Source organism: Cryptomeria japonica, chromosome 2 (assembly GCF_030272615.1).
Source record: "Cryptomeria japonica chromosome 2, Sugi_1.0, whole genome shotgun sequence".
Taxonomy (NCBI): Eukaryota; Viridiplantae; Streptophyta; class Pinopsida; order Cupressales; family Cupressaceae; genus Cryptomeria; species Cryptomeria japonica.
This window is the reverse complement of record NC_081406.1, coordinates 310,070,897-310,142,985: the sequence shown is the minus strand read 5'-3', so window position 1 is coordinate 310,142,985 and position 72,089 is coordinate 310,070,897.

Below are 72,089 nucleotides of genomic sequence, written 5' to 3'. Positions count from 1 at the left end.
CATAGCACATACCAACCCACGATGAAGTGTGGAAATTTCACCCTTGATTTATTTTGGCCTAAACAAGTTGAGACTCTCAAGCCTCAAAATGATGTCCTTTTTCTATCTTATTAAAAGTAAAAAAATGAGACGATCTTATCTTTTAGTAAGCCTAGAGCCCATAGACATATTTATCCTTCTCATGATGGACCCAGTATCCTTCTTACACCTTCTATTCCTCCCATACATGTCACAATCCCACCTCCTATGTCTTACAAAGGAAAGTGCTTGGCATATTCTATGTCCCAATCTAATGTGGCTTCTCTCATTCCTCCTTCAAAGGAAAAAAAAAAAATCCTATGTTCATCGATCTGTAACCTTCACAACCCTCAACTAAAAATAAAAGAAACTATTGTGTGAGAGAATGCCAATAAAGATGGCATGCTAAGGCTAATGAACATGCTTCTTAAAACATTTCCTCCCTAATGACACCAAATGTTGATGGTACCATTTGTCTAGCCTTTTCCTAACCTTAGGGAAAAAGTTCAACCTAAATCACCAAGATTAAAAATTCTAAAAAAAAATGATGGTTCATGTTATTTTCATGTGGGACATCCTATTTTTATTAATCTAGATGATGAAATGGATGATGATGTCATTCATGCTAACAATGTTGATTCTAATGATTCCAAAGATAGGTATGAGTTGGCTAATGTTATTAATGATCCATCTTCACACTTTTCAAAAGAATTAACCCTAGCTCCTAGTGAAAAACAAAGTGACTCATCATTAGAGCATGATCGTTGTTTGGAATTTGTATTAGTTCAATCTACCATTCTTGAATTTGTTCCTTTTATATTATGTCCACCTTCCCAAAATAATGTTCAACAAGATTTGGCAGTAGATGATTTTTTTGATTAGCTCCATCTGTGTTGTAGATCCCCTCTTTCTTATTCATAATGTGATTCTCCCATGATGTGTTTTTATATTATGTTAGGTTCTCTTTAGATGATCCTTATTACTCCATTGGTGCAAGGTAATAAAGAGGGTGAATCAGTTGTGACATTCTTCTATTTGTATCTAATTTCTTCTATATGTTGTTCCTTGTGTTGTCTACTTGGGGATGATGCAAAGCATTGAGATTTATTTTGGTCTCTTCCATGTTGACTCAAAGGACACATGTTCCCTTCTTCCATTGTTCTTTTGGTTCAACTACCTTTGGGGGATGAGGTCAATTCAATGTAGATATTCATGATACAAATTATTTATTATATGAACATACTAACCCTAGAGTTGGTGGATCTCTTATGTTTTTTTTTTTGACCATTATCCTTTGAATTTTCCTTTCTTGGGGGCATCTCATTGTGGGAGCATGCTACTTTAAACCAACTGCTCTTGATAGGGTGTATGCAATCACTTTATCATGGGGGCATACACTCCACTCAATATTACACTTTATGCACACACAATGATATTTTTTGATACTCAAGTTACATTGCAAACTGAGCATTTTTCTTTTTAATTTGGTATTTTTCTTTTTCATGACCCATATTTGTAGCATTTTAAATTGTATATACATCTTTATTAGTGTGTCCAATTTCACACTCTCCTAGCACCTATTTTAGTATTTCCATTTCTTCTATGCATTATAGGACCTTTAGTATAATTAATTAATATTTAATTCATTAGTATGGGTCTTATTCTACTTTGTTACATCATCACACTCATTTGGGCCCATAATTATAGGTGTTCCCTTTATCATTTTATCTTAATTTATCCTTAATCGCACCCTAAATTCATCTCTTAAAGAATATTTTATATATCCACACATTGTTGTTTGAGCCATCAAGCTAGAATTTTCATTATAACCTCATTATCTTGCATCCATAGAAATTTAGAAAATAATTTCATAGGACTAGGTCACTTTGGTTCACCATGGTCTTACATTTTTTCCTAAACTTTTGGAAAGATAATAAGATAGTCCTACCCTATCCAAATCTAGCTCTGAGCGAAAATAGATCAAATATAAGTTGGCCTAAAGGTAATTTAAATTATGAAATCCATATATAAGCCATCCTTTTCAACTCATTTTCATCTAATCAATCTAAGAGATCAAGAGGAATTTGACAAGCCTTCATTATCAAGCATTTTGAGAGATCTTCAAGGTTGCATATTCATCCTTCAACCATTATAGAGAAAAATTACATCAATGTTATTCAAGAATTTGTGTGTGATTAGGGTTTTGTGTTTTTCATTCCATTTCATACAATATTTGTGATTACATTCAAAGAGAAAAGTATCAGCATCAACAATTTTAGATCTAAGGTATATCTATTTAGTATTTATTTTAGTATTTGCATTATTTCATTTAAGGTTAAGGTTAGTTTATAAACTAGGGTTTGACTTAGGCAAACCCCTATTCCCAACAATTTTTCCTTTATTTTTGTGTGTATGATATAGGTATAGATCTACATTCGAGAGTATCAATAGAGTTTATAGAGATGAATAGGTTCAACATTCAAAGGTGGAAAATTTTGAGGACCATGGCAAATTGATGCACCCTGCTCCTGACAAACTAAGCTAAACTTTTGGGAACAAATCTATGACATCTTATTTTTCCTATATCCAATTCATTGGCTCCGTACAACATCTATAGCTTAGTGTTTCTACCAATTTAAATAATAAATTCTTTGTTCTATCCCAATTTTAGCATTTTCACAATTCAAATTGGAAAGAGGGAACTAAACTCTAACTAGTGAATCTAGTTAGAAATCTTGGCCCTTTCCTTAGTTAGATTGTGGCTAGATCTATTGGTTTAACCCCTCTTTAAATGTATTGGAAATTTTGGCTAATTAATGGTCTTATCTTACTTGGTGAAACCTTAGTTCCAAATTACACCTTTACATTTTGGTGATCCTGATTTCCTACACCATAATTTCTTATTTTTGTTGTTAGATCTGATTTGTATGCATATTGGATTTCAATTTTGTACTTATAGATCATATTTTTAATTAAAAACATAAATTTAGAGGTTAAATTCATAAAATCCCTAATTTATTTTCCTAAAAATGACTTGTGGGTTGCATAATTGTTCAATTATGAATTTAGATATAGTTCATTCTTCCATTGCATCTTCTAATTTCCATTTAAAAAAAAAGTAAAAAATACAAAAAAATATATAGTTCTTTCATGCATTTTTATGTATGTTTAGATTAAGTCCCTTTATGATTTATTTCATAACATTCACTTATTTCATTGCAAGTGTGCTTTTTTTTAATTAGAAAAATACAAAAAAATATATAGTTATTTCATGCATTTTTATGTATGTTTAGATTAAGTCCCTTTATGATTTATTTCATTGCATTCACTTATTTCATTGCAATTGTGCTTTTTTTAAATTAGAAAAATGTCAAATTTCTTTTTACAAGAGGATGCTCTTAAGTTGCAAGGATTTAAGGTATATGGAAATTCCCTTTACAAGCCTTTCAATGATTCCTCTCCCAAACTTCCTCTCCCAAACTTTCTCTCCCTGTAAAATATATATTGATTCTAAAAAGTATTTTTAACACTTCTCTCAAAGATCTCCCTCTTTAGGCTGAACTATTGGAGAATGGTATGGATTATTCTCTTAATATGTTCCTCCACCATGAGGGTATCTTAGTGAAAGAGGATGATGATATGATAAAAGAAGAAAAGAAGGTGATATGAGTGAGAATTCCTTTAATGTCATCTCATCTTCTATTTATTTCAATATTCCTTCAACTATAGATGACACATCAATGAGACATGATTGTCCCTTTCCTAAGGTTTGTCATGAAGATACTTTATAACAAGAGGATAATACCATTTCCCATCATGTGTTAAATTATCTCTCTCCTAAAGATGAAAAACCTAACCAAGATTGAATAAATTTTATTCATGTTTTTGAAGAGCCTAAGGTTGTTTTAAACCTCCATCAAGATGTCTCTCAACCTCACCAGAAATCTAATTTTTTTTTAAGGATGCAGTGAATTGTCAACTTGATTATCATGCAATTCCCTACATATATAATAATGAAATGTTTGGTTTGGAAGTTGAAAAGAATATAAAAATTGAAGCACAATATAATTTGTTAGTTCCTACAATCCTCTTTCTAATTCAGACAAATATACCATCTCCTACTAAAGAAGTTCTTACAGAAGAACTCTTGGAGGATCATTAGGGGCCATTAGATTTCACACCTTCGTTTTGTAGATAATCTAAGATGACTAAATTTGATACTCAAAATTTTTATCCTAACAAATATCTATTTGGCCTCTTTAAAATTAAATCTAATTTCACCTAAGAGAAAACCCTCTCCTAATCCTACACATGGATACGATGGACAAGTTTTAGGATGTCAACAACAAAGTCTTGAAAGTTATGAGAAATCACACTTTTCTAATGAAAGCAATATTTCAAAACTCTTCCTTTGTCAACAGCCCCTCCTATATTGTTCAGTGAATTTACATCTTCTCATTTCCATATGGAATTACAACAAGATAGTGTTTTTTCCAACCCTCTTTATGTCAACTTGATTTCTCTTCTTTGACCTAAACAAAGACATAAACTTCAAATTGATACCCATAGATAGGGGGCCTAGCACCCATATCCAAGGACCAAGGCACCCAATATTCCTTTCCCAAGACCAAGGTGCCTAGTACTCTAGTCTTGCTTAGATCAAATCCAAATTTTAAGGTTCCCTTTCAAACTTTTTCAAAGTCCAAATTTATAGGTTGCAACTTCGAAGACCATAAAAGTAAAATAAAAGTAACAAATGATGATGAATGATATATTTTTTTTATAATCATTTAAAATAGAATTCAAGTTCCCATTATGTTTCTCCTCACCCTATGGTGTTAGCATTATGCTATATGTTGTAATTGATGTCAAATCTCGTGGTCTGAATTAGGTCCGGATGTGGTATATTGAGTAGCAGTGGAAGATAGGTATGTATGTGATGTTAGAAATTTAGAGATTTCCCAAAAGTATTTGTTCTTCATAAGATGTGTTGCTGATGTTACTCAATACTTATTCTTGGGTCTGAATTGATTCAAAAGTTGAGGTTTTGATCTAGAAGTCAAGGTTGTGCAATGACAGCTGTATAGCATGTGGATAATGTTTTGGGTTTGGCATTGACGATGTTTGTAATGTATCGATGTGTTTGATGAGGAACATTGTGATATGGTCCACTTCTCATTCCTTCCCACTACTAAAATGTTTAGTGGTGACCTATTTTAGATCTCTATCTTGGCTGAATTAGATGATTATATTTTCTGGAGATAGTATATGTATGTGTATGATCTAGATGAGTTAGTGTGGCATTTTTGTGAATGGCTAATTGTGTAGAAAATATGTGAGATTGAAAGAATCTAGTTTATGTGTGAAGTTGTGTTGCAGATAGTTATCAAAAGTAGTTCGGATAATACAAACTATGTTTTTGTGGTGGATTTTCTTTTTTTAGTTTTCTCTCTTTAGTAGTGAGCCTTTCTGGAAAGTAAGCCCTCTTGCAATGAGCATTTTAGTAGTGAGCCATCCTTTGTAAAAGTCACCTTAATTGATGTTTCTATTGGGAGATTGTTGGAATAATGTTGCAATATGTGCTTGAGAAATGTTTATCTAATTGAGAGATGTGTTGTCATTCAAGTCAACATATTTCTTTGTCTGAGGCAGTGATGCAATAAAGTCCAATAAGTTAGTTTGATTAGTATGATGATGATTAGAGTTTGTGGATTAAAGGGTTTGTATAGAATTGTCTTTAGTTGATTTAGTGTGAGTGTTAAAGGTCCGCATGAAGATTTGATTGAGTTATGAGTATCTATGTTGAGGCTGGTTTTCCAATTATTTAGTGGTGACAAAGTGTTAGTATTTTGATTTGCATTGTAATATTTTGATCTATGGATTTGGAGGAATGTTTGGGATGTTGGTGTGTGTCTTTAACTCAAGTGGTTCATGATTTGGAGGTCCACAAGTGATTTTTCAAGGTTGACAATCATTGTAGTCAATGTTCCTGAGGTCCGGTATTATGATGATGGTGATTCTAGTAATTTATCTCAGTGCAGATGTTGTTGTGGTAATTCAGGATTCTTGTGAATGTTTCTAGATCATGTGCCTTTTGTTTTGGTGGTCTGCATTGATCGTTGAGATCGTAATTGATAATTTTCTTTAGTTCTGTGGTGTTATTCATGTTCTTGGCTAACCAGATGCTTGAATCATGTTGCAGATGTTCGAGGCATAATTCTTGGAGGTGTTTCATGTTAGAGGTTATTAATTTGGGTCTATTCTATGTATTGATTGACATTTCTTGGTCCGCATATACTATTGTATTGTGTATGGTTATATTTTTATAATTAGGTGGTGAGTGTTGAGTTGACCTTGTTGATTTATCCAAGGTTGATGTCATGTATAAATAAATATAATAATTTTGTATTTGAGTATGTGAATAAGTGAGTGAGTATGTATGTGCGCTGAATGTATACAACTTTTGAAGGAAGAAAAGAAGTCTGAAGAAGAAAGTTATTTGTTCTTTAATGGAACTGAACTAGACATTAAGGAGATGCTATTTTCTAGTTCATAATTTCTAGATGTGATCCAAATTTGTATGTAAGGTAGTGAGCCTTCCTTGTTCTTTGTTTTGAATAGTGAGCTCTAGGTAGTGTGCATGAATACATGTGCATTCCCCATTGTAATAATTCTAATAAAGTATACCTATTTTGTGGGTTTTTCCACCTTAGTTTTTCCCCTAACAGGGTTTTCCACGTATGAAAATATTGATGTTATGTGTTCATTTTTGTTGTTGATTCATGCTTTCATGTTTAATCATCAGATCTAAAAATGAGGTTAGGCTGCATAAGTTCTTGTGACAGCTAATCACCCCTCCTATCTCAGTTGTCTACCCTATTTTCATCAATTGGTATCAGAGTAGGTTTCTCCAAAGAAGTTTAATAGTTTGAGGTGATTTGAGATGGAGACTTACAAGAAGGAGAGTCTGAGATTTGATGGTACAAACTACTCTTTTTGGAAGAATCGGATGGAGTGTCATATGAGATGCATTGGCGAACCCTACTGGGATATTACTAAGAGCAAGTATATTGTTTCTACAAATGGTCCTTCCACTTTGAATGAGATCAAAAGTGTTGAACACAATATTAGGGCTAAGGAAGAATTGTTGAGAGCTCTGACTAACTCTAAAATGATAAATGATATGGAATTGTAGACTACTCATGTGATCTGGAAGAAGTTGGAAACCTTGTATGAGGGTGATAGTTATTTGAAGATTTTCATGTTGTAGAGCCTAAAAAGAAAATATGAAATGTTGAGGATGAGAAAAGATGAGAACATCACTTCTTACATGTAGAATGTAAATGGAGTTGTATGCAATATCAGATGTGCCGGTGGAAAGTTCGAAGAATCAGAAATTGTTGCTAAAGTGCTTAGATCTTTACCTTCATCCTACAATCATAAATTTTCTACTATTGAGGAGATCAAAATTATGACAGAGGTAATTGTTGGCATTTTTTGTGCCAACCCTTACAGGTTTTGACCGCACGAGATAAGGTCTCGCGGGATAAGAAAGTCAAAGGTGGGTGGGATTTTTGTCTTATCTCATAGGGTTTAAAAGACATCAGCAGTGACTCGTTGGATAAGAAACAACGATAATAATTTTTCTTATCCCATGGGGTGAAGGAGGAATCAGTGTGATATTCCTAAGTATTGCAAAAATTACCTAGAGAGGCCCCCTCACATGGTCGTGTTACCCATAGAAAGCTTCCACATGCTTAAAAGATTCACTTAAGTGCTTGCTTTAGTGTCACTTCCATGCACGATAAGCACATCAAAGAAAGTGCACAGGTATTCCTTATCTTGCAAGTAAATCTACAGTGAGTCTTGACCTTGTGGGATAAGGAAGTAACAAAGCTCAAAGAACAAACTTATCCTGCGGCACATCTAAAGCAATGATTGAGAACTTAAGGATGAGAAGGAGACATGAGTAACAAAGGGATCCTTATCTCCCAGTTACCATACAACAACTAATGCATCGCTCGAGATAAGGAGAATTTAGAGGAGTGGCAAGCATTGGAGACTCATCCCACAGTATATGAGAAACACTTAGAAAAGCCCATGGGATAAGAGAGGATTGAAGTTGCAAAGGAAATGTTATCCCACAATGTGACCAAGTCACCAAGGTGAGGACGCAGGATAAGCAATAATGAAGGATTCTCAGGAGGGCTTTATCTCGCAAGGAGTGTCGCCTATACAAATGAGGTCACATGATAAGAATTGCAAGCCAAAACAAGAGGATTTGTTATACCATGCTTTCCCACGGGGATGGGAGATGGGTCATGGGATAAGAAACAATGATAAGATTTTGCTTATCCTGATGGGGTAGAAAAAGGACACTAATGAGCCCACGGGATGAGGAAGATAAAGAGCAAAAGCTTATCCCACGTAGTGACAAAATCAAACTGCTAGTGTTTCAAACAACAACAATGGGAGCCACGTAGGATAAGATCTAAGTATAAAGAGGGTCAAGCTCTCTTATACCACACATTAAAACAAAGACCCAACAAGGCCCACATGATAAGAAACAAAGAAGAGACTCAAGGATTCTTATCTCGTGAGGTAAGAAAAAAGAATCAAAAGTCATGCGGGATAAAGAGATAAGGGTAAATCAAAGAGACCCTTATCCCACAAGGTTTAAAAGACAACACTATGTGGCCTTGGGATAAAGAAACAAAGGGAAAAACAAGCAAAGATTATCCCATAGGGTAAAAATAGACCCACAATGAGGCTGCAGGATAAGAACTTAGTGTAGCTCGACGGTCAAACATAGTAAAGGAAAACATGGAATCGAGGTGCCACGTCGACCAATTATGACCGTTAGATCTTCATAAAGACCTAATTCGATGGCCCTATTTTAATATTCAATTGGGCCCATTGGATGTTCATGTGGAGAGATCTCATGCATCCATCTTCACATGAATCTCTTAGATTGATAGTGGGTTTTCAAACTTGTAGTGGTCATTGAGTTTTGAATGCTCTTTTAGGGGTGGTTGTTGACTTGATGGTCGAAGTCCCCATTTTTCTCAATTGGCGCCCGATTTTAGACCTGATTTTAGTGCAACCACCGACTTTCTCTACCATAACTCCAAAGGTGACCCTGCAGGCTCATTTCAAATGCCATCATGCACTCTTCAATGCAGTTCAAAGACTTTTGTCCCTGCAAGTGTGTTCGACCATGCTTGTTGATAGGGATTTCTTCACTGAGGGTTTCTTTTCTTTTCTAGAGGTAGAGGACGCTTTTAGAGGCCAAATACAACATGCTATCAGATCATCCTCGGTTTGACCTTCTTCTCCCCTCTCATACTTTTGTAACCTAACCCAGGCGAGGTTAGGGTTTCCATCAGTGGTTCAATCCTGAGTTATGCTTGAACTATAAAGGCAATTTTTATATGTTTTTGAAGGATCTTCTTCCTTTTCTTTTTAGTCGAATAATTTTTTTCATAAATTGTAAAAGTTTCCTTGCCTTTACATTAATAGATTATGCTTAACTTTCTTGGTTTTAGTTTGAGCAATCCGTGTAATGCTCACGTCTTTATTTGAATGCATCTTCATCTTGTTCCTTTGCATAAGTGATAGTGTTGATCCCCTCTTTGGGTGGCATATAAGAACTATTTTTGTTCCTCTTGCCATCTTTTAGAATTCCAACCTTCACTCATCTATAGGGAAATAGTTTAGGTAGAAACCTATGCATATTTTGAGTAATTTTATTGATATTCTGTGCAGATATAGGAAAGAAGATCAAACATTCAATCTAGGTGCAATCCTTTTCTCTTTACAAGCAATCATTCTTCTCCTTTTCCCTCAGAAATCAATAGTGTTAAATTTTATGTGTTGGGTTGGTCCAACACCTGCATCAGATTGGAAAGGAAGTCCACTTTCTCTGGAGACTCAAACTCACTTGTGCAAGTCCCACACTTGAGAGGTTATTTCCATGTTTTATAAGGTTGGTGGTCAAGCCTAATCACCAAGCATGCAAAATTTTGTGACAATAGTAACAAGAGACATTTTGATTGGTAATCTTTCAAGCTTTGAGTTGAGTGAATTTGGAGATTCTCTTCCTAAGGTAGAATTTGCATTCAAAGCTACTACTTTCAGAAAGGATAAGCAGAGATATGATCCAGGACAAACTTCTACAAGGGTGTCTAGATATGAGAAGGAGAAAATGGAAATTAAAGAAGAAGAGCGATATTTTGAGGAGCCTGAAGTCCTTATTGCTAAGAGATTACCCAAAGGAGCCAATAAGTATGAAGGAAAATTGTCTCTTAAATGTTTTTCTTATAATAAGATAGGTCATTTTTCCTCAAGGTGTTTGGAAAGAGATCCGAAGACAAGACCTAACAAACCTAGATTTTAGAAGATATGTTATTATGCTGCTAATGAAGGTGTGATAGATGATGAATTTGATAAAGGAAATTCAAGGGATAATCAATGGGTGTTTATTGCTATCAAGGAAGACGATCCAATCCCTACTGATCCTACTAGCTGCATGAATGTGGAAAGAGATTTAGTTGCACAAGTTAAAGAAAAAGATGAATGGGTGATTGACAACATATTTTCTCATCATATGACAGGTGATAAGAGTAATTTTGTGAGGTTAGAAAAGTATGAAGGTGGAGTAGTGAAGTTTGGAGATGATAAAGCTGGTATAATCTGTGGTAGAGGATCCATTTCTCTTGACAGTAAGCACAATACTGATGATGTCTTGTATGTAGAAGGTCTAAAGCATAATGTTTTGAGTGCTGGATAGATGGTTGACAAGGGATATGATCTTCAATTCAAGAATGCCAAGTGTAGAATCTTGGGTAGCTTCGGAATTGAGATTGCACTAGGTACAAAGACTAAAGGTAATATATTTCACTTTCAAGATGAAGAAATATTTTTTAAATGGAATATTGGATCTTGTGCATACTAATTTCTGTGGCCCTTCTAGAGTTAGAAGCTTGCAATGAGATAGATATTTCATGTTTCTTATTGATGATTATTCTAGGATGACATGGGTTACTTTGTTAAGGGAGAAGTTTGAAGCACTAGAGAAGTTCATTATTTTCAAGGCTATGGTTGAGATAGAGACATGTTTGAAATTAAAGTGTCTGAGATCCGACAGAGGTGGTGAATTCAATTCCAGTGAGTTTAATACATTTTGTGAAGAACTTGGGGTAAGAAGACAATAATCTGCTCCAAGAAGCCCTCAACAAAATGGAGTTGTGGATAGGAAGAACAAAACCATTCAAGAAGCTACTAGGACAATGAAGATTGAGGGAAATGTTCCACATGTCTATTGGAGAGAAGCTATGAGTACTTTTATTGTGTACACTCTTAACTAGGTGCATATCAAAGGTGATATCAATAAGACTCATTATGAATTATGGTTTGGTCATGCTCCTACTATTAAATATTTTAGAGTTTTTGTAAGTAAATGCTATATCAAAAAGGATGAAGATATTGGAAATTTTGATGCTAGATGTGATGAAGGAATATTTCTTGGTTATTCTACTAAAAAAAAGCCCTACTGGTGTTATAACAAGAGACTTAGAAAAATAGTTGAGAGTGAAAATGTTAGGGTTGATGAAAGCAATGAAAGACAACCTAGATCTTCCAAATATGATTCAGATGATTAGAATGACAGTTCAAGTAATGGAAAGAAACCTTAGACCCAAAATCAATTTCAGATAACTTCGACGAATCCAGTGCCTCAAGGAGAAGGAACTAGTGCAAATGCTAAAGAAAGAACACAAGAGTCTCAAATTCAAGAAAACCCTAAGACTCCTAGGTATGTAAGATTGAATCATTTTGAAAATTAGATCGCAGGATATAGAAATAAAGGTGTTCAAACAAGGAGAAGAATTGTTGAAGATCAAGTTTAGTATTGTTTGATTTCAAAGATTGAACCTAAGGATGTAAATGAAGCCTATAAAGATGAACATTGGATAGAAGAAATGGAAGAAGAATTGATGTAGATTGAAAAGAATAATACATAGGATCTTGTTCCCAGGCCTAAGGATAAAAATGTAATTGGAACCAAATGGGTCTTTTGAAACAAACTAAATGAGAAAGGTGAAGTTTGTTAGGAACAAAGAAATACTTGTTTTTAAAGGATATTCACAAATGGAAGAAATTGATTTTGAAGAAACATTTTCTCCAGTAGTAAGAATTGAAGTTGATAGATTATTTATTTCTTATGCTTCTTACAAATATTTCAAAGTCTATTAGATGGATGTCAAGTCAATATTCCTAAATGGTGAATTGAAAGAAGAGGTGTGCATTGAGAAATTGGATGGATTTTAATTGTCTGACCAAGGAGATATGGTTTGCTAGTTGAGGAAAGATTTGTATAGATTGAAGCAAGCCCCAATAGCATGGTATGCCAGATTGGATAAGTATCTGCTAAAGATAGGATTTAACAAAGTTATTGCTGATAGTAGTCTATATTTCAAGATTGATCATTGTAACATTTTGATTGTTGAAGTTTTTGTTGATGATATTATCTTTGGAGGGAATGATAGTTTTGCAAAAAGTTTTTCTAATGAAATGAAAGATGAATTTGAAATTTCTATGATTGGAGAGATGAAATTGTTTTAGGGATTGTAAATTACTTAGTCAGAAAAAGGGATTTTTATATCTCAATCCAAGTATGTTAAAGGGTTATTGAAGAAGTTTGGATTATAACATTCAAAACCGGTTGGTACTCCTATGGTGACTGGATGCAAGTTGACAAAAGATGATGATTCCCCTAAAGAAAATCAGACTAGATACAAATATATGATCGGTGGATTGCTCTATTTGACTCAGACTAGACTTGATATCATGAACGCAGTTTGTCTTGTTGCTAGATTTTAAGCTGATCCTAAAGAATCTCATGTTATTGTTGTCAAAAGAATTTTTAGATATTTGAAAGGGATAGTTGATTTTGGTCTATGGTATCCTAAAGATGATGATTTCACTTTGAGTGTTTTTACTAATGCCAATTGGGAAAGAGATGTAGATGACCAAAAGAGTACTAGTGGTGGTGCACTTTTCTTGGGAAAAAGATTGGTTTTATGGTTGAGCAAAAAGTATAATTCTATTTATTTATCTACTACAAAGGCAAAATATATTGTTGTTGCCAATAATTGTACTTAGGTGGTATGGATGAAGCAAATTTTGAAGGATATTAGAGTTTTGTATGATGAACCTATTGTTATCTACTATGACAATTCAAGTGCAATTAACATTTCTAAGAATTTGGTGTTGCATTAAAATACTAAACATACCACCTGCTGACCAGATGCTAGAATCATTTTGCAGATGTTCGAGGCATGATTCTTAGAGGTGTTTCATGTTTGAGGTGATTAATCTGGGTATGTTCTATGTCTTGATTGGCATTGCTTGGTCTATATATAATATTGTATTGTGTATGGTTATATTTTTGTAATTAGGTGGTGAGTGTTGAGTTGACCTTGTTGATTTATCCAAGGTTGATGCCATGTATAAATAAATGTAATGATTTTATATATGAGTGTGCATATAAGTGAGTGAGTATGTATGTTTGCTGAATGTATACATCTTTTGAAGGTAGAGAAGAAGTGTGAAGAAGAAAGTTATTCAATCTTCAATTGAACCGAACCAAGCATTAAGGAAATGCTATTTTCTAGTTCATGATTTTCGGATGTGATCCTAATCTATATGTAAGAGAGTGAGCCTTTCTTGTTCTTTAATTTGAGTAGTGAGCTCTAGGTAGTGTGCCTGAATACATGTTTATTCCCAATTGTAATACTTCTAATATAGTATACCTATTTTGTGGGTTTTCCCACCGTGGTTTTTCCCCTAACAAGGTTTTCCACGTACAAAAATCTTGGTGTTATGTGTGTTCATGTTGTGTTTTTGATTCATGCTTTCTTATTTAATCAACATATCTAAGAATATGGTTAAGTTACACAAGTTCTTGTTACAACTGATTAACCCCCCCCCTTCTCAGTTGTCATTCCTATTTTCATCAGTTTCCATATCAAGAATTATAATTCTTTGTGGTTTTTTCCTTCTTGTTTTTTCCACATAAATTCTGGTATTCATTGTGTCTAATTTGTTATGTGCATATGTTTCATGTTTTATCTATCTTGATTAGTTCTGCTAGTAATTATGGATATATGGATAAAGATAGAAGATGATTTTAATTGTCAAATGATTCACCCCTCCCTTCTCACTTGCTGAAATATTCAACATATGGAACTAGTAATTAACTTGATTGGGAGATTTTTATCATATGAAGTGATTCTTTTTAAATTACAATCATCTTGGGGTAGTAACACAATTCATTCTTGCCTCTATGCTTGGGGAGAAAGAATATTATCCTATTTTGCTCTCACTATCTAAGCTTTCACTATTTCCTTTAGGGGTTGCATTTTTCATACCTTGATGTCCATTCTATCTTGAAATGGTATGTCTCATATAGATAATCTCTCCTTAAGTGAGTGTGTGGTCTTTCATCTTAATGTTTCCTTCTTTTAAGATTACCTCTTCTTTAGAGTTGCATTTTGCATATGTTGAGGTCTTTTGAATATTCCTTCATGTGAGTACATTGTGCATTTTCTTATGTCTAATCTCTCCTTAGAGGTTGTGTAATTATTCTCATTGTTCCTAGACTTGGGGGGGGAATTGATCTTTCTTTTCCTTTATAAGGATCCACTTTTCCTTTGTTGAGTGGTGTTTGCTAATGATTTGATATCATTCCTTATGTGAAGTTCTTATTTTCTCAAGGATTCTCTCTTATGAAAGAGGCATGTATCCTTGACTACAACCATTTATACAACTAGAAATGTATATTTATTTTAAACAAACCCCTCACTTTGGGTCAAAAGTGTGTCATCCTTCATCAAGAATCTCTTTTACCTAGCAATAGGTGGAAGGTAGGCATTCTTGTTCCCCTTTATTTCTTTTGGTAGAAGATGTTATGTTTGTTCAAGAAACTCCTCTTAGAGGCAGATATCTTTGAGAAAAGATCTCTTCTCCTCCAAGGATTCCCTTTAAATTTGTTGCAAGATATCTCTTTTTGAAGTATCTTATTCTTTCTTGTAAGAGAATTACCTCTTTATCTTGGATTCATGAACATAATTGCCTAAAGGATATCTCCTTGGTGTTTAAGGTGGGTAACCTTGTTTATAGCTTCCTTAAGACATAAATATAGGGCCATGTTGAAATCTTAAGGAGGGGGGGGGGGGGAAAGCATATCACCCTCTTTGTACAATATCATACTATATTTTTGCAATGTCTTAAATAGGGTGTTCATTCTTGAAACTAGAAAAAAAAAACTCTTACACAAGATGCTTCATGCCAGAAAATAGACACATAATTTATATATGTCTTATAGAAGGTGTACATTCTCAAAACAAGAGCAAACAAAACTTGAGATGTCCTCAAAACTAGGCATATATTTGTCTTACATGGGGTTACATATTCTCAAAACTAGAGAAAACAAACTTTTACATGAGATGTACCTGATACCAAAAACATTTGTATTTTCATTTCTTGTCTTACATAGGTTGTTGCATGCTCAAAACTAGAGAAAAAAAACTCTTACATAGGATGCTTAACACCTAAAACTAGATAGTTGCATACACAACAAGATGAGTGGAACTAGCAAAAGACAACTAGACTAGTCCTAATCTCCACCCCAACATGGATCACCTATAAAAACACAACTAGAATCTGTATCCATGTCTTCTCTCACTCTTATTCTCATGGATCACCTAGAAAAATACAACAAGAATGTGTTTCCATGCCTTTCTCTTTTCTTCTCATCATGAGCTCACATATTTTTTATTTGTAGTTCATGATTTGATGTGTGTTATTGATGTTTTTATGAGATCAGTTGTGTCCTTTTGATGTCATTTCAAGAATGATATTAATTGGTTAGACATTTTGATTATCCAGGTCTCTACGACCAGTTGACTTGAGGTCCTTTTTTTTGGTTTTTAGCTTTTGTGTCCTTGCATGTGATTGTGTGAGTTAAGATCCTAAGATTGGTGGATTGGTTTCCCAAAATTATCGATGTCTTATACTCCTTGTGATCTCACTCCTAATTTCTCCTCTCTCTCATTTTTCTACTTTTTCAGGAGTATGACCATAAGCTCATACTTTGCTAAAGTGGGGGCTAAATGTAGCATCATAAATTGTACATCTTTATTAGTGTGTCCAATTTCACACTCATGTAGCACCTATTTTAGTATTTCCCTTTCCTCTATGCATTAGAGGACCTTTATTGTAACTAATCAATATTTAATTTAACATTATGGGTCTTATTATACTTTGTTAGATCATTACACTCATATTTTGGCCCTTAATTCTAGGTATGCCCTTTATCCTTTTATCTTGATTTATACTTATTCCTATCCTAATTTCAAATCTCAAAGAATATTTCATACATCTACACTTTATTTCTTAATCCACCAAGTTGGAATTTTTATCATAACCTCATTATCATGCATTCCTAGTAATTCAAAAAAAAAGTTGATAAGACCAAGAAGCTATATTTAGAAAATTTCCCTACATAAGATATTCCTTCTTCATCTACTTTTTTCTTTGCTCCTTATAAATAAACACACTATTTTTTTTAAAGAGATTCATTATAATGTTCCCCATCCTCTTCTCAATTAAGAACTTCTTATAGGAGTGGCTTTAACATCGTATCAAAATAAGGTTTTAGAGGACAAGGACTTGGGAAATTTGTACAAGGATTTATCGTCCCTATAAACCCTCCTACATAAGCTAATAACAAAGGTCTAGTACATTACCATGAATCTCCTATGAATGATCTTCTTAGAATTCAAAATATTAAAGATTATCTTGCAAGACATAAGACTTATCGTTCATCTAAGAGTGCTTCTTTTTAAACCACCCCTTTTTGTTCATATCATCAAACTCATGACCATGATGATAATCATTGTCTAGATTTTCAAAAAGGGATACAAGAAATAATTGATAATGGAACTATTAAAATCATAGAAGACAGTCCTTCCTCTTCCAACAACCATTGTCCTACAACTCAAAAGACTAAATCTACACCTATTGATGATCAAGAACATTTAGCAACTAGAATCTTTTGGACATTGAAGTATGATAAGAATGTCGCTTTTCCTTTTGTAAAATTTAGAAATGAGCATAAAGAAGGTAGTAAACATTTCCTTTTTCATCATGGTAGTTCTTTTTCTCTTGGAAAGCATATATTATTTAAATGATTTATTCAAGAAAAATATGATCTTGCTTGCATACCTCATACAACTGATCGTTGTTTTTCTTGGTGAAAAAGTAGTGCCTTAGCACTCTATTCACCCTTCATGTTTCTCCTCACCATATGAAAAAATTAGTTAACTTAACTAGAGGCTCTTTGACATAAGAGGTGATTATTTTTAAATATCAAACATCTTGGCGCAACAACTGTTAGATAGTTCAATTAACTGAAAGACAACCGAGAGGGGGGAAGAGGTGAATCGGTTGTCACAAATTACTAGAACCATTAGCAATTTAAACTTTAATACCGAAACCCAAAATATTAATACTAGAATGCTTAAACCAAATACCGGAATCACAGTTAAACCAATTAAGCATAAATAATAATCACAAAATAAATTCCATCCACATGACACCAAGATTTGTTTATGGAAAACCCAGTAAAGGGAAAAACCATGGTGGGAAGCCTACCCACAGTCAGAGAATACTTCTGCAGTAAGTATGTGAATTACAATTGAGGGGCCTATACTTGTGGGAAGGCCAAAAACTTTGAGCACACTTCTCATCACAAAAGGAGCTTCACTGACTACATAGAAATCCAGACTACAATCCAGAGAAGCGTTGAACTGCAAAAGATAATATCTCCTATGCCTAAGTATAGATCCGGTTAAGCTCAATACCAAAGGACTAAATCCTCTTACATAAACCCAATTCGATCTCCAATGATCTATCAACTCCTTTCCTTGAATGATATTGTATTATTCACACATTACACTCATTGACCATGACCTCTAACAATATTCATGATAATCTACAATGAGATATTACATCTATATATACAAACCCTTGACCATAAAAAATCAGGTCGACTACCAGACAATAAACCAATTACATAATTACAACCCATGTTGGCCTTAGACCAAATAAATAACATCCAACACATAAGACATCTTGGAAATACATCGATAGGTCCAATCCACACATTACAATAAAGCCGATCCATAACCTATTGGCATTCTACACTCTAATGAGAAATGATGGTGTTGTCATTGATGGCAACCTTCTGGCAACCTTCTAGAAACCACCCGACATTCATCTGGTAAAGCCTCCGGTAGGCACCGACACCAGTATAGACATCTACATACATCGGCAGAAACTTCACCAGCAGCTGCTACAATGCATACCGACACTCCAACTGACAGGGAATAAAATTTTGTTTATTGTATTTAATGTAATTATCTTTTGTAAAGCCGACATGGCATATTGTAAAAGACTCATATGTATGTATGAGATCTTATAGGTCATTTTGAGAAGTAGTAAGAAGTAAGAAATATGGTAGAAGGATAGCATGAATGCATGATAATTTTGTATAAGGAGATAGAAGTTGACAACGAAGGTTTTGGTTATAGAATAAGCTTAAACCGGTACTAAACCTGACATAGTTGATGCTGATTTGAAGCAGTACATTGTATTGGATTTTCATAATCCATTTTGTAAGTTAGTGAGACTTCTATCTTGTAAATTGAGCAGTGAGCTCTAGGCAGTTGGCCTTCCCGCATGTGTAGGCCCCTCATTGTAAGTAATATTTATTCATTGGCCAGTGAGTGAATATTGTGGGTCACAAATCCCACCGAGGTTTTTCCCACACCAGGTTTCCTCGTTAAACATCTTGTGTTATGGTGTGTTTTCTATGCTGTCTTTATTGTTCCTGTTTACTGCATTAATTCTTATTTACCGGTACACTGTTTTGGAATGCAAAATACTTAATAAGGTTAAATATTCTGTCAACCGGTTAGATACTGATTCACCCCCCCTCTCAATGTCTTTGGGATTATCATTAATCCTAATAATTGGTATCAAAGCTTGGTCCTCTATTTTCAAAATCCTAACAGCTTAAGGAAGATTTTGACACTGGTACAGATGGAGAACTTAAGAAAGCAACTAGAAGGAGCTCTTGTAGACTATGATTCAGAGAATTTGAAGAATATCAAACTTGAAGATGATCTAAGGATTGCATAGGACTTCATTCAAGGACTTCAGGAGAATCTTACTATTGCTAGAAATAAAAGAAAAGAACCTCATGAGAAGATGCAGAATGATAATGATGAAAAGGAAACTCTTAATGAACTTGTGAACAAGATGAGACAAGAAAATAGTACTATGAGGAATGAAATGCAAGATATGACTATACGATTTTGTAAAGACATTGAAGACAAGAAGAAGAATGAAGATGACTTGATTAGGAGACTCAATGATGCTAGAAATGAAAATCTAAGACTCAGTCATGAAAATGATATGTTAAAGACAGATTTGATTCACATGCAACATGATAAAACTGAACCTATGAGACAAATGGGAATTCTGGAAAATGAGTTGGCTACTACAAATCAAAACAAAGAGAAATTCAAGAAAAGTTCCTCTGAACTTGATGATATGCTGAAAAGTCAAAAACCTAATGGAGATACTAATGGACTTGGATTTGAAATTGGAGAAAGTTCCAGTACTGCAAACAATCATGATCATAGTAAACAGGTAAGAAAACCTAATGCTTACAAATTTAATGGGAAATGCTTTAATTGTAACAAGTATGGTCATAGAGAAAATCAATGTAGATCTAGAAATAATCAAAATAGTAATGCACCCACCGGTGAATGTTCCAAGTGCAACAAAGTTGGTCATAATTTAGAAAACTGCAGAATGAATGTGAGATGTTATGCTTGTGGAAGATTTGGGCACTTATCTAATCAATGCAGAGCACAAACCAACATAGGATATGGAAAGGCTATTCAAAAGAATAATGTGACTTGTTATGCTTGTAACAAAATTGGACATATTGCAAAATTTTGTAGAAGCAAGACTTCACCGACAAATAATAAAGGACCCAGTTTGAAAGACAAAGAAAAGGTTGATGAGGTAAAGCAAGAATTTTCAAAACAATGGATTAGAAAGATAGATCAGAATGTTGATGAGACTATTCCTTCATCGGTAGAACAAAGTATTACTCCACTGGCAGGAAATTCTTCATCCAACTGAGAAGTAACCCTTTGGGGGTATTACAACAAATTGAATATCATGCAGATTAACCTCAGTCAATGGTGAGAAGATAGATTTCTTCTTTACCGATAGATGTGTTAAGTTTTCACTTAATCGACGAGCATTTAATGCGGTTGTTGAAAGAAATTTCATTATAAATCATCGGGTTTCCTTCATTTTTGATTCACCAAGCATTCAAATTAAGAAGAGAGTGTGAAATCCGAGCAAAGGCATTCAAGGTGAAGGTGTGAAGTGATTCCTTTCAAAGTGATTCCTTTCAAGCATTCAAACATTATCAGACAACTTAAGGTATTTTTCAAATGGCTTCCTCTTCTGCTCCCGAATTTATTGCAAACCCTAATGTTGTGGAAAATATAAAACGTCTGAGGCCTATATTTAAAATTATTCTAGAGATAGCTAAGAAAGATGATTCCATAGGCGTATTTTCAAAGATTCCTAAAGGTGTAGCTTATGCTGAATACCCTAGGATATATATTCATTGCAATATTGAAGAATTGGGTTCTAAGGAAGTGTTAAAGATGTTTAAAACTATAATTTGTGATGAAAATGGCAATGTCGAACTCGAGCACAAGGTTATTGAGACTTTAGGTTTTGTGGAAATCTTGAACATCCATGAATTTTCGGAGGAAGTTGTGAGAATTGTCCTAAGTAGGGCACATGGAGAATTTATTTGGTTAGATTTAGTTTGCAAATTCACCCAGCAAGAAATTAGGGCAGTGACAGGTCTACCCTCAACCGAGAGTAGACCAAACAAAACTAAGAAGGTTCCTAATAACAAAATCATGACCTTAACAGAAGAAACATTTAATAGTAGATCTCTGAGAGTGAATGACATCAAGGACATTAATGTGAGATTCATAAGTATGATTTTAGGCTATAAGACTACACATGCAAACAAACTTAATTTAGTTTCTAGTCTTTGCATTAATAGTGCTTATGAAATGGTAAACAATAATGCAAAAATAGATGTGTGTGAATGACTGAAGGATGAACTAGTTGATAAATTAAAGAATATAAAAGGTGATAAGAAAGGGACATTTCATTTTGGCAATCTCTTAGTATGCCTTATGTTGTATTTCACAAAGGAAATTCCTGGTATTGGACAAAAAGACTTTGGATATGACATACCGGTAGGCAAACAATTGCAAGAACCTTTCATCGGCATGGGTACTGCTAAGGAAAACAACATAACTAAATATTTCAAAGCTTTCCAAACCAAAATGAAAACCAGAGAGAGACTACCACAGAGCATAGTAGATAAATATGATAAGGAAATCTGTTTTGTAATTAATAAAGATGAAACATGGATGGAAGCTATATTACCTAGAACTATATGGGTAACAGAAATGGGTTATGAGGTACATATCAACATTGTTGAAACTTATGCTAAAGCTTTATTAGATACACCTAGAGAACCATCAGAAGAAGTTTTTGGTAGTGCTGAAACAATTGAGAGTGGTGTACAAACAATGAAACAAAGGAATAGAAGAGAAAAGTATATAAGAGATGCTTTTGAACAGGTAAAGGAAATAAAAGAAAATATTATGAACCTTACTGGTATAAAGGAAAGTGAACTGGAAGGACTACAACCAGAGGTACACATTTCACCAGTTGGCACATCATCTGATAGTGAGATACCTACAGAATTCAAGAGAGTTGATAGGAAGAGAAAACCCTCACCGGTACCCTCTCCTCCACCCAGGAAAAAAAGAACCTTGAGAAAGAAACAACAAGCAGTAAGGCAACCGGTAAAGAAACTTACACCCAAGAAGAAACAGAAACAAGTTATACCACCATTGGATAATTTACTGAATGAAATCACTGATGATGACAACTTGGCAAATGTGAGCGAATTGTATAACACATTCATTGATTCAAAAAAGGTAAGTATTGAAAACAATATAATTCTATATCTGGACATATACAAGAAAGTGTTAATTGAAGTTGTAGATGCTTTACCAAATGATCTGTATAGAAGGTTAGATGCAAAGAGGATTGCAGTAATGGAGTTGGACAAGAAACTTAAAGTTGAAAAAGTTCTAGCTGTACATCCAGTAACTCTAAAGAAGAAATTGATGACTTAATTTGTGAGGCCAGTAGATCAGTTTTTGCTAGTGGTCACCGACAAGTGAGTTTGATGGCTGGTAGAGTTAATGAAATTGCAGAGGAAATGACTAATAAATGGGATATCTTTTTTGTAGAAAAAGAAAAACAAGAGGAATTGAACAGGTCAAAAAAAAATTTAAGGTATATCAGACAGATAAGGACAAAGGGAAAGGTAAAGTTGGTGGAATACCAAACATCAAAATAACTAACAACTTACCACCACCCTTGGACACTACACCAGTACATACTGATGATACATCGGCTACTGACAGTGTAGGTATAACATATGATGACACTAACCCTGAATCATAAATTCTATTCACCATGAATGTTGATACTTAGGAAGTGAACATGGTTGTGGATAAGGATAACACAAAGGTACATAACGATATTGTTGACAGTGGAAACATTACTGAGCAACTGGTAGAGAATGTTGAGGTTGAAATGCAAATAGAGAAAACGGAGCATACACTACAAACAAAGCAACCATTGGACACTAGATTGGATATTGGAATGGATACTGGTAGTATAGGTGAGAACATTGAGAACACTGAGAAACCAACAGAGAAATCGACAGAGGCATAGGTACACATTGAGGCAGAGAAACTGGTAATCACTGAGAAACCCAAACCATTACAGGTTGAAACACAAACTTAGACTGATCCATCAGAGGATAATGCAAGCAAATTGGTAACTAATGTTGGAAGCACTGAAGTGATTAAGGCAGTCGGTCAGACATCCGATACTTCTTTAAGTGAATTCAAGCCTACCAATGTGACAGAGGTACTCCTGGACTCTATTAAGAAGATAACTGATTGTAATGCATTGGTTTATAAAGAAATTGATGATACAATACCTATTCTTAAGATGATTGCACCAAAATGTAATATAGATCATGTAAAGGATTCTTTAAGTCAGTTGGACACATTGTCTAAATTTATTGCTGAAAATGTAATAACAGTTGATGAGGTGAATGAGGATACATTCAAAGAGAAAATAGAAAAATAAAAATAAAAATTCTTTGAGGATACAATAAAGAAGTGCACTGAACATATTAACACACTTTTACCGGCACTGAATACAACAATTTTGGAGTATAAGGAATTGTACAAAGAAACATGCAAGCCACATCTATTGACAAAGGATATTGAAAAGGAAATTAACAAAGTACAGAAGGAGATAGATGATATAGCTGATAACATTATTGGTTCATCCGAACCTATATCAGTTATTGAGCAAGAAATAGAAGGATTTGAAGAAAAGTTGGAGAAGTTTGAGAAGGAAAAAACAAGGATCAAAGCAAATGCCAGAGAGCTTAAGCATAAACTTAGTCCTAAATTGGATAACCTTATCTCTTTGAGAAATGAGATCTCTAAGGCATTAATTCAAGGGGAAAAATCATCGGAGGAGCATATGCATCATCTCACTGACACGATCCAATGAACTGAGGAAACCATGAATGACACCAACAAATTCATGCAGAATTTAAACTTGGTTTTGGCGGACATATTTCAGATTGTAACCAATCGGTTACAAACCTTAAGGTGAAATTTTGCACTCTTTTGACAAATTTTGACAACCTTTGTCAATGATGTCAAAGGGGGAGCAGTAGACAGAGAAAAATGATCATTCAGAGGAGATCATTTGCTCAGGGGGAGCACATCTTTTTGGTAAATTTTTGGAATTCACTTTTTGGAACAATTTTTGGATTTTTCTCATGAGTGTTGCCATCAATGCCAAAGGGGGAGATTGTTGGCATTCTACACTCTAATGAGAAATGATGGTGTTGTCATTGATGGCAACCTTATGGAAACCTTCTGGCAACCACCCGACATTCATCTGGTAAAGCCATCGATAGGGACCAGCACCGGCATAGACATCTACATACATTGGCAGACACTTCACCGACAACGGCTACAATGCATACCAGCACTCCAGTCGACATGGATTAAACTTTTGTTTATTGTATTTAATGTAATTATCTTTGGTAAAGATGACATGGCATATTGTAAAAGACTCATATATATGTATGAGATCTTATAGGTCATTTTGAGAAATAGTAAGAAGTAAAAAATATGGTAGAAGGATAGCATTAATGAATGATAATTTTGTATAAGGAGATATAAGTTGACAACGAAGGTTTTGGTTATAGAATGAGCTTAAGCCGATATTGAACTTGGCATAGTTGATGCTGATTTGAAGCAATATATTGTATTGGATTTTCATAATCCATTTTGTAAGTCAGTGAGACTTCTATCTTGTAAATTGAGCAGTGATCTCTAGGTGGTTGACCTTCCTGCATATGTAGGCCCCTCATTGTAAGTAATATTTATTCATTGGCCAGTGAGATAATATTGTGGGTCACAAATCCCACTGAGGTTTTTCCCACACCGGGTTTCCTTGTTAAACATCTTGTGTTATGGTGTGTTTTCTATATTGTCTTTATTGTTCCTGTTTACTACATTAATTCTTATTTACCGATACACTATTTTGGAATGCAAAATACTTAATAAGGTTAAATATTTTGTCAACTGGTTAGATACTGATTCACCCCCCCTCTTAGTATCTTTGGGACTATCATTAATCCTAACATAACCTAGATCAACCGGGACCCAGTATAGGTCCAAATGATACAACAATGATCTCCAACCGCCAAGTCTCAAACATGATCACCAAAAACATCCTGCAACTCCAAAAGAAGCTGCACCAACACCACTTATGCAATTCATCAAAGATCTCCAACAAAAGTTCTGCTGGTCAAACCCTCGCTGGAACCAGAAACCAAGCTTCTAAGCAAGTAGGATAGCATCCGATCACCAGACCAAAACCAACTGACCAAATATGAGCATGAGTATAATGAACAAGCCAATTCCATCACCAAACTATATCGAAGCCTACTGCATCATGCCGAATCCAAGTCAACCAGAAACCACTCAACCTACTAGGACCAGAAGGGTGCCGATAAAGCATCCAAACAACTAGTGTTGGCATCAATGATAAAACATCAATACAACACATAATCAATTCCACCAAATGGCGAACAACCTCCCCCTTTGGTATTGATAAGAACACTAGATGTGAAAAAAATCTAAGTACCAAGAAATGCCAAACAAGTCTCCCCCAATGGAAGAAAACCAACAATCTCTCACATACAACTTTGGATATCAATATCTCTCCTCTTGTAAATAATATTTCTGGAAATATTCCCTTATCAATATCTCTTCCCCTTTCTTTTTCTTTTTCACATCAATATCTGACAAATATATTAAAGCAAAAACAAAAACCACTGAATCATAGAACTGACTACTCCCCCTGAGCAGTAGCATCCCACATCAGTGCCAAAATGAATAGTATCTCTAATAATGCATGCAAATTGATGCCAAACTGCATCAATCAAGTCTCTATTGGAGGGGCAGAAACTCCCAATCTATCTCTTAGGTACTCAAATGATTCCTTGGGCAAAGGTTTAGTGAAAATATCTGCAATATGCTCTTTAGTGTTCACATAAACCAGTCTAACTTTATTTGCTTCCACCTTTTCCTTCAAAAAGTTATACTCGATAGATATGTGGTTAGTTTTCGAATGAAATACCAGATTCTTTGATATATCAATAGCAATAGAGTTATCACAGTGAATAACTACCAGTGCATCACAATCCACCTTTATATCCCTCAACATTTGCTTCATCCATAAGACTTGTGTACAGTTAGTAGCAGCAACAACATACTCAGCTTCAATAGTAGATAAAGAAGTACATGACTATTTCTTGTTGATCTATGAAACCAACTTCTTTCCAAGAAAGAAAGCTCCATCGAAAGTGCTTTTCTGGTCATCAACATCTCCATCCCAATCAGCATCTGTATATGCACATAAAGTGAATTTATCATCCTTAGGGTACCACAAACCATATTCTGATGTACCTTGCAAGTATCTAAAAATTCTTTTCACTGCCATATCATGATTTTCTCTAAGATCACTCTAAAATATTGAAACAATACAAACAACATTCGTAATGTCAGGCCTAGTCTGAGTCAAATAAAGCAGACATCCAATCATATATTTGTATCTTGTAGGATTTACCGATGTAGAAATATCTTTTCTCATCAATTTATCACTTGTAACCATAGGAGTACTTACCAGTTTATAATCTCCCATACCAAATTTATTCAACAATTCCTTAGCATATTAGTTTGTCAGATGAAAATACCTTTGTCAGTCTGAGTAATCTGCAAACCTAAGAAAAAAATCATCTCACCAATCATAGACATCTCAAATTCTTAGAAAATTCTATGCATAACTTATCTTCACCTCCAAAAATAATGTCATCAACAAATACTTAATTAGTATATCATCATCAATGATTTTATAATATAAATTACAATTGACACTGCCCTTAGTAAAACCAATCTTCAAAAGATATTTATCCAACCTTGCATACCAAGCTCTAGGTGCTTGTTTCAATCCATATAAAGCTTTCCTTAACCTGCAAACCATATTTGTATCATCTAATAGTGAAAAACCATCAGGTTGCTCAATATAAATTTCCTCATCAAGATCCCCATTCAAAAATTCACATTTAACATTGATCTGATAAACCTTGTACTTTTTATAAGCAGCATAGGCAAGAAATAATCTTACAACTTCAATCCTAGCTACAGGTGCAAAAGTATCTCCATAATCAATTCCTTCCTTATGAGAATATCCTTTACAAACCAATCTAGCCTTATTCCTTATAACTTGACCATCCTCATTCAATTTATTCCTAAAAACCCATTTAGTTCCAATAACATTTTTATTTTTAGGCCGGGGAACCAAGATCCATGTGTTATTTTTCTCAATTTGATCTAATTCTTCTTCCATAGCTTTCAACCAATATTCATCTTTACATGCCTCAATTACTAATACCGATTCAACTTGTGAAATTAAACATACCTCATTAGTTACCAATCTTCTTTTTGTCATCACTCCATTGCTCTTATACCCAATGATCTGATCTTCTGAATGATTCAATCTCACATACCTAGGAGTCTTCTGACTTTTTGTTCCTCTTCCCTATTCTTAAGTTACTATAGAATTCTCTGATATTTCTGGAGTAATTGGTTCAACTCTCTATTTTGGTAATGGTGCTACCAGTTCAAATATAATCATTTCCACTGTCGGTTCCTTCTCATAAAATCTGATTTGACTTCTGTTAAGCTCATCTACTTTGACATTAGCACTCTCCATAATTATCAGCAATCTCTTGTTATAACATCTATATGATTTTCTTTCATTAGAATAACCAAGAAATATGCCTTCATCACATCTAGGATCAAATTTCCCAATGACATCATCTCTCCTGATATAACATTTACTACTAAAATTTTTGAAATACTTAACTGCAGGTGTATTGCCAAACCATAATTCATAAGGTGTCTTACCGGTTTCTCCTTTGATATGTACTCTACTGAATGTATAAACTGTTGTACTCACTGCTTCTCTCCAGTAGATATGAGGTAGACTAGCTTCCATCATAATTGTTCTAGCAACATCCAAGATAGTTATGTTCTTCCTTTCCATAACTCCATTCTGCTAAGGTGTCTAGGGAACAAAAATTGCCTTCTTATACCATGCTTCTCACAAAAGTTATTAAACTCACTGCATGTGAATTCTCCACCATGATCTGATCTCAAACATTCAATCTTTAATCATGTCTCAGTTTCCAATTTAGTCTTAAAGATTTTAAACTTTTCAAATGCTTCATATTTTTCTTTTAGAAAAGTAATCCACATCATCCTAGAATAATCATCAATGATTAGCATGAAATATCTATTACCTTAAATTTTTTAACTCTAGCAGGGCCACACAAATCAGTATGAGTAAGATCAAGAACATCATTTGATTTATCTTGTATACTCTTAAAAGAGGTTTTGACTTGTTTACCCATTTGACATTCTTTACATACCAGATTATAGGGCTTCATAATCTTAGGTATATCCCTAACTACCTTACTTGAACTAATCTTCACATTGCAATCAAAATTCACATGACACAACCTTTTATGCCATAGCCAACTTTCATCATTCTGTGTAATCAAACATGTCTTCTCACTGGAGTTCAAATGAAATATATTACCTTTTGTCTGTGTACCAGTTACAATCTCCAAGCCAAATCTATTAATGATTTTGCATTTTCCATCCTTGAATTGTAATTGAAATCCCTTATCTACCAATTGTCCTACAATCAAAAGATAATGCCTCAAACCTTCAACATAATAAACATTGTCAGTATTGCTCTTACCATCCAATGATATAGTTCATTTTCCTTTTATCATACATGCTTTTTCATCTCCAAATCTAACTAGACCACCATCAAATTCTTGCAAAGATAGAAACTTCCCTTTATCTCTAGTCATATGATGTGAACAACCACTATTAATTACCCATTCATCCTTATCTTCAATTTTAGTAGCGAGTTCCTTCTCTTTAGGTACATTCTCTTCCAGTGTTGGATCATCTTCCTTGATAGCCAGGAACACCCATTCCTTCCCATTGCTGGATCCACTAGTAGAGTCTTCTGTCGGTTCATCATCAAAATTCGTAATGCCTTCCTCATCTGCTATGCAACATGATTTGTCTCTATTTTTCTTGTATTTATACTTGTTTTGATATCCAGGGTTAGGCTTAAATGATCTTGTAAATCTTTCTTCAAAACTTGAATTCCTTTCAAGATATCTAGATGCAAAATGACCAATCTTATTACATGCAAAACATTAAAAAGGTGCTTTTCCTTCATACTTACTTCCTACCGGTCCTTTAGGTACTCTTCTAGCAAATAGTGCTTCAAGTTGCTCAAACTCATCATCTTCTCTCTTCATATCTTCTAATTCCTTTGCATACAAAGATTTCCAGTCTTTCTTACTAGTTGTAAATGTAGATGGATGAAAAGAAGGTTCAAACTTCACAGCTCCAGAGGGTCCAAATTCTTCAAGCTCAAAAGCAGATAGTTTCGCAACCAAAGTATCTCTGTTGACAGATGTATTAGCCATTGTTCTTAACTCATTAATAGTAGTAGCCTTCATTTTGTAAGCCGGTGGTAGGGCTCTCAGGAAATTAGAAACAATTTCATCTTCGCTCAGAGTTCCACCACAACATTGAATTCCCATAACAATCTCATTTACCCTTTCCATGAATGCAGTAATCCTTTCATCTTCTTCTATCTTCAGGTTTTCATATCTCACCTGGTAACCATCAAGTTTAAAAATCTTCATTGTAGGGTCACCTTGATTAAGATTCTCCAATTTATCCCATATAGCCTTTCTAGATGATTTTTCGGTTAATCCCATTATCTGGTGATCAGAAAGTGCATACAAGAGGGCTTCTCTTGCTCTACAATCATTCTCAACCTCCTTGTCTAGGTTTGCTAGAGGAGGATTACCAGATCTCAGATTATAGGGTGTGACACCATTCTGTGTGATCTCCCAAATCTCCTTGCCAAGACATCTTAGATGAGTCTCCATCTGAATTTTCCATACTGTGTAATTTGTTCTATCAAGCCTCAGAATATCCCTTCGAAAGATAGCTCCAAAATAACTTGATGAACTTGAACTGTTAGTCGCCATAGGATCTTCCTCAAGAGGTTAAGATTTTTGTAGAGAGGACTAATGCTCTGATACCAATTGTTAGATATTTCAAATAACCAGAAGACAACTGAGAGTGGGTGGGGGGGTTTGAATCATTTGTCACATATTACCGAAACCATTAGCAATTTAAACTTTAATATCGGAACCCAAAATATTAATACCAAAATGCTTAAACCGAATACCAAAATAGCAGTTAAACCAATTAAGCATAAACAATACTCACAAAATAAATACCATCCACATGACACCAAGATTTGTACATGGAAAACCCGGTAAAGGGAAAAACCATGGTGGGAAGCCTACCCATAGTCAGATAATACTTCTGCAGTAAGTATGTGAATTACAATCAAGGGGCCTACACTTGTAGGAAGGAAAACAACCTAGAGCACACTGCTCATCACAAAATGAGCCTCAGTGACTACATAGAAATCTAGACTACAATCTGGAGAAGGGTTGAACTGCAAAAGATAGCATCTCCTATGCTTGAGTACAGTTCCAGTTAAGCTCAGTACCGGAGGACTAAATCCTCTTACATAAACCCAATTCGATCTCCAATGATCGACCAACTCCTCTGCCTAAATGATATTACATTATTCCCACATTACACTCCTTCATCATGACTTCTAACAATAACCATGATAATCTACAATGAGATCTTACATCTATATATACAAACCCTCGACCATAAACAATCAGGTCGACTACCAGATAATAAACCAATTACATAATTAAAAACCATGTTGGCCTTAGACCAAATAAATAATATCCAACACATAAGACATCCTAGAAATACATCGATAGGTCCAATCCACACGTTACATTAAAGTCGGTCTATAACCTAGATCAATCGGGACCCCGTATAGGTCCACACGCTACAACAATGATCTCCAACTGCCAAGTCTTGAACATGATCACCAACAACATCCTAAAACTCCACCAAAATCCATACCAACACCACTTATGTAATTCATCAAAGATCTCCAACAAAAGTTCTACTGGTGAAACGCTCATCGGAACCAGAAACCAAGCTTCTAAGCAAGCAGGATAGCATCCGATCATTAGACCAAAACCAACTGACCAAATATGAGCATGAGTATCATGAACAAGCCAATTCCATCACCAAACTATACCGGATCTTACCAGATCATTCTGGATCCAAGTCAACCAAAAACTACTCAACCTACCGAGACTAGAAGGGTGCCGGTAAAGCATCCAAATAGCTAGTGTTGACATCAATGACAAAACATCAATTCCACCAAATGGAAAACAACAACATGGTTTATTCTTGCCTCTATAATTGGGGGGCAAGAACCTTATCCTTTTCTTTCCCTCTATTGAAAGTGTCACTATTCCCTTTGGTGGTTGCATTTTTTATTTCTTAATATCCTTTATTACATGAAATGGTATGTATTTTTATTATTAATCTTTCTCTTTAGTGGAAAATGTGATCTTTCATTCTAATTCTCTCTCTTTCCATTTGAAGATTATCTCATCTTTAGAGTTGTATTTGAAATATATTAATGTCTTTTCTTGTTGTATGTGAGTATATTGTGCATTTTATTTTATCTAATCTCTAAATAGAGGGTGTGTAATTATTCTCATTGTCCTTATGCTTAAGGGATAATGGTTTTTCTTTCTCTTTATCCTTTCTAACGATACACTTTTCCTTTTTTGACTGGTGTTTTCTTATAATTCATTGTCATTCATTTTGTGAAGTTGCAGTTTGCTCAGGGATTCTCTCTTATGCAAGAGGTGTTTGTCCTTGACTACAACCTCTTTTTCACTTGACAATGTATATCTATTATAATATTACCCCACACATTGGGTCAAAAGTGTGTAATTCTTCATCAAGAATCCCATTCACCTAGCAATAAGGGGAAGATATGAATTCTTGTTCTCCTTCCCTTTTTTTGGTAGAAGATTTTATATTTGTTCAAGAACAACTATTGGAGGTAGATTTAATTTGAGCAAATATCTCTTCTCCTCCAAGGATCCTCTTTACACTTCTTTCAATATATCTCTTTTTCAACTATCTTATCCTTACTTGTAAGATTATTCCCTCTTTAGCTTGGATTTATGAACATTGTTGCCTAAAGGACATCTCCTTGGTGTTGAAGGCTGATATACTTGTTCTTAGATTCCTTAAGAAATAAATATAGGGCTATGATGATATCTTAAGGGGGGGAATATATATCGCCCTCTTTGTACCATATCTTTACATGTCTTAAACAAGATGTTGAGACTCAAAAATAGATAAAACAAACTCTTATATGAGGTGCTTCATTCCTAAAACCAAAAGAAACATTTAATATGTGTCTAAGAAAGGGTACACATCACCAAACCCAAAGGAAATAGACTCTTACATGGAATGTCCTCGATAAGGCATGTATTTTTCTTAAATGGGGTTATACTTTCTCGAAACCAAAGAAAAAAACTCTTATATGAGATCTTCCTAGAATCAAACATTCACCCCTTGGCATTTGCATTTGAATTATATGTCTTAAATAGGTTTAATGATGCTTGAAAATAGAGGAAACAAACTCTTAAATGGGGTGCTATATACTTGAAACTAGATATCACTTGCACACACACATAAGGATGATTGAAACTAGAAAAACACACCTAGATTATTCCTTTTCTCCTCCCTAACATGGATCACCTAGAAAAACACATGTAAAATGTGTATCCATGTCCTCTCATTCTTCTCATAGATCACCTTGAGAAAAAAACATCTAGAATGTGTATCCATGCTTCTGTCTTTTCTTCTCATGAGCTCAAAGTTTTTCCATCTATAGTTTATGGATGATGCATTCTCTTTCATTTTTATGTGATCTCTCATGTTCATGAGATGGCATGTAGTACCCCTGCCCTAATCAGATTTTTGAAACTGGTTTGACCTTGGTTGAATTTTTAAGTGGCCTTCTGGAATGGTTGATTTAACAGGTTGTAATGTTAAAGTGAGGTATTATGATTATTGTGTGTAGCTCTAAATGTTGATTTTGCATCAATTATTATGTTTGATTAGTCATTATTTTGATTCGGGTTATTAACCCCAGGCTAACACATTCATTCAATATATATGTATGCATATGTGATTCATTGTGCAGGAGATTGCAGGTGCAGTACCACATAGGTACAAGGTTTGTCTCCACCTGGATTCATAGGTTTGAGTGGACCTTATTATTCCTAAGGAATTGGATTAGGTAGTCGTAAGATCCTCGTTCTTCCCTAGTCATGCTCTAGTAAGTATCGTTAGCCGTCCGTCAGTTTCCCCTTGGTTGGGTTTGCGGGTCATGTATTTGTTTGGCTTTCTTGGGTTACGTGTTGTGCGTGTGGTAAAATTGATTATTTTATCCCAAGTATTTAATTCTTTTTCGCATTAGTAAATTAAGGGACTAAATTTAATAGGACCCTTTTTGTGTGATTAATCATTAATTAGAATTGCTCAATTCATGTTTGTAGAAAGTTTGATTAAATGGTTCGTTTTTAATGATGACTTAATTAAGTTTATGCATTTTGAAAGGAAAGGTTAAATAGTATTTGAAAATACAAATATTTACCTCTTGGGAATTTTGAAATAGAAATGTTAGTTTTAATTAAATTAAGAAAATCTATTTTGGAAGAAAAGCTATTTGTGCATATTAAATTTGTTGGGAAAATGATTTTCATTTGTATTTTTGGTTGAAAAATATTTTAAAACCTAAAATGGACTTTTGGTAAAAAATATTCCTTTTTAACCTAGGTTTGAAAAATATTTGGGCAGAGTTATTTTTGGAATGAAAATTTTGGACATTTGGGGAAAGAAGGAATTTCTTGAGTTTGCAGGTTGAGCTCTCATTGAATCATTCTCCAGGATTGCTGATAGAGGTTGGATTCTTATTTATCTCCTTGGTTTTTTGCTTAAAGAGATTGCTTTTATTTGGAAGAAATCTGAGTGTGTGTGTTGAAAAATCTTTCAGATTTGTGGATTAAGGAAGAATAGTAGTTAAATCTCAAATTTGAGACCTCCTTGCTTTCTTTCTCTACCTCCAGATCAATTCTTGTTTGTGCAAATTGATTTTTATACTGAAATGGGTGTGTGGGTTTTGGTTAAGATATTTCCTTTTTGAATCTCTTATTCTAGTTCTGGAATTGTGAAATTAGTTTGTGTTTGTCAAATTAGTTGGATGATTGTGAGTAAATTGTTTTCCATTTGCCCAATATGAAACTTGTTGGAGAATTCTTCCCAGTTTTAATTTTCTGAGACAAGTTATTTCAAAATTATATGATATTGAAAATATTTGTTATTCTGGGAATTATCTTATTCTTTTGTCTCGGACTGAGACTGCGTATACATAATGAAGGGGTTTTATTTTAAAAAGAAAAGTTAAAAAAAATAAAAAGATAAAAAAATATTATGTAACCCACATGGCTGGGAATACCCACCACGTGGGCAGGTAGCTACTGATAAGGTAGCAACACTACCGGTGGGTAGTGCTTACTACTGTAAGGTAGCAACACTACCAAGTAGTGACTACTACCGGTCGGTAGCAGCACTACCGATTGGTAGTGTTTGTTACCAGTTGGTAGCAACACTACCGACATGTAGCTGCCCCTTGCTATCCCTCTTGCGGTGTTTAAAAAAAATGTTTATATAAATATTTTAATTGAATTAAAATATATTTAAATGGAGATTTAAATTGAATGCTTTTATATATAGCTCGTTAAAAATAAATAACATATGGTTTTGGTAACTTTAGAAAGTAAAATTAATTTTTGTTATTTAGTAAATTTCAGAGCAATGAAATGGTATATTTATACTATTCGGAAAACCTTAGAAAGAGAATAATGTAGTTTTGAATATTGGAAAAAGAAACATTATATTATTGGTTAATTCTTGGAGATTACAACAATATATTAGTTGGAGATTTCTGAGTTTTAAACGATATGTTAATTGGGGAATTTTGAAGAGAGATAGATAGAGTTAGAGAATTGATGACATTTTCTCCTAATAAGAAATGGAAATTAGATGAGAAAATACATTTAATAATGTTTTGTTTTTATGTATTAGATTATAGGCATGATCATACGATTGCAATTTTGGTAGTGAAATTGTTATGCAATGGTGATTTTGTCCAAAATTGTTTATGGAAGTTTAGATCAACTAGAAAGCTTGATCGATCGGTATTTCTAAACAATATGGAAAAAGATTGTCGTTTAGATTTATGTCTTTCCGTGTTTAATTTTATGTATTCACATTTGATTAAGAAATGGCAAGCTCTTGATTGTAATTATCGTATATTGTCATATGGTTATTTTGGAATCTTCTTATGTTCTTGAACTCGAGTATTGACTGCTTTCATGTGATGGCTTTGTATCTGGTCATGTCCTTGATTGCCAGTGTTGGTTGTTGTTATGTGGTTGACCAAAGCCGGTCATGTCTCTAGTAAGAGAACCATTAGTCAGTGCACCTCATGTGAGGACTTGTTTGGCCAAGTGGGTATTCCTACCATTTAAACTTCGTATGCTTGACCTTGTGTATTGCTTGGTTTAGGAGTTTGTTGATTTTTGGTCTAGTGTCATATGGGAAAGTGGCTTTCAAGTGGGGGCCGCACCCAAAGTGGTTGTAGGGTAACCCATCAAAAGTGTGTCTAAGTAAGTGATAACCTAATAACATATTAGAGAGTTTAGTTAATGAAAACAAAGTAAGATAATTGTGCCTCACGCATGGGATGAGTGCTAGTACAAACTTGACATGCAGTGAGAAGGCCTGAAATGAAAAACCAACAATCTTGTCTTCACGAAAGGATGTGTTGGGTCCACATGAGACTTGGATAGGTTGGAGGTTCGGGAAAGGTTACCAGGGTAACCCAGTAGATGGGGCCAGAACCTATGGAGGACTGCCAGGGTAACCATACCAAGCTATGTGATGACACTTGTCCCTTATGTTCTCTAGTGTGCAGTTTGAGTGGTCTTCATTAAGAACACTATTGTGGAGTCACATCTGGTTGTTTTTCCCTTGTGAGAACCTAATATTCATGTTAGACCTTTGGTTGCTTATGATGGGTTGCGAGAACTTAGTTTCGAGGGTGCTCCAGTTGTTCTTTTGAGACTGCTACTTATCACATTCAGATGGATCTTTTCCTTTTCCGGGATCATTCTTGTATCTATTGGACCGATGTGGTCATATGTATTATTGGTTTATATACGCCTTGATGGCAGGATGTAAATGATGTGAACCTTATGTATTCTTCACCCTATTATTTATCAGAGGGGTCTTGCAGTTGAATGAACCTGGAGATGTAGCCCTTTAGGGGTGAGCTCCAATATCATTTCGATATTATGTGGTGTTTTGGGTGTTCTTCTGCTTCATTTATATTTAGCATGTATGGATGGCATTATGGTTTAAATGTATAAGGTGGATTAGATGAGGTTAATCTTAAATGCATGTATGTAGTTATCTTATTAAATGCAGTAATTTGGATTAGGAAGCATGAAGATTTGCATAATGGAAAGTATTTATTAGTTTTTAATGCAATTAAGGTATGCATGGAGATTAGATGCATGGCATATGTTTTAATGTAAGAATGGATGAAATGTATGGTTAAATTGTAATGGATGAACTTCTCATGTTATCTATAATTTTATCCTACCGATCGAATTTATCCTTGTTTAAAGTATTATCATGTCATTAACTTAATCAACTTAATTGGATTAATTAGCGCGAGTTGAGTTAAGTGTTGAATCAAGTAATCACATTGGGAAACTCTTTAGGTGTTAGTTAAGTCTTCCATTGTGTAATACTAACTTAATGATAAATCAATGTATCATTATTTTGTTTTAACTTTAAAAAAATAAATTATTTTCACTCTATTCTTGTGTTTTAGCTTTATCCCTTTGGGGTTTCCTGGTGGGGTATTACATGGAATTTTTCAAGAAGGACATTAGTGGTTGAAATTTTTTAATATCGAGGTGTTGGAATGTTGGCATAACTGATGGAGATGATGTTGAGATGAGAAGATGACCGGTGAACAATTATATGATTGATATTGTCAAAGGGTAGATTATTGGCTTGATGATATGATAAGTTGTTTGATGAATTTATTTGTGTTGTAATTGATGGAAACCATGTTTTCTTAATCATCTAGGTCTTCTAGACCTACCAGTATAACCTAACTAGTAGTGGATTGTGTTAGACAACAAAACTACTAAACTGGTAAACAAGAACAATGTGATGATCAAGAGATCAGTATGGACGATTGGTGAAGAGTTAAGTGTTGCGGTTTGGAACATATGTTTATGAAATTGGGATGAGTCCGTTTTTGTAATCGCATCAAAATTGGAGAACCAGAAAGCATGTTTGAAATTGATAGTTGTGGACTATGTGAAGATGAATGTATACTAGTAACAAATCTTTGACCGGTAATGATTTATGGTTTGGCGGTGGATCTTATCATTTTCATAACTTAGTGATGACATGTTAGAATCCATGTGTAATGATAAGAAGATGTTTGAGTATATACAAGGATAGAATTTCTTGGGAAATAGAAAAGTGCTTAGCAGAATGTGACAAGGGTTTGATTGCTTATCAAATTGATGTGCGGTGATCATTCAACGATGAAAATTGTTTAGGAATTTGTTGTAATGATTTGTAATGATTTGTAATATGTTTCGGCAGATTGTTTTACCTTGCTTGATGCAAGTTCAATGTATTTTGAATACAATTAGGGTTATGTAGCTGACCTAACTAATAAGGTTATTTAAGGGCTAGTTGGAGAAAAGATTGTGTCGGTGGTTTGAGAAGAAGAGTGTACCAAACCAAATTGAAGAGTCTGCATGTGAGAAGCAACATTGAGCTGAAAAGGATCTCTACTAGAAAGCAAGGAAGTGTTGTGATCAGTTCATTTTCCCTGTTGTTCCCTAATAGTTACAACAACTTGAAATCCCTTAACTGGGTAGATCCTAATAGGTCTTATTTATAAATTCCTTGACCAGGTGGCTCATTAGTTTGAGTTTGAAATCCTCTTGCAAGGTTACTCCTAAAAAGTTAAAGCTCCTAATAGGGTTGATATTGTAAATCCCTCCACCGAGTGACTCCTAATAGGGTTTGCTCTTAACTGGGCATATTGTAAAGCTCCTAACTGGGCTAGGCCTTTAACCAAGCACATTCTGAAAGAGAGCATATATTTTGTGGTTGCTAATTCCCACCGTGGTTTTTCCCATTTGGGTTTCCATGTGAAAAATGTTAGCATTGTGTTGTCATTGATGTCAACTGGCATGGGATGTCTATCGGTATGAGAGAAGTATGTACAATACTGTCAAGGAGGAGTATGGAGAAACAAGAGATATCCTTGATATCTCAGTGTGTTGCAGAACACCGGTAAGGTAAGACAATGGTTACCAATACACCAGTTAGTGTCTAACTTGTGTGGATGAGGTGAGAAGGTCACCGGTGTAGTGTATCACTGTTAAGGAAAGGATGTCAACCAGTAAGCATAAAGTTGTCATGGGGAAGCCAGATGAATCAAGTGAGTGGTTGTTATCCTGCAAGGGTCATGACCAACATACAAGCAGGATGGGCAAGGTTCCTAGATGTTGTTTGTGATGAAGAGGTTAAGGCAAGCACTTGAAGGTTCACCCCAGATCTACATGTGATTTGAAGGAATGCCTCAAAGTGCATGAGATTAGAGTTATGCACTAAGACCAAAAGTTAAGGCATGTTGAGTTGCTTGGATAGGTAAAGGACTGATGAATTTTTCATCTTGATAGACTGGATGAGTTGATATTCAGTCAGATAATGAAGAAGGAAAAGTGGTTCAGATGAAGTGTGTTATGTTTGTCACTTTGACAAACCGGTAGAGATATGATCAGAATTGATCAGGGAGAAGGCATAGCTGAGTAGGTGCGGATAAAGGAAGAATGGAATGATGAAAGGATTCTAGTGAAGGTTGATGACTTGTGTTGTCAAGAGGTCTTACCAATATGAATGATCATCGGTAATATGGACAAGGTGCAGATGCAGAAGACTTCCTACTTTGTGGGAATGTGTATGCTTTGGATAGACATGTCTGATTATCGGTTTAGGAGTTCCACCAGAAGTTCAGCAAAGTGCAAACATGATGAGGGAACCAGTAGAATGTTTGGTTGGTGATCCTATCTAGACTGATATGAAGTGCCAACTGGTAGTTGGTTGATATGGATGCCAAATGGAGTCAAGGTGGCAAGATCACAGAGATTCGTGGAGTGTCATGTAGAGATAGATGTCTCTACTATTGTACTTTCATATGGATCCTATGATTTGTGGATCAGATCATAAGTGTGCGGCTTGAGAAAGAATGGGAGACTGAGACAAATCAAAGAGTTGTTGGCACCTGGATCGATGCAAGAAGATCAGACTATGAGAAGATCTTGAGGAGGAAACAACATAAACCTTAATGGCGTTTTCATAGAGGCAGGTCAAGATACATGACTTTATTTTCTATATTTGGTAAACGTGTATTGGAAAGCACGACAATGGTGAAGATGAGCAGTTGTCTGCTAGAAAGATCAAATTAGGAAGGATTTGATTGGATTTGGTTTACCTCAAGGATAGCGAGGAGACCCTAACTGCCTAGATTTTGAATTGGGCTTTGGTGGGAAAACATGGCTATAAGTATGGAGGCCAATGATATTGTTTATGCTGCTGAAGAAAAGAATATTGTGTGATTGCGAAGTGAAAGAATTCTGCAAGTAAGAGAAAATCAGAAAAGTGCTCAACGAGTATATGAGAAGAGAGTGGGAGTAAGAGAGAACTGGGTTGAAGCATTCAACTGGTTGGAGAGAAGAATTGATAGTGTTCATACTGGCAGAGAAGAAGTGAAGGAGGCTGCAAAGAAGATAAACAGACAACTGACAGAGAGTAGAATCGGTAAAGAAAAGAGATGTGAGGAGGAGATTCAGTGAGAGTAGTACAAAAGAGAGATAAACTAGTAGGGCTTACCAGCAGTGAAGCAACAAGTGAAGAGTAGCAGAGAAGTGAGTTGGTGAAGCAGAGAAGGTATCTCATTGACATAGTAGGATATATATTTAATGGTTTCAAGATTCACTTGTAACAAGATAACTACTTATGTATTTGATGCTTACATTGTGAACACTGAGTTGTAGCTTGGTGTAGGGGTTGTATCTCCTTGGGTTGGTGCCCTAAACTTTGTAACTGTGTTTTATTGTGAGGTTGGACTGGAGAAGTAGACTCCAGCAACATTTCTCATCGAGGTTTTTCCCATCTTGGGTTTTCCTCGTATATGCTCATGTTATGTGATGTCCCCTTGTGAGTGTGTTTGCATTTAAGTTAGTCTCCTCCATAGCCAGTAAGTCTATATTGAGTTAAATATATCAACCGGTATGCTCACATAGGATTGCAAAAGTGAAAGAGATTTGAGAACCACTGATTCACCCCCTCCCCCTCTCAATGGTGCATTGTGTCTAACAAATAATATATATGTTCATGTGGTGGATGCTTTATTGTTTTGCATTTCATATCTCTACTTTTTATGTATGATTATGAACACTTGAGTATATAGTTTGGTAAATCAGTTTAAATGATTGTTTAAGTTGTTACTGGTACTGGTTTTTGGAGGATTTGCAGATTTATATTACTACTAATTCACCCCCCTTTCAGTAGTAACTAGATCCTCATAATAACAATTGGTATCTGAGCACTACGCTCTCTTTGTGCAGAAGCTTAACCGCTTGAGGTAAATATCCAAGATGATGAAGAAGGAGGGTCCTAAGTTCACAAAGGACAACTACAAAATATGGAGTGATATAATGAAGACCTACATCAAAGGAATGGGGGCACAATTCTAGAAACATGTTGAAAATAAGTACACAAATCCTACTGGTACTCTGACTCCAGATCAACTCAAGGAGCAGCAGGAAAATATTCAAGCATTAGAAGCCATTGTAAGTACACTTTCTGATTCTGATTATATTGATGTCCATGGTTTAGAAACTACTTATGAAGTTTGGGAAAATTTAAAGTTAATTTATGGTGGAGATGAGGATGTGCAAAAAGCTAAGGAAGAAAGTTTGAGAGGGAAGTTTGATGATATGAAGATGATAGAAGGTGAGAACATCACACAGTATGGATAGAGGATAAAAGAAGTTGTTGGAGGAATCAAAAGTGTTGGTGGAACTATTACATAAGACATAGTGGCAAGTAAAATTATTAGAACCTTACTACCTACTTATGCTATTAGAGTATCTTCTATCCAAGAATTGAGGTCAGTTAGCAAAGATAAAGTTACAATTGATTCTTTGATAGGAAAGCTTACTGCTTTTGAGTTGAATAGATTTGATAATAGTGTACCTAAAGAAGAATCTACTTTCAAAGCATCTTTATTTAATGCACTGGTAAGAAAAGGAAAGGATGTCTGTCCTAACCGGGAATACAGGTCAAGTCATCATGGTGGTGATAATAAAGGAATGGATGATAAAAGTAACCTAATGAAATTTGAGGCTTTACTAGCAAAGAGACTTCCCAAAGGCATTGGTAAGTACAAAGGCAAGCTTCCTCTTAAGTGTTTTTCATGTAACAAAATAGGACATATTGCTGCTAATTGTCCTAATAGTGATCAGAAAGAAAATTTCAGGAAGTATAAAGGAAAAGGTAAGAAACAGTGCTATGTTGCAGTGGATGAAGGTGCTGCCGATGAGGAATCAGAGGATGAAGATAATGAGGAAATTGTTTTTGTAGCAGATAAGGAAGGTTTCTCTGAAAAAAAGGCTTTAGTGTCTCATATTGACAACAATGATGAGTGGGTAATTGATAGTGGTTTCTCACATCGCATGACCGATGACAAGAACAAGTTCATTTCTCTTGAAGAGTTTGATGGTGGAGTAGTAAGATCTGGCAACATTTCACCATGTATGGTTAAAGGTAAAGGTTCAATTTCTTTGAATTGTAAAAGTAATGCTGATGATGTATATTGGGTTGAAGGATTGAAACATATCTTGTTAAGTGTTGGTCAGCTGAATGATAAAGGTTATCATCTTGAGTTCAAGAATGGAGTGTGCAGGATTTTTCGGAAGCAAAGGAGAACTATTTTCTATCGCTAAACAAACAAAAGGTAACTTATTTAATCTAAAAACTAATGTTAACTGTTGTTTGGTTGCTAAAGTTGAGGATAATTGGTTATGCCATAGAATATTTTGTCATGTAAATTTTGATGATGTGGTTAAGGTTAGTAAGTCAAATATGGTTAGAGGTATACTACAACTAGTCAAACCAGACAATGTGATTTGTAAAGAGTGTCAGTTGGGTAAGATGACTACTTCCTCTTTTAAGATAAAATTATTTTCCTTGGAGAATATTTTAGATTTGGTGCACACTAATTTATGTGGTCCTATGAGGACTAGAAGTTTTAAAGGTGAAAAGTATTTCATGATGTTTATTGATGATTTTTCAAGAATGATGTGGGTTACATTTTTGGAGGAGAAGTCTGAATCTTTCAGCAAGTTTAAGGCATTCAAAGCCTTAGTGGAGAAAGAAATCGGTAAGAATCTAAAGTGCCTGAGATCTGACTGGGGTGAATAATTCACATCAGCTGAATTTATGAAATATTGTGATGAGAATGGAATCAAGAGACAAATGTCTGCACCAAGGACACCATAGCAGAATGTAATTGTTAAAAGAAGGAACTGAACCATAGTTAAGGCAACAAAAAAAATGTTGATATAAGGAGATGTACCTAAATGTTTTAGAGAGAAGCAATCACCACTGCAGTATACACAATGAACTGGGTATTGGTTAAGAAAGGTAATGAAAAAATTCCCTATGAGTTGTGGTATGGTCATACCCCTACTGTCAGTTATTTCAAAGTCTTTGGCAGCAGGTGTTACATAAATAGAGATGAGTATATAGGTAAGTTTGATCCCAAGAGTGATGAAGGAACTTTTCTTGGTTATTGAACTAAGAGCAAAGCATTAAAGTGCTTTAAAAAAAGAACCAAGAAGATTGTGGAAAGTGTCAATATGAAAGTTGATGAGTACCCTGACAAATTTGATGATACCAGCAAGTCTGATGCAGTGGATGAATAGAAGCTAGTGTTCATTGAACCAAAAGTGCAAGATGATATTGAGCAGAACAATGTGCAGGATACTGCTCAATCGACAGATGAAGAAGAACAAGATGAAGAAGTAGAAGAGACTTCTACATTGAAACCGATTATACCTAGATATGTAAAGTTGAATCACTCAACAGATTAGATAATTGGTGACAAGAATGCTGGAGTACAAACAAGAAGAAAAATTAGAGAAAGTGCTTGTCTAATTTCCATAGTTGAGCCTAAGACAACGAGAGAAGCTCTCAAGAATGATGATTGGATAAAGGCTATGGAGGAAGAGCTTGATCAAATAGAGAAGAATAACACTTGGTCACTTGTCCCCATACCAGCTGATAAAAATGTGATTGGTACTAAGTGGGTATTTAGAAACAAACTGAATGAAGATGGTGAAGTGGTTAGAAACAAGGCTAGACTAGTTTGAAAATATTATGCACAAGAAGAAGGTGAGGATTATGGACAAACCTTTGCACCAATTTCTATACTTGAAGGAGTTAGAATGCTACTTGCATTCGCAACATTTAAAGGATTCAAGGTTTACTAGATGGATGTAAAGTTTGCATTTTTTAATGGAATTCTAGAAGAAGAAGTTTATATTGAACAACCAGATTTGTTTGCATTGATAGAAGACAAGGATATGGTATGCAAACTGCATAAAGCATTATATGGATTAAAGCAAGCTCCAAGGGCATGGTATGAGAGACTCCATTCACACTTGATAAAGATTGGATTCAAAGAACTAGTGAGGACAACAATATCTACTTGAAGACAAAAGGAGACAAGTTATTGATTGCAAAAGTGTTTGTTGATGACATCATATCTGGAGGAGATGATGATATGAGTTTAAATTTTGCAGATGAAATGAAGGAATTTGAAATGTCTCCGATAGGTGAGATTAAATTTTTCATTGGTTTGTAGGTTCAGTAGATGAAAGGTGGAATCTTTATCAGTTAGTCTCAGTATGTGAAGGAAGTATTGAAGACCTTTGGAATGGAAGACTGTAAACCGGTTGGAACCCCTATGGTTACTAGTTGCAAATTATCTAAGGAAGATGATTCAGATACGGTGGATGAAACTGAGTACAAATATATGATTGGTAAACTACATTATGTTGTTCATAGTAGATCGAATATTGCTCATGCAGTTGGTATAGTGGCTAGATTTCAAAAATGTCCAAAGGAGACTCTGTTGGCATTATGTGAACTAGTATGAGGACATAATAACATTGTATGTTGTCATTGATGTCAATATGTTGTAGAGGTGTGAACCGACATATGTGAGAACCGGTATAACACTATGAACTGACATTTGTGCCAGAGTGAAGTGGTGTGCTTGTTCAAAGGAACCGACATATGGTTATGGGAACCGGCACATGGAAGTGTTGAATGACTACCGGTTCGTAGTCTCAACTTTAGGGTTTCCGGTTGAAGTGCTTCAAGCCTGTGTGGCTCAACCAGTGACTTTGTGCAATGAGTTAGCATGAAAACAAAGAACAAGATTATGTTGCCATGTAAGCCCTGTGTACATGAAGGATCGTGCATGAAGAAGATCTTGCCTATCTACCTCGGGAATATGAGAAGATTGTAAAACGGTGATAATGTGTGATGGGTTATCAGCCGCCATGAAAATGACAGAAAATGAACGATGGAGATTAATGTAGCATGCTCAACGGTCAGGATTGAACCGTTTGAATTCCTTAACCTATTAGGTTTAGGGTTTAGGGTTTATGCTACCGACCTAACTATTTTCTATAAGGTCGATGTTGTGACTCTTTCTAGGGTTGTTGGCAAAAGTTGTGTGTGAGTATCCAAGAGAAGGGATACGTGATTCTAGCCATACCAAAAGGAGAGAAGTGATACCTGTAGAAGGAAAAGAGGAGCTTAAGTGGATCAGCATTGGCATTGAGTGCTGTTACCAGATCATTGTAATACCTGTTGATCTCTAACCACCTCAACAGTTGGAAAATCCCTTAACAAGGTAGCTTTAACCGGCTTGCTGAAAATCCTTTAACAGGGTAACTCTAAGCTACTGAGTTCGAAGTCCTTTAGCTACTAAGTTCTTGAAATCCTCTAACAAGGTAACATTTAATAGGGTTTAACCCTTATTAGGGTATTGTAGCCATCCCTTAACCGGGTGATCTCTAACAGGATCGGTTCCTAGCAGAACCTATTGTAATGTCTCTAACCGGACAAGGCTCCTAACAGAACGGACTTCCAAAGAGTTCAAAAACAACTTGTCGGTATTCATCCCCATAGTGGTTTTTCCCAGTTGGGTTTCCATGTGAAAAATATGTGTTTCATGTGTGATGCTTTTATCTTGTGATGCTTTGCTATTGTTTGTCAAGCATATGATGGTTCTGTGTTTTATGCCTGTCAATAAAACATGTTGAACTAGCTGTTATTATGATCAGATGATAGATCACCCGTTTATGCATAAGGATGAAATGGTAGTGTAGTCTCGAGTTGAGTGAAAATCTAAGTGAGTAACCGGTTAATGCTTGTCTCAGATATTCTTAGCTTTACCGGTTGCACTCTATTTCAAACCGGTATCTCTGTCTGCCACTCTTTTGAAGTGTTTTCTATCAAACTGGTTTAAGACTATTTTTTTGCCTGTACTGATTCACCCCCCCCCCCTCAGTACCGGTTTGGTACTATCTACTCATCATTGAGTTATCAATTGGTATCAGAGCATCCTCCAGGTCCTCTGTGTTATAAGATTAATCGCTTGAGGTAAAGATCCCAGTCAAATGATGAAGAGGGAAGGTCCAAAGTTTAACAGGGAAAATTTCAATATTTGGAAAGACAGGATGAAAATATTCATCAAAAGCATGGGTGCTCAACACTGGAGCTATGTTGAGAATGTCTATGTTGCCCCTACCGCTACCCTCACCGATGACCAAAAGAGAGAGATACAAGAAAATGGGCAAGTCATGGTAGCCCTAATTAGTAGTTTATCTGACATTGAGTTTATTGATGTTCAGGACAAGGTAAATCCCAAAGAGGTATGGGATGCTCTTGAAAATATCTATGGTGGTGATGAACATGTAAAATAGGCTAAGGAAGAAATCCTGAGAGGGAAGTTTGAAGATATGCAGATGGTTGAAGGTGAGACCATTCAACAGTATGGAATAAGAATCAAAACAATTGTTGGAGATATCAAGAGTGCAGGTGGTAAAATAGAATATTCCACTGTGGTAAGCAAAGTCCTGAGATCCCTATTGCCAGTCTATGCAATAAGGGTTGCTGCTATTCAGGAGCTGAGATCAATAGAAAAGACTAAGGTATCCTTGGACTCCATCATAGCAAAGTTGACAACCTATGAGATAAATAGTTTTGATGGCAGTGTTCAAAAGACTGAATCAGCTTTTAAAGCCTCTGCTATACCATCCAGGAAAGGAAAAGAAGCTAGCACTAGTGGTGAACCAAGACATAGTAGAGAAATGGATGATGAGGAGATTTTGATGGCATTTGAAGCTCTCCTTGCCAGGAAACTTCCTAAAGGAACCGACAAATACAAAGGTAAGCTTCCTTTGAAATGCTTTTCTTGCAACTGGATAGGACATATTGCTGTAAACTATCCTAATGGTGACAACAAGGACAAACTAGAAAGGTTCAAGAAATTCAAAGGAGGAAACCGAAGAAACTGTTTTGTGGCAGTTGATGAAGGTGTCAAAGACGAAGAGTCAGAGGATGAAGAAAATGAAGATATTGTGTTTGTTGCTGTTAAAGAAGATGTGTCAGACAAGAAGGCTCTTGTCTCCTGGTTTGATAATTCCAAAGAGTGGATCATTGATAGTGGCTGTTCTCACCATATGATTGGTGACCAGAGCAAGTTTCTATCCTTGGAAGAGTATGATGGTGGTGTGGTTCACTTTAGCAATGATGCACCATGCATGGTCAAAGGCAGAGGGTCCATCTCTTTGAATGGAAAGAGTAGTGCTGACAATGTGTACTGGGTTTATGGTCCCAGACACAACCTTCTGAGTGTTGCCCAGCTGAATGATAGTGGCCTTACTCTGGAATTCAAGAATGGAGTTTGCAGAATCAAAGGAAAAGATGGTGAATTGGTGGCCACCGGCATGCAGACCAAAGGTAACCTATTTCATCTGAATGCAAATATAAGTGCATGTCTTATGGCTAAATTTGATGATAGCTGGATATGGCATAGGAGACTTTGCCATGTAAACTTTGATAACATTGTAAAGGCCAATAAGATCAAGGCAGTTTGAGGGTTGTCGGTGTTAAGCAAACTAGATAATACCTTGTGCAGAGAGTGTCAATCGGGGAAAATGTCTTCCTCAACCTTTAAAGGTAAATCTTTCACTGCTGACAACTTGCTTGATCTTGTGCATACTGATTTGTGTGGTCCTATGAAAACTAGAAGTGTGCAGGGTGATAGGTACTTCATGATTCTCACTGATGACTGCCCAAGAATGATTTGGGTCACATTCTTGAAAGACAAGTCTGAAGCCTTTGTGAAGTTCAAAGATTTTAGAGAATTAGTGGAATAGGAAAGTGGTAAAAGGATCAAGTGTCTCAGAACTGATCAAGGAGGGGAATTCACTTCCGTTGAATTCAACAAGTATTGTGAAGAATTTGGCATCAAGAGGCAACTGTCTGCCCCCTGGACTCCACAACAGAATGTCCTAGTAGAGAGGAATAACCGGACTGTGGTTGAAGCAGCTAGAACCATGTTGATTCAAGGAAAGGTAGCTCAATCCTTTTGGAGAGAAGCAGTGAGCACTGCAGTCTACACAATGAACTGGGTACTCATCAAGAAAGGTAAGGATAAAACTCCTTATGAGTATTGGACCGGTAAGACACTTGTGGTTAGCTACTTTAGAGTGTTTGGTAGCAAATGTTACATCAAGAGGAGTGAACACCAGAGAAAATTTGATGCAAAATGTGATGAGGGAATATTCCTAGGATATTCCACCAAGAGCAAAGCTCTCAAGTGTTTCAACAACAGGACTCAAAGAATTGTGGAAAGCATCACTGTAAGAGTTGATGAAACCTCTGAGAAAACTGAGGAAATCGGTAATGAGCAAGCGGTTAGTGAACCGGTTGCAACCTTCTGGGAACTGGTTGTCAATCAACCGAGTACCAGTAACAGTGTTCCTACACCGGTAGATGTAGATGCTAATATTGATGGAGATGAGGATGAAGAAGAAAAGAAAGAGGAATCTATCGAGACCATTCCTCGGTATGTCAAGATGAATCATGATCCTAAGCAGATCATAGGAGATAAGGATGCAAGAATCCTTACAAGAAGAAAAGTCAGAGAAAACTCATGTATGATCTTTGAATTCGAGCCTAAAAAATTCAAAGAGGCACATAAGGATGAAGACTGGATCAAGGCAATGGAAGAGGAACTTGACCAGATAGAGAAAAATGGTACATGGTCCTTGGTACCCAGACTAGAGCACAAAAATGTCATTGGTACCAAATGGGTCTTCAGAAATAAGCTAAATGAGGATGACACAGTGATTAGAAACAAAGCCAGACTGGTGTGCAAAGGATATGCTCAAGAATAAGGAGAAGACTATGGTGAAACCTTTGCTCCTGTAGCCAGACTGGAAGGAGTTCGTATGCTTCTAGCATATGTAGCTTTTAAAGGCTTCAAAGTATATCAAATGGATGTAAAATTTACATTCCTAAATGGTGTACTTGAAGAGGAAGTGTATATAGAGCAACCAGATGGGTTTTCCCTATCTGAAGACAGTGACATGGTGGGTAGGCTATATATGGTCTAAAACAGGCACCTAGAGTATGGTATGAATGCCTGCATTCCCATCTTATGAAGATTAGATTTGAGAGAACAAGTGATGATAGCAATATCTACTTGAAGTCTGAAGGAGATCAGATCCTGATCTGTGAGGTATTTGTTGATGACATTATCTTTGGTGGAGATGAGAAGATGAATCATGAGTTTGCAGATGAGATGAAGAAAGAGTTTGAGATGTCACTCATAGGGGAGATTAATTTCTTCATTGGACTGCAGATCCAGCAGATGAGAGATGGAATCTTTATCACTTAGTCCAAGTATGTCAAAGAGGTGTTGAAGACCTTTGGCATGGAAGATAGCAAACCGGTTGGTACACCGATGGTGACCAGTTGTAAACTATCCAAAGAGGATGACTCAACATTGGTTGATGAGAAGGAATGCCAATCAATGATTGACAAATTGCATTATGTAGTGCATAGAAGACTAGATATTGCACATGCACTTGGCATTACTGCAAGGTTCCAGAAAAGTCCAAGAGAATCCCACTTGGTTGCAATCAAGCAGATTCTTAGGTATCTGAAGGGAACTATTGACTATGGATTGTGGTATCCATATAGCAAGCATTTCAACTTGAAAGTGTTTATAGATGTTGATTGGGCTGGTAATGTAGATGACCGAAAGAGCACAATTGGTGGTGCATTCAGACTGGTCTCCTGGATGAGTAAAAAGTAGAGTTGTATCTCTCAGTCTACAGCGGAAGAAGAGTATGTTGCAGCTTTCATGAACTGCACTCAGACAATTTGGATGAAGCATGTATTGAATGGCTTCAAAGTTCCTATATCTGAATCGGTAAGTATATTTTGTGACAATACTAGTGCAATTAATATCTCCAAGAATTCGGTTTTACATTCTAGAACCAAGCACTTTGAGCTTAAGTATCATTTCTTGAGGAAAAAGGTTTTGAATAAAGAGATTGCACTGGAGCATGTGTCCAGTAAGGAGCAGTTAGCAGACATATTCACCAAGCCTCTCCCAAATACTACATTTACATACTTAAGAGGCGAATTAAGGGTACTGCCCCTTTAGGAGGTGAACTAAAAGCATATGATCCACATCAGTCAGGTATTGCATAGTCAAATTTATTTTGGATTGATGTGTTGAAGGATGCTACTCCTTAGGGGGAGCAACATAATGGAATAGGGAAGCTTGTGCCTCCACTTTGGCATTGTTGTCAAAGGGGGAGAAGATGTGAAGCGGAGAAGATATCTGCAAAAATTTGGGGAGAAGAAGTGAAGCAGAGAGATATCTTTGTATATTGCCATCAATGCCAAAGGGGGAGATTGTTGGCATTATGTGAACCGGTATGAGGACATAATGACATTGTATGTTGTCATTGATGTCAATATGTTGCAGAGGTGTGAACCGACATATGTGAGAACCGGTATAACACTGTGAACCAACATTTGTGCCAAAGTGAAGCAGTGTGCTTGTTGAAAGGTGAACCAACATATGGTTATGGGAACCGACACATGGAAGCGTTGAGTGACTACCGGTTTGTTGTCTCAACTTTAGTGTTTCCGGTTGAAGTGCTTCAAGCGTGTGTGGCTCAACCAGTGACTTTGTGCGATGAGTTAGCATGAAAACAAAGAACAAGATCGTGTTGCCATGTAAGCCCTGTGTACATGAAGGATCGTGCATGAAGAAGATCTTGCCTATCTACCTCGGGAATATGAGAAGACTGTAAAACGGTGATAACATGTGATGGGTTATCAGCCGCCATGAAAATGGTAGAAAATGAACGATGGAGATTAATGTAGCATGCTCAATGGTCAGGATTGAACCATTTGAATTCCTTAACCTATTAGGTTTAGGGTTTAGGGTTTATGCTACCGACCTAACTATTTTCTATAAGGTCAATGTTGTGACTCTTTCTAGGGTTGTTGGCAAAAGTTGTGTATGAGTATCCAAGAGAAGGGATACATGATTCTTGCTAGACCAAAAGGAGAGAAGTGATACTTGTAGAAGGAAAAGAGGAGCTTAAGTGGATCAACATTGGAATTGAGTGCTATTACCAGATCATTGTAATACCTATTGATCTCTAACCACCTCAACAGTTGGAAAATCCCTTAACAGGGTAGCTTTAACCGGCTTTCTAAAAATCCTTTAACAGCGAACTCTAAGCTACTGAGTTCGAATTCCTTTAGCTACTAAGTTATTGAAATCCTCTAACAAGGTAACGTTTAATAGGGTTTAACCCTTAATAGGATATTGTAGCCATCCCTTAACCAGGTGATCTTTAACAGGATTGGTTCCTAGCAGAACCTATTGTAATGTCTCTAATCGGACAAGGCTCCTAACAAAGCAGACTTCCAAAGAGTTCAAAAATAGCTTTTGGGTATTCATCCCCACTGTGGTTTTTCCCAGTTGGGTTCCACATGAAAAATATGTGTGTCATGTGTGATGCTTTTATCTTGTGATGCTTTGCTATTGTTTGTCAAGCATATGATGGTTCTGTGTTTTATGCTTGTCAATAAAACATGTTGAACTAGCTGTTATTATGATCAAATGATAGATCACCTGTTTATGCATAAGGATGAAATGGTAGTGTAGTCTCAAGTTGAGTGAAAAGCTAAGTGAGTAACTGGTTAATGCTTGTCTCAGACATTCTTAGCTTTATCGATTGCACTCTATTTCAAACCGGTATCTCTATCTGCCAGTCTTTTGAGTTGTTTGCTGTCAAACTGGTTTAAGACTATTTTTTGGCCTGTATTGATTCACCCCCCCCTTAGTACTAGTTTGGTACTATCTTCTCATCATTGAGTTATCAGACTCATTTGGTGGCAATGAAGAGAATTTTGAGATATCTAAGAGAGACTATTGACTATGTATTATGGTATCCATACAAAGGCAAACTTTCTTTGAAGGTATTCATTGATGTTGATTGGACAAGAAAAATAGATGACTGAAAGAATATAACCAGTGGTGCATTATTTCTAGGTGGAAGACTGGTATTATGGACTAGTAAGAAGAAAACTTGTATTTCTCAATCTACAGTAGAAGCATAATATGTAGTTGCATCTATGAACTCTACATAAGCTATATGGATGAGACATGTGTTGGAAGGATTCAAGGAGAACATGACATAACTATTGGTAATATATTGTGATAACACAAGTGCAATAAATATTTCAAAGAACCTTGTATTTCATGCTAGAACAAAACATATTGAGTTGAAGTATCATTAAGAGAATGGGTGCAAGAAAAGACAGTCTGGATGAAACATGTGTCAAGAAAGGAGTAGTTAGTAGACATATTCACTAATCCATTACCTAAAGCTACATTTGAGTATCTTGAAGGCAAGTTAGGGGTTTTACCCCTACCTAAGGTCAACTAAGATGTTTTTGAAGCATCAATCTAGTGGAACTATTGAAGATCTTTCATTGTGGATTGATGAGAAGGGAGATATTCCTTAGGGGGAGCAATAAAGATTAAGAAAAATAGTAGCAATAGAGATGGAGAATATAAGAGAAGTAGAAGATTGATATGACACTTTGTACCTTTGACATTATTGTCAAAGGGGGAGAAGAAAAATAGAATGGGGGAGAAGTAAAGAAAAGGAGGAGAAGAACAGTGATGTGCAGAACAAGTGCAATGCAAGTAGTCATAATAGGTTTCATGATGAGATTTTGGTGTTGCCATCAATGCCAAAGGGGGAGCTTGTTGGCATAACTAATGGAGATGATGTTGAGATGAGAAGATGACCAATGGACAAGTATATGATTGATATTGTCAAAGGGGAGATTATTGGCTTGATGATATGATAAGTTGTTTGATGACTTTATTTATATTGTCATTCATGGAAACCATGTTTTCTTAGTCATCTAGGTCTTCTATACCTATTGATATATCCTAACTGATAGTGGATTGTGTTAGGCAACAAAACTGCTAAACTGGTAAACATGAATAGTGTGATGATCAAGTGATCAGTATGGATGATTGGTGAAGAGTTAAGTGTTGTGGTTTGGATCATATGTTTATGACTTTGGGATGAGTCTATGTTTGCAATTGCATCAAGATTAGAGAACCAAAAAGCATGTTTGAAATTGACAGTTGTGAACTCCATGAAGATGAATGTATACTGGTAATAGATCTTTGACCCGTAATGATTTACTATTTGGCGGTGGATCTTATCATGTTCATAACTTCATGACGATGTGTCAGAATCCTTGTGTAATGATAAGAAGATGTTTGAGCATGTGGAAGGATATAATTTCTTGGGAAACAATAAAGTTCTTAGCAAAATGTGACAAGGGTTTGATTGCTTATCAAATCGATATGAGATGATCATTCAACAACATAAATTGTCTAGGAATTTGTTGTAATGATCTGTAATTATTTGTAATATGTTTTGGTAGATTGTTTTGCTGCACTTGATGTAAATTCAATGTATTTTGAATATAGCTAGGGTTATGTAGCTGACCTAACTAATAAGGTTATTTAAGGGCTAGCTGGAGAAAATATTGTGTGTTGGTGGTTTGAGAAGAAGAGTGTGCCAAACTAGATTGAAGAGTCTGCATATGAGAAGCATAATTGAGTTGAAAGGGATTTGTACTAGCAAGAAAGGAAGTGCCATGATCAGATCATTTACCCCATTGTTCCCTAATAGTTATAGCAGTTTTAAATCTCTTAACCGGGTAGATCCTAATATGTCTTATTTGTAAATCTCTTATCTAGGAGGCTCATTAGTTTGATTTTGAAATCCTCTTGCAGGGTTACACCTAATAGGGTAAAGCTCCTAATAGGTCTGATATTGTAAATACCTTCACCAAGTGACTCCTAACAGGGTCTTCTCTTAACCGAGTATATTGTAAAGCTCCTAACCAGGCTAGGCCTTTAACTGGGCACATTCCAAAAAAGTGCAAATATTTTGTGGGTGCTAATTCCCACTATGGTTTTTCCCATTTGGGTTTCCATATGAAAAATCTTTGTGTTCATGTGGTGGATGATTTATTTTTGTGCATTTGATATTTCTACTTTGTATGTATGTTTATGTACACTTGAGTATATAGTTTGGTAAATCAATTTAAGTGACTGTTTAAGTTGTTATTGGTACTGGTTTTTGAAGTATTTGTAGATTTATATTACTACTGATTCACGCCCCCTCTCAGTAGTAACTAGATCCTCATAATAACACAAGGTCTCTTCACATAGTTGACTTGATATCTTATTTTTGGTCTTTACCTTTTTGTTGTGTGTCTTTTTATTTTCACCTTTGTTTGTCTTTGTTTGCCTTTTTGTTTTTGTTTTGTCATGTGTACCCTTGCACGCATTTGAGTGAGTTAAGATCCTACAATTGGGGGCTTGGTTCATCTAAATTAGTGATGTCTTATCTCCTTGTGATTATGCTCCTCATTTCTTCTCTCCTTCATTTCTTTCATCTACCTTACCATGAGTATTTGTGTAAGCTCATACTCCCATTAAAGTGGGTGCTAAATGTAGCGTCTTAAACTATCATTTGGCCAATTTACATCTCATGTTTGTGCCCCTACATTAGCGCATCACCACCTCATCTCCTATTTGTGTCCATTCAGTGCCTTAACTATATTTTTTATGCCATATACACCTACCAAATGATTATCTGGAGAAGTGTCCTTCTCTCTAAGCCTTAATTTATTGGAATGGTCTAATACCGGGAGAAAACCGAGAGGGGGGGGGGGTGAATTAGTTTTATAACAAGTACAATAGTTAATTCAATTTTAAACTTTATATTAGAGCACAACACAATGAAAGATAAACCATGAAAGAACAACATACATGACACCAATATTTTGACATGGAAAACTTGGTAAAGGGGAAAACCATGGTGGGAAACCGTACCCACAATCAGATAATACTTATATACCAGTATATAAAATAATTATAAGGGGGATTGGACTTGAAATCAAGCCAACTTCCTAGAGCTCATTGCTCAACACAAAGGGAAGTCTCACTGACTTACAAACCATCAGACTATAATCCAGAAAGAATGAACTATGAAAGTAGCATCTACTAATGCTTGATATAGTTTCGATTAAGCACATATGTCTGCCCTGCAATACAAAACCTTCACCAAAATGATATGACTCTATTCACACATAATCCTTTCTCTGATAATGCAGACATAACCACCAATCCCAAAAACCATTACATAATTACATGAATAAGTCACCTATAAATACAGATCATCAACCTTATTGACAAGGTCAACTAAACCCTAAACCTATAAACCCATTATTACAAAAATTACATCACACGATACCATTGGTCAAGTTCCCAAATAATTCCATCTGCCAGAAATTCTGCTAGACCAAAATCCAAAATGCTTCACCAACTTGTAGAAACCCTCAGTGCAATAACACACAAAGTCTAACCAAATCCAAATAGGATCACCATAATAGCATGCCAACCAATGCAATTCCACCAAATAGTTAGAACATGATCAAGAAGCACCTTTAGCATGATAGAAATCGTTCCCATAAGCCGGATCAAAATCATTTGACCAAATCAACAAATATCACTTACCGATAAAGCTAAGCAGTACCAAGAAATATCATCTAGGAATAAAAGAGATAGAAACCAGAGCACCAAATCATGAACCAATAGAATATGGAAAGCATATAACTATCCAAAGTGAGCATCCAAAACTGAATCCAAAGATCTGATCATACCAAATCAGAATCAAAGCTGAAACCAAGATGATCACTAAGACTAACTAGGATAGGTCCAATCAGGATAGCCTCCAACTAGGATACATTTTTGAAATCAATGGAAACACTTAACCAAATCTATCATATTGCCAATAATCTCCCCTTTGGCATTGATGGCAACACTGAATGTGAAAAACATCCAAGTGCTAAGGAATGCCAACAATCTCCGAAAGACTGATGTGAAATATATATCTCTCTCTTAGATTAACTCCTCCCAAAAAATTGACTATTTTTTACATGAAAAAAATCTCCCCCTTTGACATCAATGAAAAAATATGGATACCAAATCCAAAATACTGAACTAAACTGTTGACTACACCCCCTGAGTAGTAGCATCATCTCATCAACTCGAATCAGAAAAATATATTTGATAGGCTTATCGAATTGATGCATCCTTGCATCACTAAGTCTCTTCTGGAGGGTTGGTAACCCCCAACTAATCTCTAATATATTCAAAAGTATCTTTAGGCAATGGTTTAGTTAGAATATCTGCAATCCATTCCTTAGTAGGCACATAAACCAATCTGACTTCCTTTGCTTCAATCATTTCCTTCAAGAAATTATACCTTGTAGAAATGTGTTTTGATTTGGAATGAAATATCATATTCTTTGACATATCAATAGCAATAGTATTATCACAGTGAATAACAATAGGCTCATCATAAATTACCCTTATATATTTCAACATCTATTTCATGCATAAAATCTGAGTACAGTTGGTAGCAACAACTACATATTCCACTTTAGTAGTAGATAATGAAGTGCATGATTGTTCCTTACTAAGCCATGAAACCAACTTCTTTCTAAGAAATAATGCACTTCTAGTAGTTCTCTTCTGGTCATCCACATCTCCTTCCCAATTAGAATCAGTATAGGCACATAATCCAAAGTCATCATTCTTTGGACACCATAACCCAAGGTCTGTTGTACCTACCAAATATCTGAATATCCTCTTAACAAAAATAACATGAGTTTATCTAGGATCTAACTAAAATATAGAATAAATACAAATAGCATTCATTATACTGAGTCTAGTTTGAGTTAGGTATAACAATCCACCAATCATTTATGTGTATCTACTTGGATTTACTCTATGAGATTCATCATCCTTTGACAATTTGCAACCAATTATCATAGGAATACTGACAGGTTTAGAATTCTCAAGTCCAAATTTCTTAAGTAACTCCTTCACATATTTAGTTTGACAAATGAAAATACCTTTATCAATCTGAGTAATCTACAAACCTAGGAAAAAATTCATCTCACCAATCATATACATTTCAAATTCGTTCTTCATATCATCAGCTAATTTCATGTATAGACTTTCTTCTCCTCAAAAAATGATATCATCCGCAAATACTTCAATAATCAATATGTTATCATGCTCATTTTTTTTAATATAGGTTACTATTAGTATTACCTTTGCTAAAGCCAAGATTTGAAAGATATCTATCCAATCCAGCACACCATGCTCTAGGGGCTTGTTTTAATCCATATAAAGCTTTCTTTGGTTTGCAAACCATGCCTTTGTCTTCTGATAAAGAAAATCCATTAGGTTTCTCAATGTAGACTTCCTCTTCAATATATCCATTCATAAATGCACATTTGACATCTATCTGATAAAATTTGTAGTTCTTGTGTGCAACATAAGAAATAAAAAGTCTTACCGCTTCAATTCTTGCATCTGGGGAATAAGTCTCTCCATAATCAACTCTTTCCTGTGTATATCCTTTGCAAACCAATCTAGCCTTGTTCCTCACAACTTGACCTTCCTCTTTCAATTTGTTCTTAAAAACCTATTTAGTTCCAATAATATTCTTGTCTTTAGGTCTAGGAATTAATTCCCATGTCTTATTCTTTTGTATCTGATCTAATTCTTCTTCCATTGCTTTTATCTAGTTTTCATCCTTACTTGCTTCAATAAATGATTCCGATTTAATTTGAGAAATTAAACATACCTCTTCAGTAGCTAGTCTTCTTCTAGTCATTACACCTTTCCTTTTATCTCCAATGATATGATCTTCAGAATGATTTAGTTTCACATACTTGGGAGTCTTTGAATTTTCTTGATTTTCTGACTCTTTTTGTTGTTCATCAGTCACTGTTGAATTTTCTGATGTTGTCGGTGTCACTGGTTCACTATTTTGAATAGATTCTTGCATTATTGGTTCAGGTCTAATAAATTCATCTTCTAGTTTGTAGTCATATGATCTGATCTGATTATTGCCTTTCTCATCCATCTTGACATTTATGCTTTCAATTATCCTATTCAATCTTTTGTTATAACATCTATATACTTTTCTCTTAATAAAATATCCTAAAAATATTCCTTCATCACTTCTAGGATCAAACTTTCCTATTGCATCATCTCTTCTAATGTAACATTTACTTCCAAAAATTCTGAAATATCTGACAGTAGGAGTGTGACCAAACCATAATTCATAAGGGGTCTTATCGGTATCACCTTTAATGTGTACTCTGTTGAAAGTGTATACAACCATATTGACAACTTCCCTCCACTAGATATCAAGCAATCTAGTTCCAGTCATCATTGTCCTTGCAACATTTAGTATGGTCCTATTCTTTCTTTCCACTAATCCATTCTACTGTGGAGTCCCAGGTGCAAAAAGTTGTCTTCTGATTCCATTCTTTTCACAAAAAATGTTGAACTCACCAGATATAAACTCATCACCTTGATCTGATCTTAAGCACTTTATCTTCAGTTTTGTCTCAATCTCAACCATAGCTTTGAAGATTTTGAATTTCTTGAGAGCTTTTGATTTTTCTTTCAAAAATGATACCCACATCATTCTAGAATAATCATCAATAAGTAACATAAAGTATCTATCACCTTGAAAGATTTTAGTCCTTACCAGTCCACACAGATTAATATGAATACTATCAAGAATTTTATTATATTTATTATGTATGCTTCTGAAAGAAGTTCTAACTTGCTTACCTATTTGACATTCTCTAATATCGAATTATGAGGTTTAACAATATTGGGAAAATTCTGATAGCCTATGTTGAATTGATCTTCACTATACAATCAGAATTTACATGACACATCCTTTTATGCCATAACCAACTTTCATCAATCTGAGAAATTAAGCAAGCCTTCTCATGAGAGTTCAAGTGAAATATGTTTCCATTGGTTTGAGTTCCAGAAGCAATTTCCATTCCAGATTTATTGATGATCTTACATTTTCCATCCTTGAATTGCAAATAAAATCCTCTATCCACCATCTGACCTAAACTTAAAATATTATGCTTTAATCCTTCAACATAGTAAACATTTTTAGTATTAGTCTTACCATCCAATGATATTATTCCTTTGCCTTTGATCCTACATGTCTTGTTATCTCCAAATCTGACTAGTCCGATATCAAATTCTTGCAGTGTTAGAAATTTTCTCTTGTCACCAGTCATATGATGTGAACAACCACTATCTATGATCCATTCATCATCATCATCATCATCATCATCATCATCATCATCCTCCTCCTCATCATCATCATCATCATTATCATCATCATCATCATCATCATCATCATCATTAGTAATACCAAAATCATCATCACCAGCATAATAGCATGATTTGTCCTTATTCCTTCTAAATCTAGGCCTTCTCTGATATTCTAGATTAGGCTTATAACTCCTCACAAATCCTTCATGATTCCTAGCAGCTCTTTCAGGGAATCTAGAAACAAAATGACCAATCTTATTGCATGAAAAACATTTAAAAGGGACTTTGCCTTCATACTAACTTCTAGCTAATCCTTTAGGAATTATTCTAGCAATCAGGGCTTCTAGCTCTTGAAGTTCTATTTCTTCTCTCTCAATGTCCTCCAAATATTTAGCATACAACTACTTCCAATCTATCTTCTACTTATCAGAGGCAGATGCTTTAAATGCAGTCTCAGTTTTAGTAGCACTATGGACTCCAAGTTCTTCAAGCTCAAAAGTAGTCAATTTCCCAAGAAATGTATCTTTGGTAACAAGGGTACTTGACATTCTCCAGATTTCATTGATTGCAATAGCCTTCATCTTGTAAGCTGGAGGCAGAACTCTCAGAACCTTTGACACAATCTCATCCTCATTGACTAATCCATCACAACATTTGATACCCATGACAATCTTATTCAATCTATCCATGAAAGAACTAATCTTCTCATCTTCTTACATCTTCAAAGTTTCATATCTTACCCAGAAACCTTCAAGTTTTGCAATCTTTACTACCTGGTCACCTTCATAAAGAGTTTCAATTTTCAACCAGATCTGCTTAGCATTCTCCAACTCTATAACATTCAATAGCTTTTCATCAGATAGGGAACTTAACAATTCTTATTTTTCTCTAACATAATTTTTATCTTTCTTATGTTTATCAGCAGGTACTAGTGTTCCAGGATTAGGATCATGAGGTATATACCCCTTCTCCACTATTTCCCAGAATTCAGCTCAAAGACGTCTAAGATGAATCTTCATTCGCTCCTTCCATATTTTGTAATTTGTACCATTAAATTTGGGACTCTTCTTCTGATAGGGGTTAAAGGTAGAACTTGATGCTAATGCCATTGGATATGCTCAAGCGGTTAAGCTTTTGTAGAGAGAACCTCGCTTTGATACCAATTGTTGGAATGATCTGATACTAGGAGAAAACTGAGAGGGGGGAATCAGTTTTCTCACAAGTACAACAATTAATCCAATTTTAAACTTCATATCAGAGTGCAACACAATGAAAGATAAACCATGAAAGCACAACACACATGACACCAATATTTTGACATGGAAAACCTGATAAAGGGAAAAACCATGGTGGGAAACCCTACCCACAATCAGATAATACTTCTGCATCAGTAATACCAAAATCATCATCACCAACATAATAGCATGATTTTTCCTTATTCCTTCTAAATCTAGGTCTTCTCTGATATTCTGGATTAGGCTTATAACTCCTCACAAATCCTTCATGATTCCTAGTAGCTCTTTTAGGGCATCTAGAAACAAAATGACCAATCTTATTGCATGAAAAACATTTAAAAGGGACTTTGCCTTCATACTAACTTCTAGCTGATCCTTTAGGAATTATTCTAGCAATCAGGGCTTCTAGCTCTTGAAGTTCTATTTCTTCTCTCTCAATGCCCCCCAAATATTTAGCATACAACTACTTCCAATCTATCTTCTGCTTATCAGAGGTAGATGCTTTAAATGCAATCTCAGTTTTAGTAGCACTATGGACTCCAAGTTCTTCAAGCTCAAAAGTAGTCAATTTCCCAAGAAATGTATCTCTGGTAACAAGGGTACTTGACATTCTCCAGATTTCATTGATTGCAATAGCCTTCATCTTGTAAGCTGGAGGCAGAACTCTCAGAACCTTTGACACAATCTCATCCTCATTGACTGATCTATCACAACATTTGATACCCATGACAATCTCATTCACTCTATCCATGAAAGAACTAATCTTCTCATCTTCTTACATCTTCAAAGTTTCATATCTTACCCATAAACCTTCAAGTTTTGCAATCTTTATTGCCTGGTCACCTTCATAAAGAGTTTCAATTTTCAACCAGATCTGCTTAGCATTCTCCAACTCTATAACATTCAATAGCTTTTCATCAGATAGGGAACTTAACAATGCTTATTTTTCTCTAACATAATTTTTATCTTTCTTATGTTTATCAGCAGGTACTAGTGTTCCAGGATTAGGATCATGAGGTATATACCCCTTCTCCACTATTTCCCAGAATTCAGCTCAAAGACGTCTAAGATGAATCTTCATTCGCTCCTTCCATATTTTGTAATTTGTACCATTAAATTTGGGACTCTTCTTCTGATAGGGGTTAAAGGTAGAACCTGATGCTAATGCCATTGGATATCCTCAAGCGGTTAAGCTTTTGTAGAGAGAACCTCGCTCTGATACTGGGAGAAAACTGAGAGGGGGGAATCAGTTTTCTAACAAGTAAAAAAATTAATCCAATTTTAAACTTTATATCAGAGTGCAACATAATGAAAGATAAACCATGAAATCACAACACACATGACACCAATATTTTGACATGGAAAACCCGATAAAGGGAAAAACCGTGGTGGGAAACCCTACCCACAATCAGATAATACTTCTGTAGAAGTATGTGAAATAATTACAATGGGATTGCACTTGCAATCAGGCCAACCATGTAGAGCTCACTTCTCAACACAAAAGGGAAGTCTCACTGACTTACAAAGCATCATACTATAATCCAAAAATAATGAATTATGAAATTAGCATCTACTAATGCTTGATATAGTTCCGTTAAAGCACAACTGTCTATCATGCAATAAAAAACCTTCACCAAAATGATATAACTCTATTCGCACATAATCCTTTCTTTGATAATGCAGAAATAACCATCAATCCCAAAAACCATTACATAATTACATGAATAAGTCACCTATAAATAAAGATCATCAACCTTATTGACAAGGTTGGATAAACCCTAAACCCATAAACCCATTATTACAAAATTACATCAAATGATACCACCAGAACAATATTATGATTTACATTACATAACATGAACCTAATTCAAGTTCCCAAACAATTGCATCCATCGAAAATTCTACTAAGACCAAAATCCAACACGTTTCACCAATTGGTAGAAACCCTCAATGCAATAGCACAAAAGTCTAACTAGATCCAAATAGGACCACCATAAGAGCATGCTAGCCAATGCAATGCCACCAAAAAATTAAGACATGATCAAGAAGCACCCTCAACATAATAGAAACCATTCCCATAAGCCGGATCAAATTCGTCTAACCAAATCAACAAATATCGCTTACGGTAAAGCTGACCGATACCAAGAAATATCAACCGAGAATAAAAGTGATAGCAACTAGGGAGCCAAATTATGAACCAATAGAATATGGAAAGCATATAACCATATAGAGTAAGCATCCAAAATTGAATCTAGAGATCTGATCATACCAGATCAAAATCAAAGGCAAAATCAAGATGACCAATACTAACCATGATAGGTCCAACCAGGATAGCTTCAAACCAAGATACAATATTTACATCAATGAAAACACTTAACTAAATCCAACATATTGCCAACATAATTTTGGTTCCTAATTGAGGAGGACCAAGTTTCTAGCACCCTAGTCTTTGGACAAGATCACCTAGTGTCCTAGTCCCCCTCAATGGCACCCAGATTTCAAGAGAGGAATGAGACCTATCTCTCCAATAGGAAATAAAATTGGTGGCTTTATATGACTATTGGAGGTCAGCATAATCAGTAAATTGACCTAGGATCTCATTTATAAAGATATTTGATCAGCCTAATTGAATCTAATACCCCAAGCATCATAATTATTCAACCTAAAGCATTGAAGAATTCATCATCAAACATTTTCAAAGATCTTCAAGGCTATATATTCTTCATTCAACCATTGTAAAGCATAATTACATCATTCATATGCAAGCATGCGTGTGTGATTAGGGTTTTGTCATGTTTATGCCATTTTATACAACATATTTGATTACATTCAAGAAGAAAATCATTATTATCGATTATTGCAAATCTGAGGTATATCTTTCCATTGTTTATTTTAGTATTTGCAATATTTTATTCAAGGTTAATTCTTAAATTGAGGTTTGACTTAGGAAAACCCCTATTTCCCCTTCTTTCTGTGTAGGAAGTAGGTACAAAGTTGTGATCTTTAGCATTAGATTTATTTATAGAGACAAATAGATTCCACTTTGGATGATGAAAAGTGTAGAGGATCGATGCAACTAGTGTATCCGCCTTGACATTTCAAGAGCTCCATCTAAGAATAGTTTTGAATACACTTATGTTGCTCGGATGCAAGGTTGTGGCTTTATTTGGCAACTGTAGGGTACTATTCATGCATAATTTCTTTAATTCCAATACATTTACCCTAATTTCAACATTTTTACAATTAAACTTACCTGAGGGTAATTAATCCTAAATCTAGTAAATCCAGTAGAATTATCAACCCTATTCCTTGATAATTTGTGGCTAGATCTATTGGGTTTACCCCCTCTTTAATTTAATGGTCCCTAAGTTAAAATTATTAGTTTTCATATATCTAATTGTGGAAATCCTATTTTTTCACCATTACAATGCCTTGGTCCCGATTTAGGACAAGGGTGTGGTATATTCTAGTCTTGATTTGGGACTAGAGTGTGGTACGTCCTGGTCATGATTTTGGAATAGGGCATGGTAAGGCTTGGTCTTGCAAATAAAGACTCCAATTAGGGAGTCAAGCTAGAAATGTAGATAAAATGTGAGGTGAATAGGTTCTGTGAGTAGAATTAGTGTTGTAATCAAGCCTTAGATGATGGAACACCAAAGTGAGTCCTACGTGATTACAAAATTATAAGAGAGTACAATTTAGGATGCTACATTTAGGTCCCACTTTAGTGGGAATATGAGACTAAGCATACTCTGGGTAAAATACAAAAATGTACATCGAAAAATTTCATCAAGACATCAAATATACAAGACACACCAATCCCCTAGAGACTATAGGATCTTACTACTTCAATTTCAAAATAAATGGGACATCATAAGAAAGAGGAGAGAGAAAGAGGAGAGAGAGAGAGAGAGAGAGAGAGAGAGAGAGAGAGAGAGAGAGAGAGAGAGAGAGATTGAACATAAATATTAGACTAGTAAGGTTTCCTTACTATTATAGAGGTGTAATTTCGAACTAGGTTTCACCAAGTAGGATAAGACCATTAATTGACCAAATTTTCCAATACATTGAAAGGAGTGAACCCAATAGATCTATCCTGAATACAACTAATGGAAGGGACACTATTTCTGATTAGATTCATTGGTTAGGGTTTAATTCCCTCCTTCCAAGTTGAATTGTGAAAATGATGAAATTGGCATAAAACGAAGAATTTTTGACATAAATTGGCAAAAACAATGAACCACAAATGTTGTATAGAGTCATTGACCTAGATATGGAAAAAATAATATATCACATATTTGTTCCAAAAATTTTAGCCTAATTTGTCAAGACCAAGGCACATCAATTTGCCGTGGTCCTCCAAATTTTCTGCCTCTAAAAGATGAACCTTTTTGTCTGTGTGAACTCTATCGATCCTCTTGAATGAAGCTCTATACCTACTTCCTACGCACAAAAAGAAAGGGAAATTTGCTGGGAAAAGGAGTTTTCTTGAGTCAAACCCCAATTTAGGAATTAACCTTGAATGAAAAAATGCAAATACTAAAATAAACACTGAATAGCTATACCTCAAATCTGCAATTATTGATGATGATGCTCTACTTTTTGAATTTAATCACAAAACCCTAGTCACACAAACATGCTTGCATAAGATTGATGTAATTATTCTCCACAATGATGAATGATGAATATGCATCATTGAAGATTTTTGAAAATGTTTTATAATTAATTATTCACAAATTCCTCTTGATCTCTTAGATTGCTTAGATGAAAATGAGTTGAGAAGGATGCCTTATATAGGGATTTCATAATTGAAATCACCTTTGGGCCAACTTAAGCTTGATATTTTTTTGCACGAAGCTATATTTGGATAGTTGGTAAGATAGGTTCTAGAAGAATAAGGTGGAATCTAGAGAAACAAAAACACCAATTTTTTAATCCTACCCCCATTGTGCTAGAGTATGTGTATGAGAAGAAGATGGTTCCATGTTTCTATTCAATTCTTGATCTCTATTAGAAAGATCATTTATAGGAGTATTAGCTCATTCTTCACTTACATTAGATACCCTAGGAGAGGTACAAGTATTAGGTTTTCCATTAACATCTCTAGGATTGGGATCTACAAAAGTTCTAATGTGATCTAAATATATAATGCATTTTCCTAAAAATATCATTATAACACAAAATTAATTATAAATTAAAGCTTTGAGATCTAATTCATTGAAAGAAAGTAATTTGGAAATTCTAAAAATGCAATATGCCAAAGTGCTATGAATGAAAAGAAGCAATGTGAATTAAAAGAAACCATCATCTAACACATGATTATGATAAATGTAAGTGAAAAAAAATGTAATCATATGTAAAATAGCAAATAAATCAAATCTATTAAGTGCCATTATGAATCAGATATGAAAAAATTAAAGTGATGAATTACACAACCCACAAATCCAATTAACAAAAATAAATTAGGATTTTTGTGAATAAACCTCTAAATTTATGTAATTTGATTGAAATAAGATTTATGAAAGTAAATCTGAAATTTAAAATGTTTCCAAATTAGATATAAAAAAATTAATCCAAATTAGAAAACCTACAAGCTTAATTTTAGAATTAAAAATTAGGGTTTTTGTTAATTCATGCTCTGAATTTTTTAATTCAATTGGAAATTAAACTTGTAAATTTAAATTTAAATTTTAAATTACATAAACACTCAGATTTTAGAACATAAATCAGAAATAAATGTGCGAGGAGCGGGGTTCACCAAAATGTCTTAGTGTAAAATTAGGGTTTAGATATATGAAAACCACTGATTTTTAATTAGGGACCATAACATTAAAGAGGGGGTAAACGCGATAGATCTAGACACAAATCAACAAGGATAGAGCTAAGAATTCTATTGGATTTATTGGATTTAGGATTGATTACTCTCTTTTAAGTTAAATTGTGAAAGTGCTGAAATTTTGGTAAATGTGCTAGAATTGAAGTAATTATACTGGATCAAACCACAAATCTAGATCTGAGAAATACAAATGTATTGGGATCTATTCCCAGAAGGAGCTCCTAATATGTTGAGACTAGTATGCCCATCATACCGGTCCTCCGCACTTTTCACTGTCCAAAGGGAAATTTGTTCAACTCTGTAAATAAATATAATCTTGAAGATCGTAGCTCTGTACCTACTTCCTACACATAGAAAGAAGGCGAAATAGGCTGGTAATAGGGGTTTTCCTAAGCCAACCCTAGTTTAGGAATTAACCTTGAATAAAATATTACAAATACTAAAATAAACAACAGAAAGACATACCTTAGATCTACAATTATTAATAATGATGCTTTGTTTCTTGAATGTAATCATATATGTTGTATGAAATGGCATGAACATGAGAAAACCCTAATCACACACACACAATTGCATATGGATGATTTATTTTTTCTCCATAATGGTTGAATGAATAATATGTAGCTGTGAATATTTTTGAAAATGCCTAATGATGAATGCTTCAATGCTTTAGGTCAAATACTTATGATTCTTGAAGTCTTAGATTCAATTAGGTTGATCAAATGTCTTTATATATGAGATCCTAGGTAAATTTACCGATTAGGATGACCTCCAATGGTCACATACAAAAACTAGTTTCATTTTCTATCAGAGAGATAGGTCTCATCTATCTCTTGAAAGTTGGGCCCCATTGAGAGGGACCAAGATACTAGGTGCTTCGGTCCTAGGAACTGTTGGCAATATCACATTATTACAGACAATGAAAGATTGTTGACATTTCAATAAGGATATTGAGAAGGTTGTTGATGATTATGGACATAACTGATTAAAGATGTTTTACTATCTTGATATTATTATTTTGTCATTGATGTCAAGAAATTGATTTTCTAATTCAGTATGATGTTGCCATATCTTGAGAAGTATGATATGAAGATTATAAAGAAGTCAGTAAAAGACACAGGAAAGAATATGATGAATAAGGGGATAAGTTATTCAATGGGCAACTCTACTGAGTCGGACAATGATGAGATCTTGATGTTTTAGATTGTTTTAAGAATCACACATATGTTGTAAAATGTAAAGGTTAATACTATACTATGTTATCAAGCAAAGAACCTAGTCGGTAAACCCTAAGGTTATCGCTATCGGTTAATGAAGGCAGAATGTCTACCGAGTGAAGTTTAGTATTCACCAAGTTGCAACTGAGCTATAACAGAATGCATTAAATGTTTACATGTTATATTTAATGAAAGATTCTAATGAGATGGAGCGGATCAATGATTGGTAAGCCGTGGAAGAAGTTTGTTAATGAATCTAAGGCAATGGAAAGTCGGTAGGAAGATCTACAGCTCAAATTGAACCGCATTACCCTAACACAAGTTCCAAGGTGAATATGCAACTTCCAAGGTGGAGTAAAACATTTTCAGATTGAAAGATACAATGAACCTGGACAAGATTGAAGATCCGATGGCTATGATTGATCATGGGAAATGTGATCAAGGAGATTAAGCGGTTAGAAGATTGTTTATAAATAGGAAACTATTGATAAACAATGTATGCAGGCAAGTGTATGCACAGGGATGCTACATAGTGATTACCGAGCACAAAAGCTTGAAGACCTATTAGAATAACAGAGTATTGATGCCCAACAGATAGAAAAGATTAGTTTTATGTCTAGATTGTATTGAACAAATAGGAATTTTCTTTAGCATATTAGATGTGAAGTTGCAGATAGATTTTTATTACTGTTATTTTGTGAAAGTGACAGGAAATCTCTTAACCAAGTGAACTTAATAGTCTTATATGTAAATCCTTTAGCAACGTGACATTCTGATTGAGTGTTTGAAATCCTTTGAAAAGGTCACTTCTAACAAAGTGAAGATCCTAACAGATCTGAGGGAAATCCCTTAACCGGGTAACATCTAGCAATGTGTTTGTAATCTTTAACAGGATTTGCTTTTAACCAAGCATACTCTAGAAGAGTATATTTCTTAGTGGGTCCAAAATCCCGCATTGGTTTTTCCTTATTTGGGTTTCCATGTTAAATCTGGTGCTATGAGGTTTATATTATTCATATGCTTTTGAGTTTGCATGTTTTATAGTTTTTGGTTATATGACTGATATATATGTTAGCGAGGTTGAATCTGATATTTTTATGGATGATTAAGTTTGTATGATTCACCCCCCCCTCTCATCTTGTTGGCTATTGGATCTGTACTTATATTAAGTATTAGAACTATCAATTGGTATCAGAGCTTTGGACTTTGAAAGGAAAGTTTAAAGGCACTTGAGTTAAAGATCCAAAGATGTATAAGAGGGATGCACCTAAGCTGAATAAGTCAAGTTTCTCTACATGGCAGAAAACGATGAAGCTACATCTATCAGGAGTTGGAGAATATGCTATATACTATCTGGAGAATGATTTTATTGCACCGAGCACCTATCCATTGACTATGGAAGAGATAAAGGCAAAGCAAGAACATATTCAAGCAATGATTGAAATAACATCTGCATTGACCGATTCAGAGTTTAATGATCTAGAAGGATGTACTGATGCAAAGGCAATGTGGACTAAGCTCATATCTGTATATGGAGGAGATGAACATGTTAAAAGAGCAAAAGTAGATAGTTTAAGAGGACAACTTGAATCTATGAGGATGAATGAAGGTGAGAACATAACCCAGTACAGTACAAGACTAAAGGAGATTGTAAATCAAATCAAAGGAGCAAGAGGAACTATTGAAGAAAAGGATGTAACAAGTAAGTTGTTAAGAACCCTTCTAGCTATCTTTGCAATCCGAGTCTCTACAATCAATGAATTGAGGTTTGTACCTAATATGCCAGTTTCCTTGAATGCTACTATTGTAAGCTACATGCATTTGAGTTAAGTAATTTTGATAATAGTGGGTCATCGGTAAATAAAGTTGAATCTGCATTTAGTTCTTTTCATCTGAATGAATCTAATGATTACAATGAAAGAAAGTATAAGTACTCCGAAGGAGATCACAGTGGAGCAAGTGAAAGATTTTGAAAGAATATGGAAGAGATACACAAACTATAGGAAGAAATCAGAAAGCAAGAAGAGTTTGAAGCACTATTGGCCAAAAGGTTACCGAGAGGCAAATGTAAGTATAAAGGAAAACTACCTTTGAAATGTTTCAATTGTGATAAGATTGGACATATGGCTTCTAACTGTCCCGAAAAAGATTTTACTAAAAAAAGAGATTACCAAGATGACAGACAGAAAGATAACCATTATAGAGGACACCAAGACTTTAGAAGAAGAGATAGAAAGACATGCTTAATAGCTGATGAGGAATCTAACGATGTTAAGTCAGATGAGACAGATATAGAGGAAGTTGTTTATGTGGCTATCAAGGATGGATCAGATGAAGAAATGTATGAAGAAAAAGCCCTAATATATCACATAAACACTAATGATTCTTGGATTATAGATAGTGGATGCTCACATCATATGACAAGAGATAAACACAAGTTTGTTATGTTAGAAGACTATGATGGAGGCTATATAAGATTTGGATTGTGCTAGAACATTGATGATTGAGAAGAAGGTTCCACAAACATTTTGGAGAGAAGCAATAGGCACAGCTGTTTACACCTTGAACTGAGTTCAATTGAAGAAAGGTACTTTGAAGACACCTTATGAAATTTGGTATGGCAAGAAACCTAATGTAAGTTATTTTAAGATCTTTGGAAGTAAATGCTATGTTTATAAAGGTGATAGAAATGACAAGTTTGATCAGAAAAGTGAAGAAGGAACATTTCTAGGATATTCTTCTAGAAGCAAAGCATTTAAATGTTTGATCAAATCATCTAACAAAATAGTAGAAAGTGCAAATGTGAAAATTGATGAGTTTGTAGAAAGAAATGATGAAGGAAATTCCAAAGAACAGAAAAAAATTATGTTTTAGTTCTATTCTTTTTGGCATTGTTGTCAAAGGGGGAGAAGACTATTATGGGGGAGAAGACCTACCAAAGGAAGATAAGACTAATATATGGGAGAAGACTGAGAGAAGACTACAGATTGAAATAGAAGAGAAGTCTAATGAATGGGGGAGAGCATTTCAGCATTTCAGAATCACAACAATCCGAATTTTTTAAAGATCAAATCAATTGGTTTTGCCATCAATGCCAAAGGGGGAGATTGTTGGCAATATCACATTATTACAGACAATGAAAGATTGTTGACATTTCAATAAGGATATTGAGAAGGTTGTTGATGATTATGGACATAACTAATTAAAGATGTTTTACTATCTTGATATTATTATTTTGTCATTGATGTCAAGAAATTGATTTTCTAATTTAGTATGATATTGCCATATCTTGAGAAGTATGATATGAAGATTATAAAGAAGTCGGTAAAAGACACAGGAGAGAATATGATGAATAAGGGGATAAGTTATTCAATGGGCAACTCTACCGAGTCAGACAATGATGAGATCTTGATGTTTTAGATTGTTTTAACATCATACATATGTTGTAAAATGTAAAGGTTAATACTATACTATGTTATCAAGCAAAGAACCTAGTCGGCAAACCCTAAGGAACCTAGTCGGTAAACCCTAAGGTTATCGCTATCGGTTAATGAAGGCAGAATGTCTACCGAGTGAAGTTTAGTATTCACCAAGTTGCAACCGAGCTATAATAGAATGCATTAAATGTTTACATGTGATATTTAATGAAATATGCTGATGAGCTGGAGCGGATCAATGATTGGTAAGCTGTGGAAGAAGTTTGTTAATGAATCTAAGGCAATGGAAAGTCGGCAGGAAGATCTACAGCTCAGATTGAACTGCATTACCCTAACACAAGTTCCAAGGTGAATATGCAACTTCCAAGGTGGAGTAAAACATTTTCAGATCGAAGGATACAATGAACCTGGACAAGATTGAAGATCTGATGGCTATGATTGGTCATGGGAAATGTGATCAAGGAGATTAAGCGGTTAGAAGATTGTTTATAAATAGGAAACTGTTGATAAACAATGTATGCAGGCAAGTGTATGCATAAGGATGCTACATAGTGATTACCAAGCACAGAAGCTTGAAGACCTGTTAGAATAATAGAGTATTGATGCCCAATAGATAGACAAGATTAGTTCTATGTCTATATTGTATTGAACAAATAGGAATCTACTTTAGCATATTAGATGTGAAGTTGCAGATAGATTTTTATTACTGTTATTTTGTGAAAGTGACAAGAAATACCTTAACCGAGTGGACTTAATAGTCTTATATGTAAATCCTCTAGCAAGGTGACATTCTAATTGAGTGTTTGAAATCCTCTGACAAGGTCACTTCTAACAAAGTGAAGATCCTAATAGATCTGAGGGAAATCCCTTAACCGGGTCATATCTAGCAATGTGTTTGTAATCTTTAACAGGATTTGCTTTTAACTGAGCATACTCTAGAAGAGTATATTTCTTAGTGGGTCCGAAATCCCAGAATGGTTTTTTCCTATTTGGGTTTCCATGTTAAATCTGGTGTTATGAGGTTTATATTGTTCATATGCTTTTGAGTTTGCATGTTTTATAGTTTTTGGTTATATGACTGATATATATGTTACCGAGGTTGAATCTGATGTTTTTATGGATGATTAAGTTTGTATGATCCACCCCCCCTTCTCATCTTGTTGGCTATTGGATCTGTACTTATATTAAGTATCAGAACTATCAGGAACAAGGTGCTAGCACCCTAGTCCTCCTCAATTAGGGACCAAAATTAAGGCCTAGAGATGAGGAAACCCTTCTAGAGAATCATTTGATAGTGTTGGGTTCC